We start from the raw sequence: 72,089 nt of genomic DNA, 5'->3' as shown, positions 1-72,089 counted from the left end.
GTACTTAAATTGAGTCATTATATGCAAACAAGGAATGAAGCTAACCCTTAAGCTATTTATACAGTTAGGAGAGATTGTGAGGTAATCCTACACTTCAATAGAAAATCATTATTTTGTTATCATTAACAAATAATGCGCATTGTAACAAATGTAAGAAGTTAACTTTTACCTCAAAAGAGAATTCCTATTAGAATATTTTCTTACTGGAGGAGCATTAAGTCATTAAACAAGAGTGGATTTCCTGTTGTGGCCGCACTAGAAACGTGAAGCTGGATGATAGGATCTCTGTCCAGCTTCTGGTTCTGTTCCCTTCTCTGCCCTCTTTGACCCTTGGGAAGCCACTAGAGGAAAAACGTGGTGATCTTTTCTTGTTGGGTCTCAGTTTCCTGAATTCAGTCATTAAAGGAGGAACGTGATGAGAGAGGAATTTTGAACATCTCCATCAAACAGCTATGGCTCAATTGCAGTGAAGGGAGAGCCTGGAAATTGGAACTCTTGGCCAGCACCCTAACTTTAGATAATACACCATTAGGGACCACTCGGGGTCCCCGCGGAGGAGGCAGAAAGTGGAATGTGTGGAAGTAACATGAATGCACCTCCTCTTATTTCCAATACTGACTGAAGTCACCTTCCTGCCATGCGCTGGCATTCCCACCACGAACTTTGCCCAGCAGCTCCGGAAGGAAGAGCCACACAGAATGCAGTGATACGATCAGAACCTCTACTGTTTTCCCCCATAAAACGTCCAGGATTTGTGCAATAATTACTAAAAAGAATAAGAATCAGGGCTGAGGGGAAAAAGAAACTGGAAATAGAAACAGGTACACAGGTGACCCACTTATTGGATGGAATAGACATGGACTTTTTAAAAACTGTGTTAATCGCTGATACAGAGAACAAACTGATGGTCACCAGATGGGAGAGGTCGGGGCCGGGGGGGGGGGGGGGGGGGATAAAGAAAGGTCAAAGGAATTGGGAAGTACAAATTGCCGGTGACAAAATAGTCACAAGGATAGAAATATAGCACAGGGAATATAGTAATCATATTTAATAACTACATATGATGCCAGATGGGCACTCGATTTATGGGCATGACCACTTCATAAGATATGCCCATGTCTGATCACTGTTATGTACCTGAAACTAATATAATAGTGTATGTTAACTATAATTGAAATAACTAAGTAAAAATTCATTAAAAAATTTTTAAAAGACCATCATTTTTTTAAAACTGTGATAATATAGTCAAGAACACAGATGACAGAACACTGTTAGATAACTAGGATCTTTAAGAAAGAATTGAAGGGACTTTCTAGCAGGAGAAAAGACAATAACTGAAAATGGAAATGCAATAAATCAATGTATTGCATATAGCTCCTAAAGTAGACGAGCTGTCAGTAGAAATTATCCATATTGAACTGTCACAGCTATGCAATGCATGGTGCCAGGTAGGTACTAGAATTAAACTTATTGAAGTTATCCGATTAGCCCTAGCCAGTTTGGCTCAGTGGATAGAGCGCCGGCCTGTGGACTGAAGGGTCTCAGGTTCGATTCCAACCAAGGGCACATGCCTGGGTTGTGGGCTCGATCCCCAGTAGAGGACGTGCAGGAGGCAGCCGATCAGTGATTCTCTCCCATCATTGATGTTTCTCTCTCTCTCTCTCCCTCTTCCTTCCTCTCTGAAATCAATAAATATATTTTTTTAAAAAAACAAATAAATAAAGTTATCCGGATTAGACTCCAAACCTAGCTGCAAATTTCCGAAGAAATCAGGGCAGCCATGAAATCATCTCTTCTACTCACTAACTGGTGACCCCTCCACGACAAACTGCTCAGATCCCCTGCACCCCAGGCAACAAGCAAACAGCAGCCCTGGCTACCGTCTGCCCCTGGAGTCGCCCTGAGCACCAACCCTTCCTTCCATTTGAAATTCTGCCCCAACCTCCACCCCGATGGGCGGCCCTCCAGGCACACGCACAGTGGTCCTGGGACCTCACAGCTGTGTCTCCTGTCCCCAGCTGATGTGGGTCACAGGCACCTCAGTCGGGGTACGATCCCAAAAGTCTGCCTGCCTTCGGATCCCACTCCCCAAACTATCTCCTTGCAACACAGCCTCGTCTGGGAACAAGAACATTGTTTTTTCTGGTGGAGGGTGGGGAGAGTAGAGGAAGAGATATGGGAAGCAGAGAGAGAGTTCGGGGATGGGAAACCCACAAACTGTGGTTCGTTTTCAGGAAGCTGCCAGGCGGGATCTTGCAGAGCGGTTCACATTTTTTTCAAGATGCTCTCTCTTTGAGGCCCCCCCACTCCGGATACCCCAGTGCCTTCCTTTCGGGCCCGGGCCTTGCATCACCGCCAGCCAGGGGAAGGAGCCGCGGCGTGGTAGCGGTCACGGTTCTCTTGGATAAGCTTCACCGTAATCTTCATAAACCTCAATGCTCAAGGTGCAGGGGGAGATTGGAGGAAACTTGTTTTTCCGTTGGTTTCTCTCTGGCTTCTGCAGCTAATCATTCCTGGAACAGGAAGCTGGAGAAATTTCGGTGGGAGACGCTCTTCTGACCAGTGGGGTTTCCTCACCCTCCCGGGGTACAACTGGTGAGGAAAGCTTCCGGTTACATAACCCCCTTCCTGCGGGCTGGTTCTCACCAAGAGGTGAATGGACGGGCCGGCCCACCCCTGGGAAGCGGGGCAGGCACCTCTCGGTCGTGTTCAGCGTTGCTCTTGGCTGCATCCCAGCACCCCAGGCACCTGGGGTGGGGCAGGCAGAACCACTCCATTCATTCATTCATTCATTCATTCATTCATTCTGCCAGCGCTGACTGGGTGCCCCCATTCGAGGTTCTGGGGACATGTCATTCAATTAAATGACGAACTCCACTCTGATGGACTCCTCTTCTCGTGGAGGGACACAGAGTGAGCCAGTGAATAAGGGAACTAACCCTACGGTGTGCTAGGAGTGATCCGTGAAGTCAATGAAAGCAGAGCAAGGACAGAGGCTGGGGGAGGGTGGATGGGAGGGTTGCCACTTTACACAGGGCACATGCAGGGTTATAAGCCTGAAAAAGATGGCATCTTGGGGAAGACAGGAGTGCCAGTTATGTGACTATCTGGACAACAAGCAAAGGCTCCAGGGCGGCGTGTGGCCGACGTGTTCCAGGGGCAAGGAGAGCGATCGCAGAGGCAGAAGTGGAGTGAGCAAGGGGACAAGTGGGAGAAAGGGGGGCGAAGCGATCTGGGGCCAGAGCAGGCAGGGCTCTGCCGGTGGCTCACGGGTTTAAGTCCAACTGGCACATACGTTTGTTTGCACTACACAGCTTTTTTTTTTTAAAAGAATTAATATAGTTACAGAATATATCACACATTACAAAATGTGTTTCTTGCTCCTCTTCAAACACATGACTATCGAGCCATACCAAGTCTGTGTCTCAGCCAGGCCGGCGCTTAGTGGGGCTCTTAGCGTGAAGCAAGTAGACGGTCCCAGCTCACCAGCTCCCACCTCTTACTGTTAATTCTTTACCGGTTACGGCTGGATGGTGGCCACGTCCTCTCCGCTCCAACGCCTTTGCTACGAAATCTAGAAAACTGAGGCCTAGAAGGCGGGAGGCGGTGGAGTCTTCAGTCACAAAATCAGAATCGGTGCGTTCCAGCCCCCTGGTCCATAGGAGAGCTGGAAATAACAGCTCGCAGGAGTGGAAAGCCCACCCTCCTGCCTGACGCAGCCTGGCTGCTGAGCCTCCCACGGCTCTGGACTCGGATGCTTGGTTACGTGTGAGGATTATCTTTAATTTGGCTTGGATTCCGCTTCCCTCGGTCCCCCACGCTGAGCTGTGTGGGTGGCTGAGGGCCTGACCAAGCAAACAGGCCTGGGGGCCCCAGGCCGCACCAGGGCTCAGGTGGAAACCGTAAAACCACCAACTTCCACTGGAAGCTGGTGGGAACGTCTGGTGCCGCCTGATTAATGGCATGTAGACACGGGGCTGGAGTGAAGACCAGGCTCTTTCTCGCTGGGATCGCGCCTGGCCCGCCCGGGGCCGGTGATGAACTAGATGAGAAAGGCCTGTCTCTGGGACGCTCTGTAGTCATGCCACCATCTCCCCCTTTTGGAAACAGACCCCATTTCTCGCCCATTCTCGCTCTCTTCAGCAAAGACCTAGAACTCCACGTGTAAGAAGTCTCTGCCTTTCCCAGTGAACGTCCCAGCATTAGGCCCTGCAGTAAAAAAGGAAGAATAGAGCCCCGTGGATTGAAAAGGAGGTAGAAGATAGATATTTAAGTAAACAGGATGCTTGCTTACTCATTCATTCATCATTCATTCATTCACTTGTTTATAGAACAAACCAGTATTGATTGCCTACTGGGCTGAGTAGTTACATCTAAATGAGACTAACACACCTCCCTGCTCTCAGGGAGCTCGGGAATCCACCCCCTAACCTTACAGTGTAGCACGTCACCATGCAGGGGGCCTCTCTGGAGCCTCAGTTTCCTCATGTGTAACAGAAGGACCCCATTAACTTCTACCCTGGCGAGCTGTGAAGAACCAATGACACACACAGCTGTTAACATTTTTTATAAACTACAAAGCACCTCATCAAATGATTACCATCTCACGTTACTTCTGCTCACGGATTTGAGGAATTGTGGAACAGTATTTCAAGTAAATAAATACAGAAGGAAAACCTCTTCCTTGCAGTAGAAAGCTAACAAATGTAGAAAGAATGATATAAATAGAAAAACCACCATTTGGTAACCATTATAATAAAAATAAATGTCAGACAAGAATCATCGATGCTTGATAAAACTAGTTGCTTTACGTGTGAAGAGTAACAGAATGTTTACATAATAAAGTATCTTCTGACAAGATACTTATTAATTACAAAGGAAAAAACAGCCGGGCTGATGTGGCTCAGTGGTTGAGTGTCAACCTATAAACCAGGAGGTCATAGTTCAATTCCCAGTCAGGGTACATGACCGGGTTGTGGGCTCAATCCTCAGTGTAGGGCGTGCAGGAGGCAGCTGATCAATGATTCTCTCTCATCAGTGATGTTTCTCTCTCCCTCTCCCTTCCTCTCTGAAATCAATACAAATATTTTTTTTTTTTAAAAAAAAGGAGGAAATGTAATTTTACAGTAGAGAAAGCTGTCAGCCATCCCCTTAATCAAAGTCAACACAGGAGAAACTGACATCCGATGCCTCCGGATACAACGCATGGGAATGGACACAGCATCTCTTCTGCAAATGCCTAACCTGAGTCTCACCATGAGCAGACACGAGAGGAATCAGACTGAGGAGCATTCTGCCAACTGTCCGACCTGTCCTTTTCTAAACTGTCATGGTCACAAACGACAGAAAGACTGCAAGCTGCTGCGGATTAAAAGAGGCTGAAGAGACACCAATCAATTCACTGCATGCTCCAGTGTGTTCTTTGGCTATATAACCTACCCTCCGATCACTGGTGAATCTGAGTGAGGTCTACAAATTAGGTGATCGTTTTAGAATAATGTTCATTTCCTAATTCAGATGATCCCACTATGGTTATGTGAAAGACTGTCTGTTCTTAGAAAATACACACAGAGGTACCGAGGGGTAGAGGGCACCATGTCGGTAACTATCAACTAATTCAGCAAAGTAATATTAGATAGATAGAGGATAGAGGAATTAAGTAAAATTCAGAAACTATTAACACTGGGGAATGCTTTGTACTATTCTCCAGAGAGGTCTAGTATGCTTTCTGGAAACCCCAGATGCCAAATGTGTTTTCCCCATTTTTCATCTCTGTCTTCGGGGCTTCCGATATTCATGGCAAGATGGGAGACGACGCTCAATGGGCCCATTCCCTCGGTGATGGCTTCCCACAGCTCCCCCTCCACACCACAGCGCAGTGCCGTTACGACCCGCTATCTGAGCTGAGCCAGCTGGGGTCTTAAAAATTTATCTCCTGGAACCCATAGCGCAACGCTGTCTCTTTCATTCCTGGCAGAGGGTACCTCCACTGAGGTGCATCGTGCCAGGCACATACATCACGCGGCAATCAGGTGGCAGTTTGGTCCCTGGTGCTCCGTGCACCGTGTGATGCCTGTTGGTTGTACCGGACTCTTTATGTGTCCCTTGGGCTGTGTGCTCAGCTCCCACATGTGCGGTAAAACCACCGGCAAAATTAACCCAGCCCTAGACACTGGGCATGTGGGGGGATCGTGAAATGTTCAGTCCCAGAGAACAGGCCCAAGGTAAGCTACCACCCCCAAAGTGACCCAAAGATGAAACAGGACAGTGGAGACAACACTGTCCCTTTCCTGGGCCTAGTTAAGACAACCTTGAGAAAGTGCAAGAGTGCCCCCTTCTGCCCCGAGTTGGAATTACGTTCCTTGTTCCTTCACACATTTCAGCCTCAGGAGGACTTAAGAGCAAGCCTTCCTGGGCGAAAACATGATTCCAGAGCGCGCGGTTTTAAACACTGTGCTTCGGTTGTCCCTTAAGCCAGCCATTATCATCCACAATAAGATTTCGCCTTTACTATTTCATTTTATCCCTTCCACAACCTCAAGAGCAGAACAGAGACGCCATCACCACATCCCCTAACAAATGGCTTGAAAGCGTGCACCTGCTCACAGCTGATCATGGTAACAGAATAAGAAATGTTTTGCTGAGTAGGTTAGAGGGAGGAATTAACTAATTATTTGGGCTAAAATAATGAGTTGAGAAGAAATGGGAATAAAACACGACACTTGGAAATTGCAGACCAGGGATCAACACGCAAGGCTGCTACTCACTGGTGGGGTGATCTTGAGCAACGCGGCAGTCCTCTCGGAACCAAAGGTGTCGTCTATAACATGGGACTTAGGATCCTTAGAGCTTAATGAGTGACACACATGGAGTGCAGAATGCTGACCAATGGGAAGGGCTCGTTAAGCTGAAGGATAGTTAATAAAAGTATAGTTTTTAATTATGTAAAAGGAGAGGGTGGGTTTTGTAGGAAACAGGTAGTCAAGAAATTATACTCCTCTTTCTTTTCTCATTTATTTTATATATATATATATATATTATGATTTCTGAGAAGAAGGGAGAGGGAGAGAGAGATAGAAACATCAAATGATGAGAGAGAATCACCTATCAGCTGCCTCCTGCTCACCCCACATAGGCATGTGCCCCAACCAGGAATCGAACCATGACCTCCGGGTTCCCAGGTGGACGCTCAACCACTGAGCGATGCCTGCTGGGCTCTACTCCTCTTTCAAGACCCAACTTAAGCATCACCTCCTTGGGAGCTTCCTTGAGTCCCTTCGGGCAGAGCTGAGCAGCCTCCCCAGCCTCCACAGTGATCCATTACCACACCCAGCCCTCATCTGCAGCCATTCATCTCCCTGTCTACAATCCCACCCAGTATGTGATTAGTCCTAAGGCCACAGTCATGCTGCCTGAGCCCTTCTATCTCTACCCCTCAGCACAGGTCATTCAATAAAAATACTCGCTAAAGTCATTGACTTGAAATTGTGTGAAAAGCCACGGCCAGGCCAGCATGGCTTTCGGGTTCAAAGGCTTGGAGAAAGAGCTGACACGCAAATTAAAATACAAGACAAGAAATGTTAATTTAGAATTATGGGGGGGAATCCAGGGAAAGCTTAACTGTAGTAGTCAAGTTCCACTGAGTCTCCTTTCCCAGCTGCTTTTATTTACTAGAATACACAATTGCCTTTTAGGAATGCAAACAGACATATCAATGGTCATATTTAGTAAACAGTAAGATTATCAGGTTTGGGGGAGTTTGCTTTAGGCCAGTGGTCGGCAAACTCATTAGTCAACAGAGCCAAATATCAACTGTACAAAGATTAAAATTTCTTTTGAGAGCCAAATTTTTTAAACTTAAACTTCTTCTAATGCCACTTCTTCAAAATAGACTCGCCCAGACCGAGGTATTTTGTGGAAGAGCCACACTCAAGGGGCCAAAGAGCCGCATGTGGCTCGGGAACCGTGGTTTGCAGACCACTGCTTTAGGCCATTGATTCAGCAGTAGGTAATAAAATGCAAATATTCACCCTGTGAATATCAAAGGTGTCCAAACTCAGCCTTCTGGTGGACATCTCCTCTTTATATTAATTACTGTTGATCTTGGTTTCCAGCAAAATTGTAATAACCAACCTGAGAAGACTGGTTCGTCACTAACCATTGCACCAAACTGTAGAACAGGAAGATTCTTGTGATTTGGGGAAAATGGTGTTGAAGCTCAGACAGAGGAGGTGACTCTTCAAAGAACAGAGCTGGTGGCAGAGCTCAGACTGGATCTGGGGTCTTTGAACTCAAGACCAGCACTGCTCCCACCACCGAGTATCTTCTCCAAGAGAGGGCTGCCCAGTTAAATGTGAATTTCAAATAAACAGCCAATACATGGTTAGCATAAGTATGTCTCATGCATAATTTAGGACATGCATATACTTAGAAAACAAGTGTTTGTTACTTATCTGAAATTCACATCTAACTGGAGGTCCTGTGTTGTTTTATTTCCTAATTTGGCAGCTCTACTCCTAAACTTCAACATGGACCTAGCTCATCAGCCCTCAGTCGCCTGGCTGGATGTAGGCCAGGTAGCACTTGTTATGAAAGCAGGAGGGACAGGGAAGGAAGGACAAGGTGGCACTAAGTGGGGAGCTCTGGAGTCCCTCATGCCACCGGAGAGTTGCTCCAGGCACCTGAAGAAGAGCACCCGAGAGGTGAGGCGAGAAGCAGCACAGCAGGGAAAGAAGGAACGGGCTTTCCCTGCAGTAGAGCCAGAATCCCATCGAGACACTGCCCCCGCCCTTCGTGAGACTCCGAAAAGCTGCAATAAAAATAGGACAACCTCATGCAGCCCTTGCCGTGACCAAGTGAGATCATGTATGTTGTGCTGAGGCCTGGCACTCAGCAAACTCCCCAAACTAGCCTTCCTTATTCTTATTTTCAAAGGAAAGAGAAGCAGCACTTACTGAGCATGTCGCATATGCCCAGCAATGAAGTAAGAACTGTACATACGTTATCTCATGCGAACTTCATGACAATTATCCACGGTAGTTCCTGTTATTAAGTGCAGTCTACCAGGGTTCAGAGAGGTTGACACCTGCCCAAGGCCACGCAGACACTAAGTGGTAGAGACAAGATTTGAACCCAGGTCTGCTTATGCTTAAAGTCTCTCTCTCTCTCTCTCTCTCTCTCTCTCTCTCTCTCTCTCTCTCTCTCCCTCTCTCTCTCTCTCTCTCCACTGTGCCACGCTGCTTGGGAATGTCCTTTGGGGATCTTTGTCATTTGATGGTCTTTTCAGTGTTGATACCCACTGGGAGACTTGAGGACATTTTGAATGGGTTCCAGCCATTTCTTTCTAGAACAGCCTTCTGATCCCCGCCTGAGGGAGGGGGTAAGGGGGCAGAAAGGACTGTCCCTGCTGCTTCTCGGAGATTACGTGCAGGAGGGTCTAATCTGAAATGGCTTATCTGAACAGGGCCCTGTCCCTCTTCCAGAATCCCTAAGTGACTAGCGCCTTGAGCAAGGCTGCACTTGAGCCTGTGACCCACCCGGGGCCCCCTCTCTCGTGGCCCAGGGCCAGGGGCGGGCTGTGGAAAGACAGGAGGGTGGACAAGTCTGAATGGAGCCCCCTCCAATGGCCACACCACCCCCCCAGCCCCAATTCAGTTAAAGATTGCAGGAAGTGGTTTGTCCGTTTAGAAGTCACCTTGGCTCTGGGGCACTTCTGAGAAATGAACTTGCAATTCTCTAAAGATAGATTGCGCAAAACAGGAGGGGGCAGCCCCCAAGGACCCTCCAACAGCAACTCTCCTGAGGACTTCCAGAGAGCAGCTCAAGTGCCCGCCACCCCCACCCCGCCCCCTCCAGCAGCTGCTGGCCCTGGATGGACCAAATCAACGCCCCACTCTGTGGTGTGCACTCTTGGGCAAGGCTCGGGTTTCGTATCCCCAGTGAGCAAATTCTGTGCTGAAGAGCTCAAGCGGAGGGGGGTGGGGGGACAGGGCCCGGGGAGTCGAAGATGGTGGGGGCGGGGCCTTCAGCTGTTCCTGTCATTTCTTTTCCATGGGCTCCTGACTGTAATTTCAAACTGCATCTGGGTTTTCTGAAACTACGTGATTTGACGTGAGGTTCACAGAGAGTTTAGGCCTCTCTCGGGACTTGAGCTCTTTCATGCCCAGGAAAACAGGTGGCAGGATCTGGGAGGGAGAGGTGAAGTGAGGAAGGGGGGCAACAGCCCCCTGATGGAGGTGCCAATAAATAGTAAACAAGCTACTGGTTTGAGCAGTGGTGGGGCATGAAGACGCGGAGGTGATTGCACTCAAAAACTAGGAAATGTAATCCCAGCCATCAGGTAGGGCTGGCCTTGGGTGAAACAAACCTGCGCCGTGTTTTTACTTTGGACAATGAATTTTTAAGCAACCGGTTTTGGAGAAAGGATGTAAATCAACCAAGAAGGACTAAAATAGGCTTGAGGCTTAAATATGCCACCAGTCCATATTCCTGATCACCACTCTGATCAGAATTACTCCTTCACGTAAGCGGCCCTCAGAGATTATTTCAGTTTGTTTGTGGGTCTTCTCTCCTGAGCATGGGGAACACAGGGATAACCAAGACACCATGAACTTAGGGTCTAGTGAGAGAGACAATGAAATGGTGACAAAGAGAAGAGCCTTCCATTCCACGTAATAGGCCTAGTACTGCAAAGCACAGGTTGGCAGGGAAGGGAGGAAGCTCCTCTCTGGGGTAGGGAAGCTGGGGGTGGAGAACATCAAGGAAGGCTTCCTGGAGGAGGGGGCAGCTGAGCAGGGTTTTGAAAGGTGAATTCCACAGTCAGAGCTCCCTCTTTCTTGTGATTACATTACATTGAAGGCCCACCCAGAGTATCCAAGATAACCTCCCGCTTTTAAGATGCACTTAATCACATCTGCAAAGTCCCTTTTGCCATAAAAGGTAACATCCACAGGTTCTGGGGACTGGAGCTGGACATCTTTGGGGGCCCCTATTGAGCCTAGCACAGACTATGAGGTGTGGCCCCTCCTCGGCATGGCCACCCCTCCATCTGCCCTCCTGCGGTTCCTGTTTCTCTTTCTTCCTGGCCTCCCATTCCCATCTGCCCTGGAGAGAGAACCAATTGCCTTTCATATTAAAATATAAACGCTCTGCATCTAACATTTCCCTCCAATTGCTTCTCTATTTCTACTGTATTTTTCTTCTAGAAAGCTCCAGAAAGAGCCTTCTTCACTTGCCGTCCCTACTTCTCACCTCCCCATTGACTGGGCGGGCTCCTGCAATCTCCTTTCCTAGTCACTCAGCTGCTCCTGATGGTCTCCGGTGACCACAGTGCTGCTAAGACAATGAGCACTTTCCAGTCCTATTCTAACGGAATTCGGCTGCATCTGACTACTCACAGCTCTTTTGAGTCTTCACTCTTCTTGTTCTATCTAAAGAAAGCTTTGTCAATTTTGTTAATGTTTTTAAAGGAGTCGCTTTCCTGACTCCCTGGTATTGGTGTGTTTTTTTCTAGTCTCTAATTAATTTCCACTCTAATTTTTCTTTTTTTCTTTCTTCTGCTTGCTTTTTATTTTAGTTTCTTCTTCTTTTTCCAGTCTCTGAATGTGGAAGGTTCAATTATTGATTTTAAATCCTAATCCTCTTTTAATATTGGCATTTTACAGCTATAAATTTACCTCTAAACCCTGCTTTAGTTGCATCCCATAAATTTGATATGTTGAGTTTATGTTTTATTTCACACACAGTGTTTTCTAACTTCCCTTTTGATTTTCTCTTTAACTCATTGGTTATTTAGAAGTAAGTTGATTAATTTCCACATATTTGTGAGTTTTTCAAATTTCTTTCTTTTATTGACTGCTAATTTCACTCCATTGTGGTGGGAGAACATATTTTGTTTTATTTCTATCTCTTTAAATTCATTGAGTTTTTATGGCCTAGAATATAGTCTATGCTGCACTTGAGAAAAATGTATCTACTGCTAATACTGGGTGGAATATTCTACAGATATCTGTGAGATATATTGATTTATAGTATTGTTCATTTCTTGTACTTCCTTGTTGATTGTCTGCCAACTTTTCTATAAATTATAAGATGAGATATTGAATTCTCCAACTATTACTTTCGAATTATTTCTTCATTTCTGTCGGATTATGCTTCACATATTTCGATGCTTTCTTGTTAGATGTATATGTTTATAATTGTTATAGCTTCCTGATGGATCGACACTTTATATTTATAAAATATCCCTCTGCATCTCCAGTAACTTTTTTTGTTTTGTTATAAAGTCTATTTTTGTAGGATGGACACTTGTGCTGTCTCTGTGAGTGTGATATATCTTCTTCCATCCTTTTACTTTCAATCTATGTGTATCTTTGAATCTAATGTGTGTCGCTTGTAGACAGCATATTAGTTGGATTTTTTTTATCCAGTCAGACAACCTCTGCCTTTTGATTGGATTGTTTCACTTATTCACATCTATGATATTATTGATATGGTTGGATTACGTCTGACATTTAACTTTGTTTTCTGTCTCATGTCTTTTTTATTTCTCTATTCTTCCTTTCCTGCTTTCTTTTACATATGTGGCATTTTCATTTCTTTATTAATTTTTCACTATGTTTTTGAAGGTGAATGTGGTTGCTCTAGGCTTGTAATATACATCTTAATGTATCAAAAAAAGTTCCAGTTCACTTATTTGTAATATGATAAAAGAATCCATGACATTTGGAACTAACACTTTTATATGTTTGTTTTCGTAGCAGAATGTGAAATCAGTAAGTAAGCTGAAAGCACTGTCAAGGGTGCTACAGAGGTGCCCCTTAGGATCTCTGAGACTTAAGTAAACCCAACCCAACCCCTCCACCCCTCAAATATTGAATACATTTGAATCCCACTTCTTCCTTATGACTTTCCCAACTTCTATTTTAGTACCATCAACCTCCCTTCCCACTTTCACACCTGTCATATCGTTATAGTCTCGGCCAATTTCCAAGAAAAAGAATCCTAACATCTGGTGATTTTAGAAACTACACTGAAGCCTTAGGGTTTCATGGGAGAGGAATGCCATTTCTCACTTCACAGGACTCTGCCATCTTGTCAGGTCTTTGCGTCCTCCAAAGCCCATTCCCAGTACCTCACCCTCTGTGCCATGCACAGCCCCCTGACAAGTAGACCCAGTTGCCTTATTGGGATCCAACATTTCTCTCCCCAAATCATACCCATAATGCCACATTTTCACAACTGACAAAGGAGAGAGAAATGGGAGACCATGGGTTTTTCCTAAGAGTAAAGATATAAAAGCACAAATCTGCCAGAATTTAGAGCATGTTGGAAAAGTAAAGGGAACACACACACACACACACACACACACACACACACACACAATCACATGCATTTGCATGCTATTGTAGTCATGTGAGAAATGGTGTACCATGCCCCGAAGTGCCAGGACACTGTATGAGGTCACTGAGGCACATGCGCTCAACATGGCATCAGGTCTGCTGCCCCTCGTTAGCATTTAATCGCGTTCATGGAAGTCTTTCATTCTCTCTGTAGGGCTCTGTGTGTAATAATCTTGTGTTACACTAAACCTAAGAAAACTTCTCGACCAGTGTCTTATAAAGCAGCCCCATTGAAGAATACCGAAAGATCTGCAAAGCATGCAGGTCCTTTGTCCACCATATTTTGTGCTTAGCAGAATCTGCCTACTTTGCTGCAACAAAAACATGGAATATTCTTCAGAGTGCCGCTGAGGTCACTATCTATTGGACAACATCCCAAGTTCACCTGACACAAAGATGATGTGCCTGCCACTATGGCAAAGAAAAAAATAAAACAAGTTTCTCAGAATGTGATTAGCAGTTTAACAAACAGCAGCCCATGGGAACCCAGCTGTCCTCGCACCCTCACCCAGTTCTGCAAAGAACCGTCTCCTTTAGCTTGACCACAGTGTTAAGGACTGATGATAGTGATTATGCAACTAATAACATGCAGATTTCACCTCACATGCCTCAACTTATCTCAGTTTGGTTAAAATAAGAGATGTTTCAAAAACATTTTGAAAAATATGCATAAATAAGCTCTGATCATCCCATTAAGAATCAAAAAGTCTCTTAAGCACCCAGTTTAAGAAACAATAAATGCTTTGTGTTTCTCTGCTACATTCCAAGAATTTCTAGATTAAATCTACTTTGCCAGAGTATCATCAGCAGTTCCAAAAAAAAAAGTTATTTGACTTGAAAAGAGCCAATATAGGAAAGTACTCAGATATCAAAACCCCTGACATGAGTACCTGATCCTACAGTTTGCAGAGCCCTGTAGGGCCGATTCTCTCCTGTGAGTCTCTCCCCATTTTCTATGAGGGTCAAACGGACAGGAATTCATACATCTTCCTTCGGTCAGCAACAGTAATTCCGAGCCTATTGCGTGCCAGGTTCTTTGTTAAAAGCTGTAGATACTGTGACCTCACACGTACAATCCTTGTCCCACAGAGCTCCTAGTCTAGCCATTGCACACACATTACACAAACACAATCATTACACAAATCAATACATGAATGGGGGCCAACCTGTTATGAAACTTACCCCGCAGCAAAAACAAGCAACAGATAGCAAGCATTGAAGCCAAGGCTCAAATCCCTAGTCTCTGTCTTCAAGATTTCTGATTTTACCTCCAGGGTCATTGAACCAATCAGTGTCTCAATTTCCTCATCTGTAAAATGGGATGATGACGGTATCTACCTTATCTGGTCATGGTGAGGATCGAAAGAGATAGCACATATTCACACTCAGCACGGAGTAAGTCCTCAAGAAATATTTGTACACGTCTTCTGCCCTTACCTTCCTCCTTTCCTTTCAACACTCATTTTCGGTGAGAAGATGGCCCTGTCTATGTTCTCCCTCTCCTATGAGAGTATCTTCTCTCTGAACTACAATAGATCTTGCTATCTACTTCACTTCCACAAGCATTTTAAAATAAGACATTTTATTGTTTTCTTAATTTTAGGGCTGTAAAAGCAATATACACTCACTGCAGGAAAATAGTTGATAATATTGTTAAGGTTACAAAAAGAGGAAGACAAAAATAAAGCAATTGCCTTAAACTCAGCAATAACCACTATGGGTATGTGTATTTTATGCATAGACTTCCAGATCTTTCTCCAAGCATATTTTCATTAAAATTTTTATAACCCTTTTATAATATGCTTTTATACTAGATACTATATCATAAGCATCTTTCTATTGAAATAAATACACTTTTGCATTATTTATATCATTCCATTGCATAGATGGAGGCTATACCAAAGCTTGGATGCATTTTCTTCATCAGTCTTGTACACTTGCATATTTGTGTGGTTTACAAGACTGTTGTGATGCATATCCATGTTGTGATGCATATCCATCCTCACTGTTGTTGTTTTTTTTTTGGTTGTTTTCTTTGTTTTTGTTTTTTGTGGGGTTTTTTTGTTTTGCATACACTGAATATTTCCTTACTACCCCCTCATCCCTTTTTTAAATATTTTTTTTATTGATTTCAGAGAGGAAAGGAGATGGAGAGAGATAGAAACATCAATGATGAGAGAGACTCATTGATCGGCTGCCTCCTGCATGCCCCACACTGGTGATCGAGCCCGAACCCAAGCATGCGCCCTGACTGGGAATCGAACAGTGACCTCCTGATTCATAGGTCAATGCTCAACCACTGAGCCACACCGGTTGGGCTCATCCCTTTTAACACAAAACCTTGTCCTGATCACAAGTCCCATTAAATTGGGGTATAACTAGGTCCTGTAATGCTTAAATTCCTCCTCAATGCCTAGAATGAGTCCTTGAACACTGAAAATGTTTGTTAAGCTTACCATTGTGTCTGTCTATCCCATAGTCTTCCTCTGAGGGTCAGGAGGTGTGCTATTCCATATGGTAGTGACTCACCCTGCATGTGACGATTCAAATTTTTTTTAATTAAATAAAAATTTTAATTCAGTCGCCCTTGTCACATTTCAGTCCCTCAGCCGCCACATGTAGCTGGTGCTGCCACCCCGGACAGTGCAGATATAAACCTTTCCATCGTCGCCGAGAGTTCTACGGGGTAGCCCGGCTCTGGAGGGATCGTGGCTGTGAATTTGCTTTGGGGGGAAAAAGATGACAGTGGGCACTCTTGCTCCCCCATCCACTTCTCTTCAAGGCAGGACCCAAGTGACTTTAGAAGAGATCCTCTGTCTTCTCTGTTTATAACTCTTTGGTGGGACTTCCCTGCAGATCTTCTCCCTCTCCCTCTCCTCCTCCCCCCACATTGAATGACGGTCATTTTCCCTCTCAGGCTTCTGTGCTGAAACAAGTCATGACCTCTACCTAGGAGACCCTGCTTTCCCTTCTATGCTTGGCTAAATCCCACTCATCCTTCAAGACTTAGTTTACGCTTCAGCTTCCTCTGCCAAGTCTTTCCGGACACTTCCTGGCTGTATGGGGTTCCCTTCCATTGTGGCCCACAGCACTCAGAATATATTTACTCTAAGCTAAAGAAGCTTAAGCAGTAGGCCCCTTCTAGGCCCCAGGCAGCAGCTCTAGCACTGTGTTCAGATGGCCATACATTTTTGTAAAATTGGCAAAAAAAAAAAAAGGCATTTTAACTAGAACCAGATAGAAAACTCTTACCTCCTTCCTTGTCAATGGCATTGCTGAGGCCACCAGTATTTGCAGAATAAATCTGGGAAATGTCACTTAATCTGCAAAATAAAGAACATTTGTGTCAATTAAATAAGTCAGAAACGAAAGACTCCTCATGTGAATATACATAAAGATATCACTTTGTCATCTTTTATCTATTAAACAATGAAGAAAACGTTGAGATAAAAAACTGAATATGAAGAGCAATATCGAAGCATGATAAAATCAAGAGAAATTGTACAGACCTCAAGAAGTAAATTGCCAGAAGAAGAAAAAAATCAGACCATAACAAAGTAGTAATTCACTATGAAAAAAGAAAAAAATTGAATAGAGTAATAAATAGGCTCTCGGATCATTTGATTGTCCAATTAATGAAGAAGAGCGGATCCTACAAACACATTGAGAAAATACTTGAGTTTCTTACTGATTTAACTGGCACTGACAAAGAAAACAAAAACTTCATAATACACCACAAAATAAGGCGTGGAGGACAAATCTGCTAATAATGTTATTGGTGGAAAGAGCATGGTAGGCAGAGTAATGGTTCTCCCTCCCCTAAAAGGTGCCTACATCCTAGTCCTTGGAACAAGTGAATATGGTACCTGGTGCGGTCAGGAGGGCTTTGCAGATGTGATTGATGAAGACCACAGATGTTGAGATGGGGAGATTTTCCTGGATTTTCTGGGTGGGCCCCAGGTAATCACATGAGTTCTTAAAAACAGAAGCAGACAGAAGAATGGATCAGAGTAAGTTGACTACAGGACATGTGGGGCTTTCTAGATGGAGGAAGGGGCCATCAGCCAAGAAATGCGAGTGGCCTCTAGCAGCTGGAAGAGACAAGGAAACAGACTCCCTCTGGAACTTCCAGAAGTGAATGATGCCCTGCGGACACCTTGATTTTACTGCAGCAACATCAGTGTGCTTTTCTCAATAACTGTATTGATGCTCTGACCTACAGAACTGTAAGATAATATGTTTATGTGATTTTTAAGTTGCCAAGTGTATAATTTGTCCAGCATCATTAGAAAATTAATTAAACATAGCCTTTAAGATTAGCCAGTGCACAGGAAGTGGCCTGAAATCAGATTGCTCAGGTATGAAGGAAACGTGATAAGGATTTTCCAAAACTTGGGAACAATCCTGAAAATTCACGAGACATTATTAATAATGGACTTTGAAGTTGAAACTTTTCTAAGCTATCAATGATTAAAAAGAAAGGACTCTATGCCATCATGTTAGAGGAAACACTGAATTATCTTTCCATTCTCCTTATAGAAAAATATCAGAAAACTATTGCCACGTAGACGCAATTGAAGACTACATAGCCAGATAATTAAGAACAATATAAAGGTGGCCAGGCATCTAATTAATGAAAATGCAGTTGTCTTCCTTGTGAGATATTTGTGGGATATCTCTGTGTCTCAGGGTGGGTTCCCCAGATGCAAACCCCAAGTCGGAGAAGTGCAAGTAGTTTATTGGGGAAGGGTGCGTGGACCAGGACCAGCTTTTAGGCACGCAACCTGAGCAGCCACTCAAGGCCTGTGTTCCAGAAGGGTCCTGTGCTTGGCTTAATGCTCTGCTGTCATCGTCATGAAATTCATAATAATTTTTCAACAAGGGCCCCTTCCATTTCAATTTGCAATGGTCCCTGCAAATTAGGTAGCTGGGCCTGACCAGGAATTACCTGTTGGCGCGTGAAGAAGTGAGAGAGAAGGGAAGGCAGCTGATAAAGGTGTGTTATTGGGTCCAGCCGGCTTGGCTCAGTGGTTGAGTGTCGACCAGGTCACAATTCGATTCTGGTCAGGGCACATGCCTGGGCTGAGGGCTTGATCCCCAATGGAGGGCACGCAGGAGGCAGCCCATCAATGATTCTCTCTCATCACTGATGTTTCTATCTCTCCCTCTCCCTTCCTCTCTGAAATCAATAAAAATATATTTTTTAAAAGGTATGTTATTGGGCAAGCAGATGCTGTGGGCAATTGGGACTCCATCTCTCTGGGCAACTCTGGGAGTCTGTATGGAAAATGCCTTGGAGTTGTCCCGCCCAACAAGGGCTAATGCTCATTGGCTGTGTGCTATTGTATTGCACACTTCTGGACCCATCCATTAAGTTATATTCTCATCAAGAGTCATCAGTATGCTTTTCTCAAACCAGTTCCTGTCATTCCCCCTCGCCCTGGGAAATGGGGATCCTACTACTGGCCTCACAGGCTGGTTGTAATGATTAATAAGTGAATTCAGGTCAAGCACTGAACACAACACCTGGCAGAGCACAAGCCCTCAAAGTTAGCTGGTACTATGAGCATGTAACTTAATTAAATAATCTGTAATCCTGCAGAATCTGAATATTTAAAAAAAGAAAATTATTGTTTTTATGAAATTGAAGTTGAATTCTTTGGGGAAAATTTGATGAAAGCAAGTTGGTTTTAAGAATCCTTTGTTGAATTAATTGCGGACAAAACAATCGTCAATATTGGAGGAAAAACATTGTACAAAGTTAGAATTCTAAAATCAAATTGCTTCAAAGTATCTCTAAGCACCTGACCCATTTTAAAGAAACATTGATGATGCATTATAGGTGTGGCTTGTTGTGTGTGTGTGTGTGTGTGTGTGTGTGTGTGTGTTGCAAGAAAGATAAAAACCAATACACAAATGCCTCGTTTCAGAAGGCAGGTGAATGGATATACAGACATAAGTTTTGAATCAAACAAAATAAATTAATTATACATGTATTTTGTAAATCATTCCCTTCTTCAAAAAAATTTGGATTAACTGGCTAAAGACAGGACTTCTAATATAGATGCTCAAGCTTTTGAATGAATGAATGGTGATTTGGGAAGGGTACCACTCTTCAGGAATGATAAAACAAATAGCTAAGTAAATTGCCCAGTTCTCTTAATAAATCACCTAATTTACAAGCCACACTATTCATCAAGAATAACAATTTTCACCCTTTTGCTATCTGTCTGATGGCTTGTTAGACCTTATATGTAAATAAATATGAGACAGCTTCTTGGGGCTTTCTCTTTCTTTACAAGTTCCTAAAGCTCTTCCTCTCTCTGCCATCATTTGCCCATTTTCTTCACCTGCTTGGGTGGATGAAAGAATCTTAGTGAAATAAAAAGCTCAATGAGGTGAAAATACACCCCATAAAAACTCCCATTAAGGAGGTTGCTGAAGGGGCTTGCCCTCTCCTCACTTAGTTGGCCATATTTCATTCCTCCCGAGGAAACTGGACACCCTTAATCCACCAAGAATGCAATGAGCATCAAAGAGCAAGAGGCAGGATCAGGTTGCAATCCTTTCATTTTCCGAGGAGGGCTCAGGCAGAAGGGGTGGGAAGAAATTTATAACTCGCTGTTCCAGAGCCTGAGGAGCACAGAGTTAAACCACTCTCCCCTCACCTGACTTACTCAACCTCCACCTGATGGACAAGGAGGGATTCTGTGTGAAAGGGGAAATCCGGGCCATCAAAACCGGATATCAAATACAACACAAAGATAGAAGCAGACACTATAAAGAAGGACAAATTCAAGTGGTTAATGCACATGAAACAATACTCAGCATAATTCATATAAAGAAATGTACATTAAAATAAGGAGATACCAGTTCTCACTTATCATATTAGCCATTTTTTAATTGGGTAATATTCCGTGTTGATAAGTGTGGGGAGAAACAGCTATTCACAATTGAAGGCACTCCCCTTACAGGACAATAGGGCAATATCTGTTTTTTAAAAACACTGCACATACTATTTAATCCAGCAATTCCTAGGCTTATTGAAATTCACTGTACCAATAAACTCAATGAAAAGGAAACAGAGAAAAAAATTGCTGTGCAGATATATTTTCAAAGACATATATATTACTATTTATTTATGCAATGTTTTCATTGAAAATAATACAAGGCTGACTGAATTACAGAAAGCTATGCAGCTGTTAAAAAGAATTAGGCAGATTTCTACATGCTGATAATAAAAAGCTCTTTGCTACTTTATTAAGGGAAGCACAAGGTGCAGAGGCATATTTAGAATATGATTGCTTTTGGCAAGAAAAACGCACATGTATATATTCCTCACACTCTCTGACAGACACCTAAGGAAAGTCTACTAGCGTTTATCTCTGGAAAAGAGGATAGTAAAATCCCCTCCCCAATTCCTTCACCCTCTCCTCACTAACAGGGACTGCCTCCTTCAATCCTTTCCCAAGTAAAAATTTAGGGGCTACTTCTTTTTTTTTTTTTTTTTTATTGATTTCAGAAAGGAAGTGAGAGGGAGAGAGAGACAGAAACATCAGTGATGAGAATCATTGGTCGGCTGCCTCCTGCACGCCCCACACTGGGTATCAAGCCTGCAACCCAGGCGTGTACCCTGACTGGGAATTGAACCATGACCTCCTGGTTCATAGGTTGACACTCAACCACTGAGCCACACCGGCCGGGATAGGGGATGCTTATCATTCAGAGGCTGGGAGGGTAAGAGGGCACCCAAAGAGATGGGTGGCTACAGCCTCAGGGGACGGGAGCAGTCTGACTTGAAGCCGGGTCAGCCATGGACATCGTTGGCCACCAGTTTGGCCTCCAGCAGGAAGGACAGTGGCAGGAAGGCCCAGAGGGACCAGATCTGAGATGGAGTCCCCCCTCCCCCATCTCCTCCACTCCCAGGGACAAAGGGCCAGTCTGAATGTGTGCCTCACTATTTTCCCAACCAAAGGGTTTCATTTGGCAGTCACTATCCATACAACACAAACCCTCTTTCCTCGAACATCAGTCCTTTCTTCCACAAGAAAAATAAGCAAGTCTCCATCGTCACAGCCCGTGGGCCCGGACAATGGCGAGAGCGTGGCTGCCAGCGCTGGGTGAAGGGGCCAGTGTGCCCGGCCGCCACCCTCGCGTCTTGATGTGCTGCTCGTGCCAGCGCTGTCTCCCGGGTGTTTTGATGACTCTTCTCCCTCAGCTGCTTTGACCGCATGTGCCGGCTGCCGGCTGCTGTGGAACAACCTCCCCTTGTGCCGGCTGCAGGGAGAGCACGTGTCCTTGTGGCTCCCCTCAATAGCTCTCTGACTCCAAACCCCATGGGCTCTGGCGAGAGGCGCCCCAAGACCTGAACAGAGGGTGCTGTCTGCTCCTCTTTGCAAAGCCGGCCGCTGGGCCTGCAGAAAGTCGCCCACGGCCCAGGCCTGGTAGTTGGGGAGACAGATTCCTGGGCGAGCCGGCGGGTGCCCCAGCCCCTGGAGGGTGACCCTGCTCCTGTGTGTGCAGCTCATTCAAGTCCAGCTACAAAACGCTTTCAGAACTGCTGGCTCCTTCCATGAGCCTTTCCAGGGGTCCTGCTCTGTGCCAGCACAGCCCTCACACCGAGTGTCCCTGGGAGCCCTGAGTGGGCGCCACCGTGGCTGTCCTTCTAGTCTCTCCAGCAGGTACACCAGTTGCCCTGTAGCAGCTGCTGCTGCATAAACACTGGTAGGCACGGCAATCTCACCACAGCCCTGGTGAGAAAATGAAAGTGAGGAAACTCAGCCTCAAAGAGGTAGGTGACCTGCACACAGCCATGCGGCTGAGAATACAGAGATGGCGCCAGGGGACCCATGCTTCAGACATGCTCGGTGGGCCCTGAAAGGCACCTTACCTTCTGCTAAGGAACATCGCCCCAGCACCCTGGGTGCCGAGCGCCGTGCCCCCTCCACCCACATGTAAGGGAAAAGGGGCAAATAACGAATTCCCTGCTCCTTCCCCAAGGCCCCTCCTCCCCACCCTCACCATCAAAAGCTCCCTTCCAGTATAACATGGACTTTGTCACCAGGCCCACAGGGAAGAAGGTGGCCCTCTGCCCCATAACGCTCTGAACCTCAGCATCGCCAATGCATTCATCTTGGCCTTGGCTGGACCCCGTGAAGAGACCCAGGAAATTCCCAGGCTCAGATGGCAGGACTGGAGCTCAGACTCGACCCTGGGATGGTCAGCCAAGGGACCTTCAGAGAGGCACTTCTCTGTGCCATGTTTTTTCTCCAGTAAAATAGAGACACTGGTGATCCCTCACTGGGTGTTGAAGTATTAAATAGCTGTGGGAAGACCAAGCAGATACTCCAGTGGCACTGCAGCAGCAGCTGCTGCATAAATACTGGTAGGAATGATAGTCTTACCACAGCCCTGATGAGAAAGTAAAATGTGGACTAAGAACCATACGGTTCTTCTTACACTCACCCATGTACTCACTGATATTCTATCCTGTATGGGCACTTTCATTTCCAATGTCTGATGTGAGTCTGAGAACAGAGCAGATTCTGAGCCCTCAGGTCCGAGGTCAAGCCTGAGAGTCTGCATTTGCAATGAGTTCACAGGTGATGCCATGATGCTGACCTGTGGCCTGTGCTTTCAGCGGCAAGTCTGGAATTCCTGCCTTCCTGGACCCCTTGCCTCCAACCCGCTCCTATCTATAGTTCTGCTACTCTCTACCTTCAACACACTTCAATGAAACCATGTTTATTCATCTGAAATGATGTCTGTAAGTCTGTCTTCCCAGTAGACTGCGAGCTCCTCAAGAGCAAAGACTGTATTACGCGTGCTCAGTGCATGTTTGCTGAAGGAATGCATGAATGTTCACTGAGAACATAGCTATAGTCTAGGCATGCAACACTGTGTGACCGGGATGCCTGGTGTACCAAATGAACCAACTCCAAGTACTTCTCCTGGACCCACCATGGTGAACACGAGCTGGGAGCCACGAACATGGCAGTAATAGCCTGGCCTCAAGGGGCTTTCCATCTTGATGGAATAATGAGGCTTGGGACCAGACTTAGGACAAATAAAACTGGGGGAAGGACAGTCCCATGCAGCTTGCATGCTGCTCACTCGGAGAATTTGGAGAAGGGAGACTGAGAGGGAACTATCTGCTCTTTTGTATATAAAATCATATGCATGTTTTCACTGGAGCCAACCAGGCGCTCCTTGTGTTACAGCCACATTGTGTCCCCCCACAATTCCTATGTTGAAGTCCTAACCCTCAAGGACCTCAGCACGCAACCGTATTTGGAGACAGGGTCTTTTCGGAGGCAATTAAAATGAGGCCATTCGGGTGGACCCTAATACAACATGCCTAGTGTCCTTACAAGAAGAGGAGATTAGGCCCTAGCTGGTGTGGCTCAGTGGATAGAGCGTCGGCCTGCAGAAAGAAGGGTCCCAGCTTCAATTCTGGTCAAGGACACATGCCCGGGTTGTGGGCTCCATCCCCGTGTGGGGCATGCAGGAGGCAGCCAATCAATGATTCTCTCTCATCATTGATGTTTCTATCTCCCTCTCCCTTCCTCTCTGAAATCAATAAAAATATTTTTTACAAAAGTATAAGAGGAGATTAGGACACAGATAAACACACACACACACACACACACACACACACACACACGCACACTCAAGGAAAACCATGTGAAGACACAGGAAGAAGACAACCATCTCTAAGCCAGCGACAGAAGCCTCAGAAGAGGCCAAACCTGCCAACACCTTGATCTTAGATTCTACCTCCTGGACAGTGAAGGAGTCAGTATCTGTATCGGTTGTTTCGGCCACCCAGTCTGCTCCTTTGCTCCGGCAGCCCCAGCAAAACGCATACAGCTTGTCTATTAACTTCCTTGCCACTCAGGGTCCTTACCTTTCAAGGCAGGTGAGGGAAGGGAAGGCAGGTGTTTGTTAAGCACCTCTGGTGTGATGTGCTAGGCCAGTGGTCGGCAAACTCATTAGTCAACAGAGCCAAATATCAACAGGACAACGATTGAAATTTCTTTTGAGAGCCGAAAACCGACTTCTGCGCATGGGCCACGAAGTTTCAATCACACTGTACATTTCAATCGCACAGATATTTTGTGGAAGAGCCACACTCAAGGGGCCAAAGAGCCGCAGTTTGCCGACCACTGTGCCTGGCACCTCACCTGCCTGATTCACCCCTCTTCACAACCAGGTGGGCTAAATAGCCACCTGACTCCCATTTTGCAGGTAGAAGGCAGTGAGGTTCAGAGAGATGAAGACCTCCCCTACATCACAAAGACATGGGAAGGAAGCGGGTTTGTAAGGCCTCCGTCTACCCCAGGGCCCTATACTACATTGCCTCTCAAAGTCGGCCCCACAGGCCTGTTAAGGAAATCATTGGGAATAAAAACTTATAATACTAAAAAAATAAAAAAGGGTAAAATAAAAGAGGAAGGAAATCAAAAGGCGGCGTGTGTATAGATGCCGTGGAAAATGGTTTTCAACCCTGTGCATCTGAGCGGCATTGCAGTTACTAAAACAAGTGTGAATGCTCTTCCTGAACGAAGAGAAAGAAAGAATATACTGGGGCTCCGGCCTCCATACCCACGTGCCGCACCCTTTCACGCTGAACAGCCTACAAGGACAGCGAATTTTACTCCGGGTCCTCATCTTTCCACTCTACTTGGCTTGGTGAGTGGCTGTTTTTATCAAAATCGAGGGAGAACGTGTTCAATACAATGATGGATTCATTGGGGGAGAAAAAAAGGCAAAAGAAAACCCTCTGCTCTTCGATGCCAGGAGCTCCCAAAGGCCTATAACCCGGGAGGGGCTGCAAGGCCCGCCTCAGAAGCCGGCCTGCAAATGCGTTTCGGGAACAAAGGGCCAATGTTCCTTTCGGGGCGGAGAGCAGCGCTGGTTTCCGGCATTTTCTTTAAGTCATTAGGACCCTGCCAACAAACAAACATATACTTCTCCCGGGAGAAAGGCTCGCATTCAGCGCGGCTGACAAGAGTTTGATTATTGGGGAGGGGTGCTTCATGGCACGTGCCTCGCCAGCCGGCCCCCAATGTACAGATCTGCTTAAAGGGCTTTATTGACGGCGGCCCCGGACAGATAGGAGCTTGTGGAGAGAACTGACATCCCATGGATGCTCGCCGACCAGCCCCATCCTGACCGACCGCCCGCACGCAGTTCCGCCAGGAAGAGCTGAAAAGTTCACTGCGTTTGGGGGGAAATTCGCTTCCGGCACATTTAAAAGTAGAGCAGTACTAAACTCATGTCTTACCAGCTTGTGATTTCCTTCACCAGGACAATTCCAGGGTTCTGGAGGATCCGGGGTGATCTAAAATGGAATGACATGAAAGGAAATGACGATTTGATCCTGAGCCAGATGTATATTTCAGCTTTGAATGAGCTGGAAACACTGTAGGGTGGGCTCTGAACATACCTAGGTCAGAGTTCAAACTCCAGTGTTGCTGCAGACCAGCTGTCTGGCGTTCGGGAAGCACCTTACTCTCCCTTCCCGTCCCGCCCCCCACCCCCCCGCCCGCCCCTGCAAGCATCAGTATCTTTACCTGTAAAGCAAGGATAACAGTGCTACCCTGGGATCTATGGGAAGATCATGGTAGATTTCACGGAGTGTTCAGACAGTGCCTGATATAAGGCTAAACCCTCGAAATGTGTTACTAATTCTTCCTTTCTTCCAAGGAACTGGTTTCAAGTTCACAGCCTGCTTCAAGTACACCTGCGGTTAACTATACAGCGGTTAACTGTAGTGAGTAAGGGGACAAGGCTGATCTGCTCTCACAGCTAGGAAGAGGTGGGTGTTCTATCATCCACACCTTGGCCTCTAAATTCATTCATTTAGCCCTAGCCGGTTTGGCTCAGTAGATAGAGTGTTGCTCTGTGGATTGACGGGTCCCGGGTTCATTTTGGGTCAAGGGCACATGCCTGGGTTGTGGGCTCAATCCCCAGGAGGAGGCATGCAAGAGGCAGTGATCAATAATTCTCTCTCATCATTGGTGTTTCTATCTCTCTCTCCCTCTCCCTTCCTCTCTGAAACCAATAAAAATATTTTTTAAATAAATTCATTCACTTATATCCAAGCACCATTTTTTGAGCACCCTCTCTGTGCCACCAGCCTCCTAGAGCAGGGAGGGCCACAGAGATGAATGAGAAAGTGACTGGGAGCTCAGACTCAAAAGGAGGCGACCGACGTGTGAAATATATTTCACAGCAGACGGAAGAAAGCAGAGTTATAATGGAGGAATACGCACCACGCAAAGAAAAATCTGACTGATCCCACCTGCAGCCACATGCCAATCTACCATCGTGGTCTGGAAGCTCCGTGAAGATTGGGAGTTTGTTTTCTATGTTTTGTGTGCCAGCACTTAGCACAGGGTCTGCTACTCGGGTAGGCACTAAAAGAAACCAAAAGGCTGTGGAATACGTGCATCAGTCCCTGCCTCGATCCATTTTGACTAGGAGACACTGCGGCATGTTGCTACGATGGGGTAGAAGGTGCAAGAGGTACTTGGGTGGGGAGACCAGATGCAGAGGGCCATCGGGCACCTTCGGGAACCGGAGCGGTGATGCTCAGACAAGGCCTGGGCAGCAGGAGCAACTCTGGGCTCCCCCCTGCGGAGATGGGAGCTGCAGTCAAGAGGGGCCGGTATCCAGGCAGAAAAGGAGCTACTGAGAGCCAGCACCGGAGCCAAGGAGAACCCAGCTTCCAGGAGGAGTTTGCAGAGACCTCTCAGAGCAGGGCAGTGGGGGGAGGGATGTGAAGGAGGAGGACAAGGCTGTCAACCACTGGCCAAGAAATGCCCCAGGGGGGAAAGGCAGGCCTGGGGGGAGGGCCACACACCCCCTCCCCCGCCCCCCCCCGGCTCCCGGGCCCTGGTGGGAAACGTTATCTTCACACAGCCACGCACGCCCACGGACCCTTCTCCCAGCCCAGCCCTCCCTCAGCTATTCATGTTGACGCTGTGGTTTTCCTTTCTGGCCCTTCTTCTTGAAACTTTGGGAGGAAAGGGGAAGAAAGCCAGGATGTCGCAGAGGGACGGGCTTGGCAGAGGGTGAGGACTTTGACCCTTGGTGGTCTCAGGCGAGGCAGCGTGAGGCCATACGAAGACCAGAGACTTTGCAGCTTCCCAGTTGCTTCTGACCACAGCCATTCTGGAACTTTCCTGCGGCTCTCTTTCCGCATCCATCACAGGACGCACACACAGTTCACAGTATTCCCTACACCTGTGGTCGGCAAACTGCGGCTCGCGAGCCACATGCGGCTCTTTGGCCCCTTGAGTGTGGCTCTTCCACAAAATACCACGGTCTGGGTCTATTTTGAAGAAGTAGCGTTAGAAGAAGTTTAAGTTTAAAAAATTTGGCTCTCAAAAGAAATTTCAATCGTTGTACTGTTGGTATTTGGCTCTGTTGACTAATGAGTTTGCCGACCACTGCCCTACACCATGCAGTCAAATTATGAATACGAAAAGTCCTCACATCTTGTCTGGGACCGAATAGGTATCCAGTAAACAGCAGCTTTCTTTCCTTTGGGCAAATCTTATAACTGCTGTGGGTCTTCATTCTTTTTAGAAAAAGTAGGAGAGAATTAAACTAAGCCCTACTTGTCTCACATGGTTTCAATGACGATTCAGATCAAAGCTCCTGGGTGTTATGTAATGTAGGCGTCTCTAATCCCTGAAATGCTTTTCTTTTCCTGGCTGGTTCTCTTGTAGGAGCTGGGAATAAGCAAAAGTGTGCGAATGAATGGAGAGAAGAAGGATGAATGGATGGATAGAGAGGTCTGAGCAAATTCCTACAGATACAGAATCTTCCAAATTCAAGCCACTTCAACTTCTGAGTGGTCTCCTGAGAAGTGGGGGGCAGGGGAGTCCCAGGATACATCACAAGGGTCTGAGGACTCTGAAGAGACTTTCTCCTTATTTCATAGACCCACAGCCTTAACATCCTCCATCTAGTCTTGTTTAGAAATGGCTATGCGGCCTGAGAAACTTGGGTTCAACTTGCCATGGAGAATTTTGTTAATGGAGTTGTATAAACATAGCTCTTTATTAATCTAAATTACTGGCCTTCAGGGTGAGTTTATTTTATTTGCACACACGATCCCCTGTCCCTGGGAACCCCAAAGGACAAGTGTGTTCCAGGGAGAAGAAGCCTTTTGAGAACCACTTAGGAGCGGCCCCCGGGAGGTGCTACATAAACAAAAAGTAATGAATTGCTCCCCCTGTCAAAAATGAACAATTCATAACGTGCCCTTGAATGGAACCAACTGGTCCTCTTGTCAAACACTCTGCACTTTGATGTCCATTCACTGGTTAGAGAGGAAAAAAAGAAGAAAATAATCTTTTTTAATGATTTCTTTTTCTCAAAGTAAAAAGAGATTTCTTTTTTCAGAGTAAAAAAAGAGAAGATGATGATGATTTATTCTTGGTAGCTGATAATTTACTCTAGTACCCTTCCTGGTGAACTGCTGAGGAGGCAGTTTGGATATCCAAATTAGACTTCTTAACTAAGAAAAGCTTGGCTAATGCAATTAAAATATGTTTTACCAATGTTGGTAAAACAACAATATTCCTAAGTGGCCAGTGGGTTCAGTAGAAATAATAACAAGAGGAATCACTAACATCTACATCTCTTACTAGGTGCCAATTGATCATCTAAAGGTTCTATGACTGGATGCAAAGACCTGGTAAACAACATGGAAAGGTAAGAATGACCTTGAGGTTCCGGTACAGATGGCCCGGCGGATGGACACACCATTCACTGTGGAAATACAAGAGCAGTTGGCAGTTTTCCAGAGAAGATAATGGACACAGTTTGGGACGTGTTGACTTTGCAGTCTTTGTGCGCATGTCCAGGAGGGACATCTAGAAGTCAGCGGAATCAGCATATAAAACCCAGCATGGAGTTTGAGAATGAGAGTTGGCAATAATCCGCAGCAGCCTTAGTTTAAGCCATAGGTTTGCTTAACGGAGGAGGACTTTATGAGTTGAGGATGGGTAGATGAGGGGAAGGGGGAGAGGCCAGGAACTGATGGTAGATCTCTGAGGCACAACGGGAAGGGGGGAAGAATCCCACAAGGAGATGGGAAGGGAGAATCAGGGAGGAGGGAGAAAGCAAGTGGAAGAGGAGTGAATGGTGTCCAAAACTAGGGGAGTAGCCACTGGCGGGAAGATCAGAATTAAACTCAGGATACAAAAATGCAAGGGGAGAAATTTCAGCAACCCCAGGAAAGCCTGCTTTTGCAAAGGCCCTTGTGGGAAGATGGAGCACCACGTAACTCACTGTGGAAGCAGATGGCCATGGACCTAGAGAGAGAAAGATCGACCATAGCAAGATGAGGCTGGAAGGTGGGCAAGGCTAGACCAGGCAGAGCCTTGTGGGCATGATGAGAATCTGGACTTCATGCTGAAGGCGGAAAAGAGCCATTAGGAGTTTCAAACATGAGGATGATCCTATATACTAAAGAGCTAATATGCTAATTAGACTGGACAGCGGGACGACCTTCTGGAAGGACCAGTGGGCGGGGCTGCAGTGCCATGCGTGTGGCAGCCGGGGCCACGAGGGCCGAGGCAGCCAGGGCTGCAAGGGCCGAGCCCCTTGCACGAATTTCGTGCATGGGCCTCTAGTAGGATCATAATGAGCTTGAACAAGCTGCCGGGTGAAGATTCCTAGAAGGTCAAGAGGATGCAGGACAAACAGGAAACTCTTGCATAAATGTCAGAGCAAAAGAAGTGGGCAGTGGTCCAGCATGTGAGCACCAGAGCCTGGCCGCCTGCATTTGACTTCCCAGCTCTGTCACTTACAAGTTGTGGGCCAAATCTTTAATTTTTTGGTGCCTCGGTTTGTATATCTGAAGATAGGCTTGCAAGTACTTCCTGCCTCCAAAGATGCTATTAGGATTAAATGTGATCATATGGACAACGCGCCCCCCAAACAGCGTCTGGTAAATCGTAAGCACTCAAAACATCACACACTCTTGCAGCGGAGACATAACAGCGGTCAGAGCTGTGGCAGAGAACAGAGAGAGACGTGGATGAGTTCCGGGGACTTCCTTTAGTTAGCAGGTCATAGAACTTGCATGAGCTAAATTCATGAAATGTGTCTTCCTTATAGAAAAGTAGTAGAAAATAATGTTGAAATAGTAGCTTGTAAAAGTATAGTATTTGGTGCGCAGAGTCGTCTTTTAGAAATTGGCGCAAATTCAGATTTTGCATCATGAACGTGGAAGGAGAGGTCCAGAGGCATCAACAGGCATCGGCAAGGCCTGCCTTTCTCAGCGTGGATGTAAGAAACAGATTGTAACCTCATCTGCGAGCGGGCACATTATGTGTGAAGCATTACCGATTGTGATGCTTGGCTTTCCGGAGAGATTTCCCATAACAACTGCTAGAGATACCAGTGATGAAACAGAAAAGCTTGCAAAGGCCCCCCTAATATCTCATTCCTCTCTCTACATTGAGGTCCAAGAATCTGGGCTGTTTTATTAGGGGGATTAAAAACTATATGTGAAGGCAGGAAGTACATAGCATAGTCCCTAGCTCATAGAGGCCGCTGAATAAACATTGTTTTCTTTCATTACATTAGATGACAATGGCTACTTCTTTGCTGATCTTCTAACATTACAAACACTTCCGTACAAACTAGGCCACGGAGAGCTTCGTTAGCGACAAATGTTCAAAATATGTCACTTTGCTCAAGAAGGCAACAGCTCACCATTTGCTATATTCTTTTATATATATATACTAGAGGCCCGATGCACGAAATTCGTGCGAGAGTAGGCCTTCCTTCCACTGGCTGCTGGCACCGGCTTCCTTCTGGCACCCGGGACCCAGGCTTCCCTCGAAGCCCTGGCTTTGTCCGGAAGGACGTCTGGTCTAATTAGCATATTATGCTTTTATTATTATATATATATATATATATATATATATATATATATATATATATATATTTTTAATCTTTATTGTTGAAAGTATTACATAAATCCCTCTCTTCCCCCCATTGACCCCTTCTAGCCCACCCCCAGCCCCCACCCCAGGCCTCCACCACCCTATTGTCTGTGTCCATGGGTTATGCATATATGCATACAAGTTCATTTTTATGGCAACATTCTTAATGATGAAAATTATATTAGCTGCATATTTTTAACTCTTTTTTAAACTCCATAGTCCTTTGTACCCTATGATAAATGGCAGCATTGAAAACATGCTAAAAGTCTCTGCCCAAAGCTTTCTCCCAACCATGACCCTATGACCCATTCTTATGTAGACAGAGCATTCTTTGGGTCAAAAGGAAGGAACAGAAAAGGAGATATGAGCATGCTCACTGCACCCCGAGCGATGTGCTAAATGTTCTCGCACGCCCCTAAGGTAAAGCTCCCCACTGTTCCTGCGGGAGAAAGCGTGGTCCCATTTAACAGAAAAGGGATCTGTGGCTCCAGGAGATTAGGAGTCAAGGGAGCAGAGCTAGTGAATAGCAAGTCAGGAGTCCAAACTCAGGTCTGTCTGATTTCAAATCTACTCCCTCTCCACTGCCCTGATGTTCCTGTGCGACTTCTCAGGCATAGAGGCGGGCGGGAGACATTTCTTCCTTCCATGAAAGAAGAACATAGGTTTCCTTCTCCTGGCCATAGTAGAATCGAAGACTCCTTGCTTAAGAAGTCTTTGCCAACATGTACACAATGGAATTCTACTGGAGGAGGAGGAGGAGGAGGAGGAGGAGGAGGAGGAGGAGGAGGAGGAGGAGGAGGAGGAGGAGGAGGAAATCTTACCTTTTGCAACAGTATGGAGGGACCTGGAGAGTATTATGCTAAGGGAAATAAGCCAGTCAGAGAAAGACAAGTACCATGTGATTTTACTTACATGTCATATTTAATGAACAAAATAGACTGACAAGCAAAATAGAAACAGACTCATAGATACAGAGAACAAATCGACAGCTGTCAGAGGGAAGTGGGCTTGGGGGACTGAGTGAAAAGGGTGAAGGGATTAAGCAAAGAAATAAAACTCACAGACACAGACAATAGTATGGTGATTACGAGAGGGAAAGAGGGAGTGGGAGGAGGTAGAAGAGGGCAAATGGTGATGAAAGGAGACGTGGCTTGGGGTGGTAAACACACAATACAACATACAGACAGTGTATCCTAGAATTATACACCTGAAACCTATATAATTCTATTAACCAATGTCACCCCCAATGAATTCAGTAAAAAAAATTTTAGTCTTTGCCACAGTGAAACTGAGAAATTATTTAGAAAGCATCAGTGTTCTTCTGGTCATCATGAAATATGTTTGTGAAGGCAACCCCAGGTACACGTGCAACAAATGGTTTTGTTACAAATTTTGTGGAGTGCAAGATGGCCTCGGTAAGTAAAAGAAATATAGCAGTCATAAACAGGGTGAGGAATAGTGACAAATTGAGGATATTTGGAAAAGGAAAGTCACAAGGAAATAGAAACTGACTAGCAACACACAACAGAAAAAATAACAGTGATTTGGACTTGAGGGAAGCAGCGGTTTTTAGTACCTTGTACAGTGGCTGGCACATGGCAGATATTTAACAATATATTTTTGATGGGATGGATGGAAAAAAGAATGGCGAATAAAGAGATATTAGAATACATGAAGGAATATGAAGGGATGCATTTACGGATACATTTCCATAAATAATATTTCCCTCAGTTATACGTGCTCTAAAGTTAAGAGTGTTATCAAAATTCTATCACTTGTGTGCCCTGTTAAATAAACTAGGTCTAGATTTTTGGGCTGAGGCCATGCAGACAGTGGTAGTGAATGGGTTTCCTAGGGTAAGAATTTGCTGGAGGGGGCTCTTCAAACACACAGGCAGGAGGCCAAGTCACTATCTTAATAGATTACTGATGTTCAAACGCCAAGAAGACCAAGCAGAAATCTCATAATGGATGTTGGTTGGCAATCTCTTTGCCGTCCACCACTCTCCTTCCTAATGGTCTGGCTTCCATCTGCTTTCCCAGAGGAGAGCTTATAACTTCGGCTCAGAAAGTTGATTCAGAGCAGTTCTGTACCCTTAGCCAGTTCAGAAGGAGTCGCAAGACTTACACTGAGAAATCTCAGGAAAAGGAGCTTTCCCATCTGCTGGAGGAGACAAGAAGACGCATTGCCACAGGAGCCATTGGTCTGCGTCTTGGGAACAAAGAAAGAAGCGGGCTTCGGGTGAAGCCAGGAAGAAACATGGAAAATAACCAAGTCATGAATGAGCGCATCATCTGGGACTGAAGATTTGTCTCTGAGCTTTGCAGTTAGTTGCTGGTTGGTTTTCCTGTTGTGCATAAGGTAATGCATCCTAACTGATACAACCATCGCTCATGAAGCAAAATCCCAAAAGGAGAAAGAAGTAGGTGGGATAGTGACCCCGAAGGATTCCCTCCATTTCAGCTTGCGTTCACACTAGTCTTTCAGGACCAGCAGACGTATGACACACTATAGAGCTCAACAACATAAAGGAACTTGAGGGTCAATGGGCATGACCTTGAAGGTATGAGCAAACTAGAATGACCGCCCCCCTCCCCGCCATGTTCTTGGGCACCTTTGGGGAATCTGTCTGGATCAAGCACAGTCCACCCCCTACCACCAGACCTAGGGGTTCAGTGGAGAAGCCAACTGACCTCTCCTCAAGACACAGATGGAGAGGACCCCCCTACTCCTCAGCTCTTTCCTAAAAATGACCCTATTGCAAAAACATGCCATGCCACTGGGTATCCCTCTCCCTAAGTGCAGCTGCACCAAAAGCAATTATGACAGAATGGAGTGAAAATGTGGAATTTAGGAAATGAACAAAGCTCTTAAGTGGTCATCACTTTAAAAAAATCCCAGAGCACATCAGGGGCTGGGGGCAGGAGAAGACTGAGCAGCAGCTGTCCACTGGAAATGTGATATAGGGGAGTGTAATCATGTTGGATTTCCAAAGCCCATTTGGTTTACAACAAGGGACAGCGCTTTCTGAGCCCACATCACCCGAGTTCAGGAATATGTTGTCTTCTGGATGGGAACTGAGGCTTCCAGCCACAACCACTTCACACAGGGAGCTTTGACATGGATCTTATTATTCAGGAAGTTTCTTTGGTGGGCCAGAGCAGGCCGCCCATCCTCCTCAGTAAGTCCCCTGACTACCCCATACCATGTAATCAAGGGAGGGAAGTATAGGGTGATGCAATGAATTCCAACAGGGTGGGATAGCAACAAGAAAGAAAAACACTCAAAAACCCCCAAATCTTTTCTAAGTCAGTACAGCAACTGGAGGATTTAAAGTGAAATTCCTATCCATGGGACAGTGGCCAAGCCAGGAGACAGCATAATTACAGGAGATAAGACTTGGACTAGGATAAATTAGAAACATTGCCCCAACATTACAGATTCGACAGGAAGTAAAGATCACACACACAGTAAAATTTCTGTGATCGGGAGAATACGTCAGGATTTAAAAATGCACACGTGTGAGGAGATATATTCACACAAATTTAAATTTGTATAAATATGAATGCACATTCAGTAGTTCCATTTAATTCAACAAACATGTAGAGTGAGCGTCCTGTGTGCCAGGCACTGAGTTAGGCCCTGGGAATAAGACAGGATTTCTCAACCTCAGCACTATAGACATTTGGACTAGGTCAGTTTTTCTTGGGGTCAGAAGAGGAGAGGTAGAGACTGTTCCGTGCATTGTGGGATTTTCAGCAATATCTCTGGTCTCTGCCCATTAAATGCCAGTAACACACACACACACACACACACACACACACACACACACCCATTGAGACAACTGTCTACAGAAGTTTCTAAGTGTCTCTGCTGAGTGGGGAGTATAAAATGGTCTCTGAGAACCATTGAAATGGAGCAATAATTGAGGCAGACTCATCACAGGTCAATACATGTGCTCTGGGGTTGAACTTTCCGTGTTTGGGTCCTAAATCTGCCACTTACTGGCCGTGCAAACTTGGGAAACTTATTAACTATATTTCTAAGCTCAGGATCCTCATCTATGAAGTGGAAATAACAAGAGTGTGCTCGTCCATCAAATGGAAGGAACTCTGTGGAATTGTTATGACGATTAACGAGACGATATGTGTCAAGTATTTGACACAGTACCTAACCCCAATTAGGAATGCAAATCTTTTCCCAAGGAGTTCACAGCATAATGCAAAATAACAGCAATACACAATTAATTCTCATAGATTTCACTTGAATGGCAGTCAATATCTCTCCCACATTGCCACAATCCCCTTCCACCTCTGATTCATTTCTATGGCTTCCCCCTCTCTCCTCCATGCCTGCGACCATGAGTCAGACTAGAGACTGTGCACCAACCCTCAAGTCTCCATCATCCATCTTGCTGCCAAAGTTTATTGCTGAAGATCAACTCTGAAAACCATGTCATTTCCCTTACTTCATTGGCTCTGTATGGCTTTGTCTGGCATTCAAAGTCTTCCACAATTTGGATTTACTGTGGTTTTCCAGCTTACCTGTTCCTCAAGAATTACTTCAACCCTAACCTCCTTCAAAAATTCTTCCCAGATCCTCTCAATGTCTTTCCTCCTCTGCCACAGGCTTCCTTGTGCTTTCATACATCTACAAGTTAACTCACACGATCTTCCTTGTTTAAAAGTTCTTCAGGCCTGTCTGTCACCTTCATTAATGTGAGACCTACCAGGAAATCAAGACCACTCTTGTTATCATTTCTGTATTCTCAATGCCCAAGCTGCCAGTGTAGAGTTACTACACACCACACATAAAAGAGAATAAACTGAACTTGCACGACACAAGGGAAATGGAATCCAGTCAAGAACCCATCAGCACCGACACCCTTTGGTTAGCCAATGCTTCTTAGCCCATTAAAATTACAAATTAATCATAATCTCTTGAAGAGGACTCCAGGCATCAGTATTTTTTAAATTCTTCCAGGTGATTTCAGTGGCAGAAGACTGTTGTACAACTGTACGTGATATCTGAGAATAGTTTTCCCACTTGGGATGGCCAAGTTTCATTTGTTGGGCCAAGTCCAACTAATTGACAGTAAGTATCAGCCTGGAGCATTGCCTTGAGAAGGATTTTGATGCTCCCTTGGGTCTCAGCAGAAGAGAGAATGGTGATTGATTAGCAATGTCTGCCAAGAGCAAGTAATCAGAGAGCTGCAATAGTCATGCTAATTGATATCTCTGTGATTGATGCATTAGTGAGAAAGAACTGAATGGACTTAAGGACTGTTATTTATATACTAGAGGCCCGATGCACAAAAATTCGTGCAAGAATAGGCCTTCCTTCCCCCAGCTGCCGGCACCAACTTCCCTCCGGCACCCGGGACCCAGGCTTTCCTCCTCCATCCACCAGCAGACACCCGGGACCTGGGCTGGCTTCCCTCCAGCCCCGGCTTCGTCAGGAGGACGTCCGGAATGACGTCCAGAAGATGTTCCAGTCTAATTAGTATATTACCCTTTTATTATTAAAGATGTGTGTGTATATGTATATGCAGATATATAAATGATAGTCATATATGTAACACTATTATTTATACACTAACATGTACATCAACATATATATTGATTATATACAGTAATAGCTACTATTTTCAGCTATGTGCTAAACTCTGGAGTTATTACTGATGTGGGCTCTCGCCTCTCAGAGTGTGTATAATCTAAAGGAAGGCAGCTATTTATAAAATAATCACATAGATAGATAATTTAAAAGTGAGAAAGAAAAATTAAAGGATGCTCTACCAAGCTCCAAAAGGCAAAGAAACCTCAAACCCAGTGACAGGAACATGGGACAAAGCAGGAACCCGGATCCAGGAAACAGGAGTCAGTAAGACGCTCCATTACCAAGGCTACATGAACGGGGCTTCGTGCCAAAGGGCTGTGTGCAGGGATGTGTGCAGACCTGCCTGCCCTGTCCCTGATGAGAGCGGAGTGGCAGAAAGGGCAGCGGGCTGGTCTCATGGACAGGAAGAGCCATCAGCTGCCACCTGAGTTATTATCTTGAAGCACAGGGTGAACCCTACTCTCCACTCCCAACCCCAAAGCAGCAGGCACCAGGGTGATGGACTCCATTCTGGAACATTCTGAAGGTGAGTAGGAAGAAGACTTCGTACAATGTCAGAGTCACGTCCAGTGTCCACCAGAGCCACTTCCGGGCTGATGACACTTGGCAAGTTAACTCTGAGCCTTGATCTCTTCATCTGAAAAACGCGGCTGATAAAAATACCTCTCTCTTCCAGTCTCTATAAGAATTATAGAGCCTGCAAGGGCTCAGTATTACCAATCTTATCAATGGGAATACACTGTATTAATATACATTAATTAATGGCTGTATTGATAACCATTCAGACTCTACAAAAGTCTCTAACCACCTCAGACTGAGCAAAGTGTCCGACTCATCCTACATAATGTCACCCCCCACAAAATCAGAGCGGCCAAGAATTCAATTAGAGGAACCATGTTGAATTCATGTCTAATCAAAACAGAGAGCCTTGGCTTTGGTTACTTCGGGCTTCCAGAACTATCATTCAAGCTTTCTCCCCACTCCTGTCCTTTCTTTCCAGAAGCAGAATTAGTTTCTACGCCACTCCGTGCTCAAGCAGTAATAACTACCCAGCATGTCAGCTCTTGGGTTAAAAATTATGGTTTTTCATTTCTGCTCCAAAGAAAACACCATCCAGAAATATGATCACAATATTCCAAAGGAGACGTGTGGTCATTTTTCACAGCGCTGGGATGTGGGCGATACTATCTCCCAATCTGTATGCCCTGCAAACTCTGCTTTCAAAATAAAGATGGGCTGTGATTACAGAAGTCTTCTGGTGGCTCTTTGATTTCAGCGGCCAGAGCAAAGTTCACCTCAGCTCTGCTGTTAACTTGCTGTGCAACGTTTACTAAGTCACCTCCCCTCTCTGGGCCTCCCTTTCTTCAACCCAGAAGCGAGAGATTCATTTAGTTGATTACTTAGACAGCTCATTTGAGCAGTAAAAACCTACCCTTTGCTGATGATTTTTTAGTTCTAATTCTCACTACAAACTAAGACACCCGAGTCTCAGCAAGATGAAGTCTGGGTTCGAACCCCAATCTGTGTGGCAGTATATTGCCCTTAAGATGTTACCATATTATCTTGAAATGTCTGCTCTTTTCTATTTTATCATTTTTAAAAAAATTTTTTTTCAAATAAGCCACTTATCCTAGGCCCCTTCTAGATCTGGGCTGTGACCTCGGAACCAGGGTCCCGGTTTGGGAATCCAGATGCTAGTGTTCGTAGCCTCTATCAAGGACCAGGGTTGGGAGTGAGATGCCCCAGAGCGGAGGGGGTGGGGCTAGCTGTGAAGGGATGGGAATCCTCCCGCCTCTCTCGGCCCCCGTTTCTGTGACAGGCAGCAGCTTCCAGCTAAGTGTCCCTCCCCAGCTACTCACTAGAAGCTACCCAGGCCCTTCTGAGAACAAGGGTGAGAAGGGCAAGGCCCCTCGCCGGGCCGCTTCCTTTCATCGCTTTCCAGAGACTCTCGGGTCATTACAGGGGAATTAGGCCTCAGAGTTCAGGGGACCAGACTGCAAAGCCGTCCTCTTTGGCCTTGTCCCCGCCTGGCCTGACCATCTACAACAAAGAGTGGGGTGAGGGGCAAGCGGGAGGGGGAGAGGCTATTTAAGGGGGGAGGGGATGCCCATTCTCAGCTCAGACAAAAGATGAAATTAGATGGCTCAGCGGAAGGCCCCTCCCAGTTGCTAAGGGGCCTCTGGGAAATTAATATACTTCCCTAGACCCACTGAGAAAGCTGCTCCCTCTGTAAACCCGTGTGCACGAGAATGTCAGCCCAGGAACCTGTGTGCGATTTGCCCAAAGTCAGGAAGAGAACCAGGGCTGCTGGACAGAAGTGATCGAAATAAAACCTTTGTCTCTCTCAGGTCACCCATGGGGCTTCGCCTGGGGGCACAGCTACTCAGCCGAAGGCTCTGCCCCATTCTTCACAACCTTGACAATGAGAACAACCATCTGGGAATATGGATTATCGCTCAGTTAATTGCCGGTAGAACAGAAACTACTTGGAGGCTGTGTGGCCTTTAGCAAGTTACTTGGCCTCTCTGAGCCCCAGGGTTTTCATCAGTCTCTCTCTAGCTGGAGTAAGTATGAGATAGGGTATGGAAAGTCATTCATTGATAACTAGGGTGCCGTTTTCTCCCTCGCTGCCTGCCTTGCTTACTCTTTTCTTTTCTTACTCTTCCTCCCTTTCTTTTCATCTTTCTGTCAATAGAATGCACATTTCAGTACCTGCTCTGGACAGGTGATTTTGCCCAGAGCTGAGTTTACACCCTCTCTGCTTTCTTGTCCAGCGAGGAGAAGAGCAATGGAAATTATGCACAGGATGGGGACCCATAAATACTAAGTGCCTTCACCCATCATAGGCAGCCATGGGTCTACTATTTCCCAAGTGACTACTCAGATGACCTCGACATGCTACCAAGGCAGAGTTGGGACCAGCAGTCACGTCTGGTGGCCCTTAGACCGTGTTCTTTCAACATGAACCTGACAACAGAAAATTAGAAGGTCGTGACTCTTAAACTATGCTATGTAATGCATGCTCCCACATGAACTGTCCTCCTTTTTGTTTTGATTTTTCTGTCTCCAAAGAAAAAAGAGATGACGATTTTTTTTAAGTAAGATCACTTGGGTGATAACACAAGTCTATGCAAAATTCGGCTTTAAAAATAGCTGCATGGCCCCGTAGCCCCAGAGCAAAAAGGTCACTGGGCGGAGGGACGCTTTGTGAAGCCAAACCACACAGCGGCCTGCGGGGGCTGCTCGGATTCCAGCTGAGCCTGTGGGCAGAGACGAATGCTTGAGAACAAGGAGATCACATGCAGCGCTGACCTTTGCAGGGTGGTGATGGTGCCAGGGGGCGGTGTGGGAAGAGCGCTGGGCATGACATCTAGAAGGGACCACTGGCCGGGGGACCAGGTCCATCCCTCCTCTCACTGAGATGCACATCCCTCACACGTAAGGGACAGAGGGGACCCCGTACACCAGCATGAGAGAAAGCGTTTCGAAAATACACAGCTGTGCTGTCCAATAGGGCAGCCACTAGCCACATGCACCTATTAAAATGGAAATTAAAATTAAATTAAATTTAAGATAGATTTCTTTTCTTTTTTTTAAATCCTCACCCAAGGATATTTTTCCATTGATTTTTAGAGAGAGTGGAAGAGAGAGGCAAAGACCAAGAGAACTATTTGGGGAGGAGCCTGCAACCGAGGTACGTGCCCTTGACCGGAATCAAACCAGTGACCCGTCAGTCCACAGGCTGACGCTCTACCCACTGAGCCAGACCGGATAGGGCTAATATGGATTTCATTCTTTAGTCACACTAGCCACCTTTTTTTTTTTTTAAGTAATTGAAATTTAATACTGGGAATTGACTTTGGCACTTGCTTTGCATGAGATAAATAGTAAAATAGTAAATTGAAATAGTAAAATACTCATGACATAACCAATAGCCTATATTGTCAGCAATCATAATCCTATCTAATAATAGCGTACCATGTAAATTACCATCACTCTGCTACGCCCACGATTGGGCGGCGGAGGCTGGGGGGCGGGACTCAGGGTGGCCTATCTGGCCATTGAGAGGCACGGATCCGCTGCCACTGAGCGGTGCTACGCTGCTGTTGAGAGGCACAGGGGGCGGGACTCCCGCCCCCTGTGCCTCTCAACGGCCAGATCCGGGCCGCTGAGGGGGTCCCACCCCCTGCGCCTCTCAACAGCAGGGGAGACCCCCTCAGTGGCCGCGGATCATCAAAAGTGGGGGAGCGAGCTCTGGCCTCAGTCAGCGAGCCACAGAAACCATGGAAACCCGGCAGAGGATGGAGAGCAGCGAGGAGGAAGACATGGAGAAGCACCGCATCCACCTACGCCCCGTCACTCTGCGCACACGCTGCACCTCCTGCCCTGTTAAGTCCGGGTTAACCGGCCCGCCCCTGTGGGGCGCTTTTTCACCCCGGCCATCCGTCAGGGTCCCGATGGACTCAAAGTGTCGTTTCCGGGCCGCAGTCTGAGGGGCGAGGAGGTGGAGGTGCCGCCTGGCCTGCTGGGATACGTGATGGTGATGGAAGAGCAGTCGGTGGGGAAGCAGGACTTTTCAGCGGGATCCGACAAGGAGGAGCAGGAGCTGGTGGAACCCCTGGAGGCGCTGGAGTGGGACTTCGACTGCTTTATTCGTGCCTCCGCCAGTTTCAGCCGCTTCACCCTGTGGGGCCTGGAGAGCATCCCTGGCCCGGATGCCAAAGTGCGTGCGGCCCTGACCTGGCCCAACCTCGCCGAAGCGATCCATAAACAGGTGTCGCAGGACTGAGAACCAGCGCTTGAAACTGGAAGCCACCGATCCCTTCACCAGCTCTCCACTTTGGATCCACTGAGTCCACCACCCCAATAAATGAGCTCTTTCACAGCAAAAACAAAAACAAAAACAAAAAAAAACAAAAGTGGGGGACCTGGGTGCCTGTCTGCTCCGGCACCAGGCCTTTCAGAAGCCTCCACCGAGCCGGAGGCTTCTGAAAGGCCTGGTGCACGAGTGGACAGGCACCCAGCTCCACCACGAAAAGTGAAAGCGTGTAGGGGACCCTACACGTGCATGATTCAATCATGCACTGGGCCTCTAGTGGACATAATAGAAAGAGATGGATTACATACTCACTATAGCTGGAACATCAAGTGGAGCTATTAGAGAGAAACCAGGGCAATGTTTTATTTTGTTTTCAACACTGGCCACCTTTCGAATGCTCAGTGTTCACACGTGCCTAGTCCCTCCTGTGCTGAGCATGAGCGTGTCACCATCGCAGAAGGTTCTAGCGGATCACACGTTCCACACTTCTTAAACTGCTGCCCCGGGAGGGCAATGCTGGCAGAAAGTTTAAATGTTTGCTTTGTAAGCCTCTGTCTTATCTGTTTATGTGGCCATGAGCAGGTATCTTATTTATAACTTTCAAAAGAGTATCAAGGAGGTTATTACCATGAAGGACAGAATAATAGTTACTTCCAGGGGTGGGGGGGAGGGGGACTGGCAGGGACTCAGGACAGAGTTCTGGGACACTGGCCATGGAGTGTGTGGGCACACACACTCACCAAAAGAAATTAATTTTCCCATTCCTGATGACCATAAGTATGGGCACCATTATCTGCATGGTCCCTGTGAAATTATTTACGATAGTTAAATTTATTTAATGTACTTTTGCATATGTGTATTTTCTTTTGCAATACATAAGTTCATAAGGTTTTTCTAAATGGATAAATTATGTGGCTGTCCTGCTCAATAAGGAGGCGCTGCCTTTAATATTAATACATGAGCTCAGGCTGGGTAAATGAGGAATGGGGCTCAGCCCTCACCCCACCTCCTCTCCCTCCGCTGCCCTTAATATTGACAGCCCAGCCCACGTCTCCTCAGCACATCCTCCCTGCCCAACTCGCACCAGGATGCTCACGAGAAACCAGCAGAAGGGAGTAGGTAATGCCAGAACTTTTCTAAGGGGCAATTTGACAGTACAGGGATAGGCAAAAGTAGTCTTATAGTTGTAAGTATGCAAAACAGTTTATTCTTATATTACTTATTTATTTTTGTATTATTTATTATTATTACTAACCTACTTTAGCCCACCCCTGCCCATACTCCCCAATTGTTAAACATGCATGAGCTTTGATGCATCTATTGTAATTAGATTTTTCCCTTATAAGACATAACTGTACAAAGATTCAGCTGGAAGGGTGTTAATAACAGATTTTCATAATATTCAGAAAAAAATCATTAGAAATTATTTAAATGTCCAAACTAACAAATGGAACAAGTTCTGATATATCCTCACAGTTCAATACTTAACAGCTTTTAAAGGTCATCAGATTTGGAAATGCATTCTGTTGGACTATTATTATTATGAAGAGGAGAATGGCAGATTACCACATGTACTATGACTCCTTTTTGGTCAAGAAAAATTTACATTAAAAACCACCTTTACTAATTTATGTAGGTCATTCCCTACTCTAGGAGGTGTAGCTTAGGTGTGGGCTGGACTTAGTGGCTCACTGCCAAAAACTAGAGTCTAGAAAGAGAGAGTTAGTGAGCACACAATGGAAACACTGTTGATCAAGGATAATTCCTGTTGGCTGCATGGACCCCGGAAACGAGATGATGAGAGGGCACGTCTCCTCTGTGGTATTCTTTCCCAAAACTGATAACCCTAAATCCAATCATGATAAAAACACCAGACAAAGCCAAATCGAGGGACATACAAGCATGTCAAACTTGCAGCTGGCGGGCCGCATGCCTCATTTATTTAACTTGCCAGCTGCGAGTTTGACATGCTTGTCAAAATTCCGGACTCATAGTCCTCAAATCTACCATGGCCATGAAAACTAAGAAAAGACTGAGAAGTCATGGGTGAAAGAAGACTAAGGAGACATGACCAGTGTATGTAGTGTGGCCTCCTGGTTTAGATCCTGGAACAAAAAAAAGGACATTGGTGGGGAAACTGTTGAAACCCACATGAAGTCTTGAGTCAGTTAATAGTACTTTACTATTTTAATTTCTTAGTTTGACAAGTACATCGTGATTATGCAAGATGCTAAACCCTGGAGGAAGTTGGGCTGAATGGGATATAGAAATGTTCCTTATTATCTCTGCAGCTTTTCTGTAAATCTATAATTATTACAAAATAAAAAGTTTTTAAAACTACCTTTGAAGTTGTTTCTAGATAGTATTCTCCTTTGTACTTTTAAATTTTCACTCTCTAATTTTTCTAGAGTGAATATGCATTGTTTCTGTAACCAGATGAGCAGTTCATTACCTAATCAGAACTTAATTGGGAAACTTTCTCCCACATTTTCAAGTGCTAGGTGAGGGCCAGAGGGAGTCTGTCTGCAGGGTGATTGTAAAAGCAAGTCAGTTCAGTTGTTTTATGAATTGGACAGGTGGCTGCAGTCGACCGAAGCTGGGCCAATCAGAGCCCTTTTCTGATATTTTACAACTGGAGACCTATAAAACTAAGCCTCAGTTACTCTCCAGTGATGGAAACAAGGACTCTAGTGCTATGTCCTTGACCAGGTGGAAGAGCCACACTAAAGTAGGAGATGATGAAGCTGATGAGCAGAGAGGAGAGAGACATGAGGACAGCAAATCTGGGTGATGTTCCACCTATCGTTGGCCTGAATACATGCTGTCCTTCCCTTGGTGACATGAGCCATCCCCAAAATTTCTCTATTGGCCTCAAGTTGTTGGATTTGGTTTCTGTCCCTTGTTATCCAGAGTCTGGCCTTGGCTTTCACTCAGGGAAACTCCCCCACCTGATTCCAGCCCCTGGAAGGCACAATTGCCTGGACTTAACTGGACCATTCTCCACATGGTTCAATCTAGGGCCGTGGTCGGCAAACCGCGGCTCGTGAGCCACATGCAGCTCTTTGGCCCCTTGAGTGTGGCTCTTCCACAAAATACCACGGCCTGGGCGAGTCTATTTGGAAGAAGTGGGGTTAGAAGAAGTTTAAGTTTTAAAAATTTGGCTCTCAAAAGAAATTTCAATCGTTGTACTGTTGATATTTGGCTCTGTGGACTAATGAGTTTGCCGACCACTGGTCTAGGGTATAATAAATAATGAGCTGAATTGAACTGAAGTGAAATGAATTGAATTGCATTGAAAAGTTGCACATGAACTCAACACAGGAAGTATTAAATTAATATTATTTGGCTTCCCCCCTAATAATAACAATTAGATTTATCTCTGTATTGCCATGAGGATAGGAAACATGAAATGTCCGAGTTAACTCAGTGCCTTACCTAGGACTTGGCATATGGCTGCAGCCCAATAAATGAATATATTTTCTCTTCTTTCTCCACAGCTTGCTAGAAATATATTGCACCCAATTACATGGCAAGTAAATATGATGTCTTCCCACGGCTTAATAAACGATGATTAAAGTGAACATGCTTTGCCGTTACTCTCTATCAGTTGAATATGTAACGTGAGTGTAGTATACTACTTGCAACCCTCTCCCCAGCTGAGGGGATACTGAAGAGTCCAACGGCTTTGTCCATGGAACTTGGTTGATACGGTGGCTATTTGACCTTTTACATAGCTACTCTCTCAGTGCGGTGGATGTCTACCATTAGGCAAAATCGGAAATACATATGTTGGACTCATTGGGAATCCAGTGAGGAAACGAAAGAAAAAAAAGGGGAGAATGAGTCCATAGATGTCACAGAGAATCAATCCAATACAGATGAGGCAAACAGCATTCTTAAATCTCAAGAGAACGTTTTAGGAAAGATTCTTTGTAAAAAATGGGGAACCCACGTCTGAGTGCCCCGCCTTCTACATTATATTCCTTTAGCTCCACAGGATTCCTCCTACCATCATCAGTAACATGCATTGGTCACCTACCATGCACTAAGCGCTGCTTTCTCGTGCAAACCTCTCAACAGCACTATGAGTTAGACATTATTATCTCCGTGTTACAGGTGAAGACACTGAGGTAGTGGAAAGGTGAGTCATTTGCCAATGGTCAAATAGATGGTCAGGTGTGGACCTGGGATCTGAACCCAGGAGCTACAACATACTCTCAGTCATATAACTTTAAAATCTCAGCAGCAGTGAACGATTCACCAATCAATATTCCCACAAAACAAGAAGCGCCTAGAGGGCAGAGATGATGTTCGCTGTTTTCTTTCTAACACCCAATGTCTCATTCACTGAGTGACTGAGAGACGAGAACTGCTTCGTTTTCATATGTTTCTTGTTTCATTGGCAAGAAATGTACAGCATTTAATGAGCTCACAACTCGGAGTTTTAAAACAGTCACTGTTCATCTCTGTATCTTCAGGTCCTAGCACTGTATCTACAAGTTATTTGATATTTTCTCAAAAGACAGAGACTGAGTGAAGAGTTTTTTCAGTAGTCTTCATGTCAATGATCACACTGGTACTTCAGTTAATAACAAAAAAAATGGAGTGAAAGACACAGATGGAGATGGGCCTGGCTAATTGAGCCACATGTGCCCAATGAACTAACACCCAAAGCCAATCCGTCATATTTCTCTGCACAAGAAAAAAAATTGATGTGCCACCAATAATTATATTTCTGCCTATCTTCCCCTCAAGCTAGACCTTTATATTATTATTATTTTAATACTTTTGCTCACCTACTTAGGAAAAAAAAACGTAAGATTTGAGACATGGCAATAGGTAGTACATAAAGGTCATTTAAAAATAAAATCAGAGGAAACTAGGTTAAATAAAAAGAGTGACAATACTGCAGGACTCTCTGTCTGAACCTAAAAATAAACTTGGTGTGGTCATATCCCCTTCTTCAGATCTTCTTTGGTGCCTGCGTATCTCTTGTGGTTCTTACAACCTTCCCTGCAGAGGTGTAGTAGGCGAACTTCTCTGATCTCATGTAGGAGATCGGCAGGGGTGGCAGTGTGTCTTGTTGGTCTCTGCATTCCCCAGCAGGTAGCACTTGGCCTTGTGTGTACCTGCTCCCCAGGAATTGAGGGCTGTTACTGTCTAATTGGATAGTTTCTACATTTTTGGATCATAGCCTATGGTAGGCAGGGGCTACTTACTAAACGTCCGTTAGGTCACATGATTGAATTGAACCAAATTACCAAAATGTTGGTGTCTGCACTTTGGGCTCCACCCTCCTCTGTTCCTTCAAATACTTCAAGAATCTAAGCCCAGTCGGCTACGCACTCCACCGCCTTGGCCTTGCACCTGCCGCCAGGCAGCGTTCTCTCTAACATGCTCCCTGGAACCATGAAAAGCAGGAGTCTTTCTCCTTTTTTATGGTGAAGAGATGGAAACATAAGCGGTTGAATTTCGTCCCCAGAGTCATACAGATACTAAGTGATGGAACCAGGGTTGGAATAGTGACTATATGGATGCAAAACCTACACAATGTCCTTTGGCCTCATGCCTTCCCATTCCCAGACATGCAAATATGCATGTGCACGTACACATGGACCTTATTAGTTCTCTTTTACCTGCAAGAAATACGGGCTCAGAAGACATACACGCCTAGAGCCGAAGCCAGCCACAGTGTCCTGTGTCCCTTCATTCATTACATTCATTTGACAGTTATTTATTAGGCACAGCGTGTGCCTGGAGCCACGGGAAACCGACAGGGAGCAAGGCAGGCAGGTCGTGCAAGGAGAGAGGAGGGGTCCACGGGCATTTTTAGTGAAGGGCCAGAAAGCAAGTACTTTTTTCTTCTCTTTTCTTTTTAAATTACAGTGGACATACATTGGATTAGTTTCAGGTATAAAACCCCATGATTAGGCACTTATTTATATAACTTATGAAGTGATCACCCCAATAAAGGTAGTACCCATCAGGCACCATATACAGTTACTACAATATTATTTACTATTTTCTCTATGCGGTACTTTACACCCGGGGACTATTCGGTAACTACCGATTTGTACTAGTAAATATTTTAGAATTTACAAGCCAGATGGTCTCTGACACAATTATTCAGCTTCATCTCGTGGAGCCAAAGCAGCCACTGACAGTATGTAAACAAGCGGGCGTGGCTGCATTCCAATAAAACTTTATTTACAAAAACAGGCAGGCTTGATTGGACCCACAGCCGTGTGCCAACCTCTGAGATAGAGAATGAACACGGAAAAAAATCGAGATAGATCAAAAGTATGGGAACAGAGGTAAGTTCTACGAGGAAAATAAAGCAGTGTGGTAAGATAGAGAATGAGGGGGGAGTTTACATTGGGTAGCGAGGGAGGAGATGACATTTGAGGTCAGACCAGAATGCTGACGAACCAGTCATGCCAGGATCCTGAGGATCAGTTTCCCAAGTAGTAGAAAGAGCGAGAACAAAGAGCCAAAAACAAAGTGTGTTTGGACAACAGACAGGCCAGCTTGTTTGGAACAAGAGTGGTAGGAGGTCAAGTCTAAGGGTGGACAGGACCAGATCGTGTGGACCTTAAGGGCTCAGGGAGACGATGGGATCTTCTAAGTACAATAGAAAGCGTTAGAAGGACTTTTTGCAGCCTCATGGCATGCTTTACTGTACACGTTTGAAACGATGAACTCCGGCCGCTGCATGGTGAATCGGCATTAGAGATACAAAAGCGAAAGGAGGAAGAGCAGGGAGGTGGCTGGCACACGGAGGGAGCAGGACAGAGAGTAGGAAGTGGTTAGAGCCCAGCCGGCATGGCTCAGTGGCTGAGCATCGACCTATGAACCAGGAGGTCAAGGTTCGATTCCTGATCAGGGCACATGCCTGGGTCGAGGGCTTAATCCCCAGTGTGGGGCATGCAAGAGACAGCTGATCAATGATTCTCTCTCATCATTGTTGTTTCTCTCTCTCCCTCTCCCTTCCTTTCTGAAATCAATAAAAACATGTTTAAAAAGAAGTGCTGGATTCCAGAGGGATTCCGAGGTGGTAGAGCCCCCAGGAGTGGCTGGAGGATTGCCTGTACAGGTGAAAGCACACAGGAATCCAGCTCGTGTTCATTTGGTTTGACATGTTGACATAGAAAAATCGTTGGGTGGTGAGCAGGATCTAGGTGGGTCAAAAGGGAGTGGTCAGACAGAAAGCACTAGTGGTTTGGGTGCTCTGAAGGTTGACCTCAGCCAACCTGCAAGGTGGCTCCGCTCCGATCAGTCTGCTGAGAGGCCGCGGCGGAGCCTGCCAGGTAATACCTATTGTGACATGCAGTGTTTTGAAACACGCAAACCAGACAAGTAGGAACTATTCAGATTCCAATTTCTTATCACCAAAACACCTAAAAGTAAGGAAGCAAATATATACGGCCAAGTCCACGGTGGGTTCATTAAGCTTGTGTAATAAAGCTCATCTTATTCATGCTTTTCTGTAATGTTCAATTTTTAGTAAATGTTAGATAGTACGTGGGGGGAAAAAACATGGCCAGCTCGGCGGGGATTGACTTGACCTATTGACAAGAACTCAAACATTCTAGAACATTCTCCATGGGAACTCCCTCTTTGGGTTCTCCGGGGCTGCATATTTCAGAGATCTTGAAAGTGTCTGGGAGGAGTGTGACTATAAGATAGTATTTCCTGGGGAAGACACGGGCCGGGGGACACAGCCTGAGGCTGGCTGAAGAAACAGTCCCCACTTTAACGCTCCAAACGGCCGGAGACCAGAACAATTCTACTGCAAGAAGCTCGAAGCCTTTCACCGGGAGAGAGGCAAGCTTTCTGCCCTCCCATTATCACAAGTGCTGTCAGGCACCGAGTAAGAGTTATGTAATAGGAAGCAATACTTTCCGGCCATTTCTCCATCCTCCTGTTATATAATAATCATGCCAAGATGAAGTGGCCAACGTCTAAGCCGCAGAGATGCAACCCTGTCAAGTAAATTTATAGTTTACACTTCCTTTTCCTTTTTTTAGCAAGTGCTCCCCACCCCCTCCGTTGTTGCCCTTCCTCACGCCCTACCAACAGGCCAGTTTCCAAGCTGATTTTTTTTCTCATTAGGTGGGCCTATTCCATTCATGAAAAGAAAGGGGGAAAGGTTGCTTTCATTCACTTGTCCATTTACTCCTTCAGCCAATCAGTCGACAATTATTTAATAGCCTACCATGTAAGCAATTCTGCAACAAGGAAGAAAGAAAATAACATCATGAGTGTGTACCTACCAGCGAGGTGACCTGGGATGTTAATACCTTCCATAAAGTTTATTTAGAAAAATTGTTAAGAGGAAGGGAAGAAGACTTGGTTGGTGGGGCATTTAACACAAGATATACAAATCTCAATCCAGTGGAATCGGCAAGAATTGAAAGATCAGCACAGGAGCCCCAAACAAGTTGAAAGTTCAATCCCAAAAGAAGTCTTCTAAGCAGCTGCCATGAATTTGAACTCCAATATTATAGAAAGTCCTATGGAATCCGTGCAGATTGAAGTCCTACCACAAGACAGATGACACACCCACAAGAAAATGGAAGAATTCCATGAAGGGTCTGTTTTCAAAGGTATGGGCAGAATTAGGAGAACCAGAAAAGGGTGGTGGAGGACCCAGGGCCTAGCAACCGTGGGGAGCCATTGCCACGGGGAGACCTGAATAGGGCAGGTACCAAAACCTAGTGAGAGTTAAAGCATGGGACAGGGGCCACCCACCTGGAGCTGCAGACTTGGGTGACAGAGAAGAGTTTCTGCCACGTGTGGTTAAATACCCTGGCTTTTCTCGCCCTCTGGTCTCCTTCCATTGGTACAACCCAGCCAGGAGCTAGAGAGCAAAGGAGCCCAGAAAATACATGTCCTTGAATTCAGTCTCTGGAGGCAGAGCAGGTGGAGGATGGAAGTGGACCTGGAGGACAAGCCAAGATGACCCAACGTAAGAGCCAGGCACCATTTCAGAATTCAGTGAGTCAAGCCTGTTTATCACACTCTTGGTTGTGCCCAGCTCCGGACTTGGCACTGCCCACGATATTCTTTAATGGGAAAAGGAAAAGGAGAGTATTTTGTTGTATAAAGTATTTTCCCATTCCTCGTTTATTTGCTCCTCACAAACACCCCATGAGAAAGGAGGGCACGGGTTATGGTCCCCATGTTACAGATCAAGAAAAGAAGGCTCGCACAAACTGGTAGTTACAAAATAGTCAAGGGGATGTAAAGTAGAGCATAGAAAATATAGTCAATACTATGATAGTAACTGTGGGGTGCTGAAAACATCAAGGAGAACACTATGCAAAGTATATGCTTGTCTAACCACTGAGCTGTACACTTGAAACCAATACAAAATAAATATTAAAATTAAAAATTATAAAAAGAAAGGAAGGCTCAAGGGGAGAAAGGTCTTGTCCACGGTAGAGCACCAGCAATGGGGAGAGTTCCATGTCCTGACACACACATGGCTCTCCGTCTTATCCATTTACTGATCAGACCACCGTGCAGAAATAGGCATTCTGATCACTCTGTTCATGGATAAAGGAGCTATTCTGGAGAAGGGACAGAATGCTCAACTGTCTAATACACTCAGGCCACCCTCCGCCCAGTGGTGGTCAAAACGCTTATTCTAACATGTGTATCTGCCTACTTGAGTCCCCTTCTGAACACCCTGCAGTGTGTCCTCGTGCCACATAAGGGCCTCCATGACTGAACCTCTGCCAACATCGCCACACTCATCCTCCCCAGTGCTCCATGGAGACCTGTAGGAAGCCACCCATCACGAGCTACTCAGAGTGGCTTATATCTGACATCTATTTCCTTCCCTCCCCTTCGTTGCATTCACTGCTTCGTTGCATCCGCTAAACACGCATGACTTCTGCTTTGCTTCTTGATAGTATCTGCCTTTTGAGACAGTGGCATTTCATTAACCTTGTTTTATCAAGAAAGAGAAATTTCAAATGAGTCAGTTTTCCAAATTAAACCAAAAAAAAAAAGTCTATTTTAAGTATGAACTCACTATCAAGTGTCTCACCTCTCTTGGCTTTGTAATTTGAGGACAATAAACAACATTTTAGTCCTGTTCAGTGTCCAAGGGTCATCCTTCATTGCACTGTGACAGCCACAGGAAATAGCGACCCATAAGCACGCTGTCGTCCTTGCACAAAATGCCAGAAGGTGGCCACTTACTGAGTTTTCTCTGTCATTTCCTGGTCATTCTCTGTCAGGTTCTCAAATTTTATGCAGCTTGCCTGAGCTGAATCTTGCCTCCCCTTCCTCTTCGAACTTCTCATTTTCTGTCTCTAATCTGCTATGTCTATGGAAGCCAGATTATCACGTTAGAACGGCTTCTTAAGGGAGAAAATGTAAGTTCTTCACCAAAGGCAGAAAGTACATTGCTTCCCTCTGTCGGTTCCTGACGTTGCCTTTGACATCTTTGGGGGGTGGGGGGGTTGCTCATTTCCTCATTCTCAGATGTTTGTCATATGGCCAATGTGGCCAGATAAGTGACCTCTGAAGGAGGGAGGTCTTATCAACGTCCTAGTAAATTACTGGGGAGATCCCCTAGCGCTGGCTCATTAAACCGTCCAGACTAATGTCACATCTGCTCCCACACTCAGGGGCACTTTCCAGACGGTTATCCTCTCCCATTCTGCCCTCTTAGCAAAACTGAGTCATTACAGGACACACACATGTGGGGGAAGGAGCCATCTTGTCCTCGATCAGTGTCATTCTGGCCTCAGAGATTTGCCCAGGTGACTCTCATTGACCAACCTGAAGAAGACATCCTGTGCTCCTAGTCCCCTCAGACCAGGTGTCACTGTGATGAAGAATGTATAAGTGTCTTCCCTGGAAACAGCATAATCAGGCCTTCCGTAAGAATTATAAAGGGCCTGCTTGCTACAGTAATGAAGAAGGGAGAAAATCAAATCTCACGACATTTCACTATGTGTCAGATTCTCATTTATCTTCCCAGTCTCCGCTCAAGCTGCACTCTCATCTTTCCTGAACCTCTTCTCCCATCTACAAGATGTTTCCTCCCAGTTGCCCTGGCTGTTATCTGCAAACCCAACAAAACAACTGTGATGCTTCATCAAACTCCTGGATTGACTAGTCTGACTCCCCCACTAGGCTCTGAGCCTCTGGAAGGTAAGATTGGATCTTGTTGACCATTTCGTTCCCAGAACCAGCACAGTGCCAACATCCAGAAGGTGTTTCCTTCATGTGCAATGGCTGGGATGGGGCGTGCTTTTACCCAAACCTCAGCGGCTCCCTTGTTTCATGATTTTTCTTTGGTCCAAGTCAGCCTGGGTGGCGTATTCTTCGTCCTGCCTCACATCACAGATTTGGACAACTTTGAGCTTGTGGCCTTCAGTACTCAAGTAATTTGGGTTCAAAGATAGGGTCATCGTGCAACAGTTTTACTTAAATCTCTCTTTTTCATCTTTTATAAAAGACTGAATGTGTTTTCCTAAAATTGCTGGCATGCTTTTTTGCTAAAGAAGGTGGCTCTGTGGAGGACCCTGGCTGCTGGGACTGGACAGGGGCTGCTTACATAACCTGTCCTGGACTGGCCAGTCAAAAACATGTTTGTCTTTGTACTAGTAATGCTATTTCTGGGATGTATCTCAAGGATATAATCACATAAATGTGCATGGATGTTCACCATAGAATTTCAAACATATTAACAAAAATCTGGAAACAGCTTAAGGACCAACAATAATCAAATAATGTGTGATTCATCCATAGATTGGGATACTTGGCATCCACTGAAATTCATGTTTTCAAGGAATATTTAGTATCATGAGAAAATGCTCATACCATAATGTGGTCAATGCATATTACATTGCATATTCATGAATGGATAGTATACACACACACACACACACACACACACACACACACACACACACACAGTATTCCCTCAATTCTAGATAGTAGCAATTTAAGACTCACTATCCATTTAGTATCAAATTTGGGTGCTGATAAACACTATAATGTAAATAATAATATAATATCAGTTGTGAAATGTGTCCCAGTTCAGAAGAATTAAAATGTAGGGGGAAACCCAACTTTGTTAGAAGAAGGGAAATATAGCCACATGACTTCAGATTTAGAAATATAACATATTTAAGCATATGTTAATCAATAATACAATGAAATATTTGAAAATGTTAATGATGGTTGTCTCTGAATTTTTCAACACTACCAAATTTTATGAATGGTAACTATCTCTTCTTTAAGGTTCTCAGATCCTGGTAAAGGAAGTCGGACGCATAAGCCAATGTCAGGAAGAACTGCAAGCATGTGACAGTGTCTGTCTGCAGGGTTCAAAGAGCTGACAGTGGTCAATTCTATGGGAAATGATGAGGTAACGAAGAAAGTCTCATCCAGGGGTGATGTTGGAGGTGAATCTTTGAAGGGAAGCAGAGGTAGATGGGCAGCCAGTGTGGGAAGGGCATTACACAATGAGGAAACAGCATGAACAAAGACATAGCTTTTTTCTGGGAAGCACAAATGTTCTAGAGTTTGTCCACTGATCACATGAATACCCACGTTGGGTGGTTAACTTTTGCAGGACTTGAAAGATCTTCTTCCCTACCACACAAAGACAGTTCAAGATTTAGGTGCCTGAAACCTAAAATTCAAATAACTACAACAGTTCACAGTACACACACAAAAAAAAACTGTGAAATTAATGAAGAAATGTAACTCAGGATTCAATGCTCTTCCGATCAACCACTGTCTTTTTGTCCTCTGTGTTTAAGAGAATCTTTCCTTGATGGCTAGCATTGGTTACTCTACTTCAGTGTCAAAGAGTTAGACTTGAATGCCCAAGAGACTTAAAATTTTAGAGAGCAGGAAACAAAGAACTGAAGTTTTATTTCATCTCTGCTGTTTACCGGTTTTGTGACCTCAGACAAATTCTTGGAAACTTGGGGGGCAGGGGGTTTGTATGTAAAGTAAAAATAATTGTATCGCCCCTGAACTTATAGAATTGAGAGGCTCATATTAGCTAGTAATTGGTAAAGCATTTGTGACACCTAAAATTCTATACAGCTACAAGAGATGATCACTTTATAAGTCATGGGCAAAACTAAAAAGAATCAATCATTTGCCCAAAGGTGCAAGGAAGACAAAGTGAGATGTGTGATGATCCAAGTCCTCATCTCTGTCCATAACAACATACTCTCACGTGGAGCCCTCTGTCGGGGTGGAAAGCGGGGGTGAGGGGGAGAGATCCTGTACAGAGGAGAGGCTCTGAATCTCACCGTTTTGCCTAATCTCCATCTCTTTTGCCCTCATCTGTCCTCCTCTCCAGTTGACTTCTCAAAGAGCCATGCAACCAAGTGGTCACAAAGCCACGTGTGAATGCCACTGCTATCCAGGATAACAGCCACCAGACCCCTGTATTGGGAAGACAGCCGAACCCGGCTTGGGAGGCCACAGCCAGCGCAGGTGCGCATGCCCCATCCACCCTTCATCATGATTAACTCCTCCTTCAGGGGCCAAGACGTGAGCATCCATCTTTTTGGGTTCTTCAACTGTTAGTGCCCCGGACTCTTCTCGGGCCATATATCATGGCGCTGGAGGCAGGGGGTGCAGACAAACGTGGTCACTTGTGTTGATGTCACGTCAAGAGGATGATTAATGAAAGTCACACATGGCCAGGCGGCTTCTGACTTACCTAAGCTCACGGAAGACGCTGACTTCACTGTTTTTCACGCGCCATCCTCCCCACCGCTGCCTGCAGGAACAGCCTCAGCTTGGGGAGTCGCACTCTGAAAAGGAAAAAGAGAAGACGCACCGGTGTTTCAAACAAGGCCGCAGGCTCCACGCTTGATTCTCTGATGACTGCTGCTTTTGTTGAATTTGAAATGTATTCACTCACTCACTCAACAAATATGTATGCGGACCTTTTCTGGGTGTTGGGACCCATCAGTAAGCAGAACAGACAAAATAATTCTTACCCTGGTGAAGTTTACATTCTTGTAATGGAAAAGAAGTATTTATTAGTGGGGGGGGAGGGGTGGAGAAGAGCAGAGAATGGGAGTGAAGTGCAGGGGTCAGCGGTTAGCTGCAATTTTAATTAGAGAGCCAAAGTGAGCCTTGTTGATAATGGGATGTTTGAGCAAAACTTAGTAGAGATGGGGGTTAACCAAATAGCGTGAGGGAAGAGCGCTCTAAGGACCAGGAGCAGCCTCTCCGAAAGTCCACGGAAGCGCGTCTGAATTTCTCGAAGAACCGCAACGAAGCAAGTGAGGCTGGGGACGCGCACGTGTGGGGTAAACAGAGCAGCAACGAGGTCAGAGAGGAAAGAAGGGCCGGCTCACTTAGAGCTTGTAGGACATTATGGGGACACCAGCTCTTTCTCTACATGAGATGAGAAGTCACTGGAAGTTTCGATCGAATTTATGCTTTAAAAGTGACACCCTGGCTGTCATTTGAACATAGACAATGGGTTGTCATGGACAGATAGGCAGGGAGACAACTCCAGAAGCTACAACAGGAATCCAGGTGAGAAATGATGGTGTCTGGGACCCGGATGTGAGCAGTGGAGGGCTGAGAGATGGCCCCATCCTTGATGTGCCATAGCTCATTGAATCTAAGATGCCTGTTGGTGGAATACAATCCTAATGTGGAGATATTCGATGGTGACATCATCTTTTTCCTGGCACCTAGGACATAAGGGATTCTTAAGTTGAATACAAGGGTTCTGGCAGATTAGAAGTGGGGATAAGAGTAAAGGGGGTCAGGGATGTCTCTGCGGCCTGAACGATGGGAAGGATGGTGCTGTCCCAGCTGAGATGAGGAGGGCCTCAGGGGAGCAGGCTGGAAGGGGGGAGTGGGGGAACCAGGAGTACAGCGTGGGATATGTTAAGGTGAGACGTCCATTAAAGCTACAAGAGAGGATGCCCTGTTGACAGTGGAATATACCAGTTCAGGAGAGAGGTTCAGAGTAGAGATACACATCTGAGAGCCCCGGGATATAAACAATCACTGAAGCCAGAAGACTGGATGAGCTCCCCAGGGGAAGGCGTGCAGGCAGAGAAAGGGGGTCCCAAGTATGAGGGCCCAGGCCTGCGATGGAAGAGGTCTGGGCAGACAGGAAACCAGCCCCGGAGCCTGGGCAGAAGCGACCAGTGAGGTAAGAAGAGGTAGCCGAAAATGACCAGGCGTTCTGGATTGGTTTGGAGAGGGGAAAGTAACCTACTTAAATGCTCCTTAAAACAGATACACAGAATGGCTCATGTGGGCTCAGCTGGCCAGGGGTGAACAGAGTGTGGTTACGGAGCGAAGAGATGCTACGGAGTGAAAAGAGTCAGAGCCGGGAAGAAAAGAGAAGCGATCACCCTGCTTATTTAATGTATTTCTCCACAAGCCCCCTTCTGCTGGGGAAAGTTAAGCGGGGGGGGGGGGGGGGGGGGTTAAAAACCAGCTTGTGTGCACTGAATATGTTTAACCTTGCAAAGCCCTTTCACCTTCCAGCCTGATGTCCTCCCCACCCCTTATCCGGCAGCGTGGACTGTGTCACGTTTGCCCACGGGCTCCTCCAGGCCACGGACACGCATAGGCAGCACTGGGAGCCAGTATTCCAGCACCGGGTCTAGACAGCTGACCTCAACACACGTGGCCCCAACCCTCTCTTCCAGCCTGAAGCCAGTCCAGACACAAGACTCAGCACCTCCCACGCTAACTTCCCGGGCGCCCGGTTTTAAATCCACCAAATGCTGAGAAGAAGCGCAGGACCCGCCGGCAGCCGGCAGCCACGCCAGCAGGCACCGCGCCTCCCGTGCCAAGTCAGGGCCACGCAGCCACGGAAATCACTCATCCTTCCCGAGTTAGGGGGGGTCGGAGTCACCCCACTGTGACCACAGCCCACCTGTGCCGCGCCTTTCGGGGTTCAACTACAGGCCGCGTGGGGAGGTGAGTGCAGTTGGCAGCCTGGTCTTGGGTGAGAGAGCAAAGGCTCCAGGGATCGGCGGTTCCCCGGGGGCACAGCCAGGAGGTGGCTGGGCTCAGCTCGCAGCCTGCAGGGGGTGGGTGCTGGGAGGAAGCTCCAAACAGATACACAGCGAAGGGCCTGCCTGCAAACAGCAGCGAGCAGCCAGCTGAGGGGCCAGGAACCAGCTGGGAGGGACCGGCGCTGAGCAGCGAGGGGGCAGGCGCTGGGGGCAGGGATGGAGGGAGCAGGCACATCCCTGGGGAGCCCACACCCCGGGCTGCTGTCAAGAGCGGAGCCAAGGAAGCTTTCAGCACCGACAGGGCAGGCAGAGCGGAGAGCAGCCAGCAGGCCTGGGTATGAGGGATGCATCGCCCGCTTGCCCAGCACAGGGGTCGCTGCCCGGGACATGTTTAAGACGTCAGTTTTAAGCCGCCAAGTCCCAGGCAAACAGGTTGAGCTGGGCACCCTGGTTACAGCTCCAGTCCTGTCCCTTTCTACCATGTGACCCTCGGGCAAACTACAGCCCCTCTCCCCATCCTCCTCTCCACCAAAGTGGGAGTCCAGCCCGGCTGGTGTGGCTCAGTGGTTGAGCATCGACCTATGAACCAGGAGGTTGCGGTTCGATTCCCGGTCAGGACACATGCCCAGGTTGGGGGCTCAATCCCCAGTAGGGGATGTGCAGGAGGCAGCCAATCAATGATTCTCTCTCATCATTGATGTTTCTCTCTCTCTCCTTCACCTTTCCTCTCTGAAATCAATAAAAATATATTATTTTAAAAAAGAAAAAGAATGGGAGCCTGGTAGGTTTATCATGAGAGTTAAGTGGGGAAAAAAGAAAAAGTGGCAAAGCCACAGCATACCGCCTGGCACTGGGAAGGCGGGCAGTTAACGGAGCTCTTGTTATGGCTGAGGTTGTGGGCCTGGCGTTTTCAGCTGCGCTGTTCTCGCCCTTCCCTTCTCGGGGCTGAAACGCGTTCTTCCCTCCCTCCCGGAAACCGGGCTCCGGGAGCGGGTCTGCGGCCAGCTGTTAGGATCTCCATAAACACCAGGCTCTCCGAGGGGCCGAGCAGCAGGAACCGGCGCGAGGGAAACCCAGCTGGGGCTCCTCCGGCCTCTGGGGGCTCCTGCAAGGCTCTGTAACTTCCAGGACAACACGGATCCCAGATAAACTTCACCGCTGGAGACGCTGATGGCACCAGATTGACCCTAGGAATGGCCGGGAGGCCAACCAAGCTTCCTCTTGACAAACAGCCCAAGTACCAAGCACCCAGGGCTCAGAACTGACTCAGTTTACCCCACACGGTGCCGCATCCTCTCGCCTTCCCAGCACATTCCTCCAGAGTGAAAGGGGTCTTCAGCTAATCTGGTAACATCACACAAGTTCTCTGTAAGCGCATGCATGCACACACACGCACACACCCGTGAATATCATTCTAATTTCCACGAGTAGCTGATGCACTCACACACAGCTGGGCTGCAAACAGCTTGGGCCTTGTATAGAAACTCCTTCTCCCTCCCTCTCTAGGTACACGGCCTTGCTTCGAAGCTCCGTGTGACATTGCAGGCCACTGGTTTCTTGGGCCTCAATGAGCATAGAGTTCATGGCACTGGCATGCTATCATTTACCCACGTGCCCACAGAGCTCATGGCAGGCAGGGGACCTCTCCGCGCCTCATCCGTGGACGAGACAGAGAGAGCAAAGCAATTGAGAACCCACTGCCCAGCTGCTCATGGGCGCAGCGTCTCTTATTGGGGTGACAAAAAAGTTCTAAAATTGACTGAGGTGGATGTCCCTGTCATGTATACTAAAAACCACTGACTTGTAAGCTTTAAATGGGCGAACGTAGAGTAGGCAAATTGTATCTCAATAAAGCTGTTTTGTTTTTGTTTTGTTTTTGTTTTGTTTTTTAAAAAAAGGCAACTGCCTGTGTGATCTGGAGTAAGTCACACAATTTCTCTGGGCCTCAGTTTCTCCACCACTAAATTGATTTCAAACAATGCCTACTTTAAAGGATTATAAGGAATTAAATTAGTGATTATATATATATGTATATATATATACATACACACACACACAAACACACACACATCTATATGCTTGTATTGATTTTTAGAGAGGGAGGAAGGGAGAGGGAGAGAGAACGAGAACCATCAATAGGCTGCCTCCTGCCTGGCCCCTACTGGGGATGAGGAATGGAACCGGCCACCTCTTGGTACAGATGCTCAGCCACCTGAGCCACACCGGCCGGGGCAGTTAGCGGTTGCTTTTAAAGTCATTAGAACAGTTCCTGGAACCTAAAGCACTAGGACAGGCTGGCTGTTTGCTTCTCATCTCTGAATTCCAAGACACGGTTACGTGCCTGCCGCAGTGAGAGAGTGGGGTGATTCGTCCAATGTAGAGCCTCCCAGCAGCTACAGGACTCCACGTGCGGGCATGTGAGCCACGTGCCTTAATCCACCGAACTTGACTTGAGCTCCAGCTCTGACCGCCCCCCTCAGAGCCGATGACATTGAACACATCACTTTCTCATCCACCCTGAGATTCGGCTCCTCCCTCTGACGCTGGGAGCTGGAAATTCTGTGCCTCCCAACCTCAAAGGGTTGGGCTGTTTGCTTGTTTTGTTTTGTTTTCTCTTAAAGGGTTGTTTTTTGAGTCCATGTGTATAACCACCCTTTGAAACGATAAAGAAATGTTCAAACCTAAGTCCCTCCCAGGAGTTGGGTTTGTCCCGGATTCCTCTTATGCTAATAGTCCTGTCATACACTCCTAGGCCCCCTCACTGATTCATCATCGCAGGAACATGAGCCAGATGTCAGACACAGGTGGGGTCCCGCCCCAGCGAGAGGGAAGATGGAACTGGACTCAGCGTGGCCGGCCCCACCGTGCTGTTCCCTAGGTGGGCTGGGAGCCCCAAGGAACGCTGCTCCTTTAAATGTTGCCCCTTTGTGCCTCACACACAGCAAACACTTCCAGGGTAGCATTCCCCGCATTGCCAGGGTGGGCGGTTGAAATCAGGTGGGACGTGGCCTTAGAATCATAATCCAAAGGCCTCTGCTGCCATCTACCGGCCGTCCGAGGAATGATTCCACTGGTAAAAGCCAAGGGAGGACTCGGGGTGGGAGGTATCTTAGCAGATCTCCTCACACACAAGGGAAAGGAGCTCATAGACCCGTGGTCAGCAAACTGCGGCTCGCGAGCCACATGCGGCTCTTTGGCCCCTTGAGTGTGGCTCTTCCACAAAATACCACGGCCTGGGCGAGTCTATTTGGAAGAAGTGGCGTTAGAAGAAGTTTAAGTTTAAAAAAGTTGGCTCTCAAAAGAAATTTCAATCGTTGTACTGTTGATATTTGGCTCTGTTACTAATGAGTTTGCTGACCACTGTACATAGACCCATTGGTCCACACCCTCATCTTCCAAACGGGGAAACCGAGGCCCAAAGAGATAAAGGGGCTGCCTGAGGCCTCTCCCCTGCCCGTGGAGCCCAGGTCTCCTAGATCCCAGCTCTGCCCCACCCCATGCTGTTTCTACCGGAAAATGTGAAATGTCAGGAGGCTGGCATAGAGGACAGTTTCCGCCAGGCACCCGCTCCTCTCCATCTTCTGTCCGCCTTCTCCCTCCTGCACCAGCGGTCCCGCCTAGACCTGCCTGGGTCTCTCCTGTCCTTCTGGGACCAGGTGTCTCCACTGCCCAGGGTCCTTCAGGGCGGAAGCGTGGCGCCACCCCCTGAAGGTGTTTGCTCTCTGTTGTAAGGACACAGGACAGAAAAGACCCGGTTTAGTAGATACTCAACACCCCACATTACAGATCAGGAAACGAAGGCGAGGGACATGTAAGAAAAGGCTCCCCACACGCCTGCCATCAGGGTCAGCTGGGGGTCTTCTGGCCTCCAAAGCCCAGGCCGCACCTCCGGCCTGTTCACTCAGGGGCTCTGGGCGGGGGAGGGCCGGGGGTCAGGGGTGGAAGCCCTTCCCTCCGCGCTCAGGTGACGCCAATATACAGGCAGGAGTGGGAGCTGCTGGCTTCTATTCGGCCGATCAGGGGGTCAGCCCCCAGCCCCCCCCTTCCAGCTCCGAGCCCCACGTGGCCTGTGTGTCTGTTGCTCGTGTCACACTTTAAAGGTTCTCGCCAACCCCACGATCTCACTGCATTTCTCACAGCCTTAGAAGCGACCCCTTTTCTGCTTAAACCAGTGCGCTGTGGAAAGAACACAAGATCCCTCGCCACAGAACAAAACCCAAGCGTAAAAAGTTGCGCTCAAACACAAAAATTAAAACAAAAACGTGCGTTCCCATATGAAATCACGTCACCTGTTTTCTAACTTGGGGGAGCCACTGCTCACTGAGGGGAAAGATGGGGCCCCTCTCTGCTCCTGTAACAGAGAGATGGGGTGAAACTGCCCCTTTGAGCAGCGAGTGTCTTCAATGGGTGCCTCTACGTGTGGGCGCCCTTTTCTCTGCTGTTCTCTCTCCAGCCCCACAACAGAGCTGGGCGGGGGGGAGGGGGGGTCCCACCAGGATCCTCGGTTGGAAGCCCTGAGCCCGGGGACTGGGGGTTCTCGGCCACATTGCCACAGCAGCCCGCCCGGGGTCTCAGCCAGCAGCTGGGACACGCGCACTCATTACTAAGAGCAAGAGGCCTGCCTGGCCCATTGCTCCCCCCTCCCCCACTGCCTGGCCCACCTGCTGGAGAGGAAGCGTCAGCTCTTGGTCCCCCGTTGCCCGAAGGTGACGGTCATCGCGCCGCGTGCTCAGAGCGCAGCTGCCTGGCAAAGGCGCCCGGCCCACCCGCCTGGCAGGAGCGGCTCCACCCGCCGACCCGCAGGCGCCAAGAGCGGCCGCCTTAATTGGACGAAACGAGGGTTGATGAGCAACGACTGGGGGTGGCGCCACGTGTGTCTGCTTTGAAAATATCTGGGAGTCGGTCTTAGTCAACAACCACCTGTTGAATAGGTGGAACGGGTTACCCCAGTGGTCGGCAAACTCATTAGTCAACAGAGCCAAATATCAACAGGACAACGATTGAAATTTCTTTTGAGAGCCAAATTTTTTAAACTTAAAAACTTCTTCTAACGCCACTTCTTCAAAATAGACTCGCCCAGGCCATGGTATTTTGTGGAAGAGCCACACTCAAGGGGCCAAAGAGCTGCATGTGGCTCGAGAGCCGCGGTTTGCCGACCACTGGGTTACCCAAATAGAAGCATCACCTGTACGCCTTTCAAAGAAGAAGCTTCTAAAACTGAATTACCACATGGACACATGGTTGGTTTATACATTTAAGAGAAAGTAGAAAAGCAAGGAAAGAAGCGAAAAGCATGTGTAGTCCCCCAAGTAGAGAAAAGACATTAACCCACACGTGACAATCCTTCTCTTCATCGGATACCTTATTTTGTATTTTTATGCAAAAATGAGTTCATGTAGAACACACTGCTCTGTATCACTTGTCTCCCGTAGCATCTCTCTACTGTTCAATGTTCCTATGTGACATCATTTGTAATGGAGGCCTAATAGCCCATTGACAATGGATTACGGTGAAGAGGGCGAGAGAACTGATGTCCTGAGCAGCCTACACATTAGCGCTTCTGTCGCCCAGTTTCACGAGGTGAAAGGGAAGGTAAGTGAGCAGCCGGTCAATGGTGGAGCAGGAGCCCACCTGCCCGGGTTCCAATCTGAACTCCGTCTGCCACACCACATCCCACGCCGCCTCCCCAGGCCTGGGTTTAAGACTCGCCTTGGACAGCTGCATTGTTGACATGTTGCCCATTTTACTATAAACTGAACCCCAACTGAGAACCTGAAAAGAGCCCCCCTCCCCCAGGTGGCCAATGACCACAATTGCAAAGAACAAGTTGAGTGGGATTTTGCCTCTGACCAGACCAGCCACGGCTGGATAAGGTTTCTTGCTCCGGCCCCAATCTTACACAGCAAGACTGGAAAGAACTCTGGACAAAGTAGCTGGAGATCTGAGTTTTATTCTCACCTTCCCCATTCGCCAGCCCAAATCCATGGCCATTGCACTCAGCACACCTGAGCCTTGGTTTCCTAACCTAGGTGCTGGGTGTAGGTAACACGCCTGCCAAGCTCAGAAGGACCTTGAACAGCAAATAAAACAATGAAGCCTTAGCAGAGATCCTGACCAGTTCCTTTTCGGCTCCATCAACGGCGGATTTATCTAACACTTGAAAATACAAAGGGCATTTTAATAGGGAAGGAAACGTGAAGCCCACTAATTTTAGAAACAGGGAAACTGACTTCCTGGGAAGGGAGAGGTTTGCTCAGTTTCACGGCGAGTTAGAAGCCCAGCTGGTGCTGGGGGCCGGGGTCTGGATTCTCGGGCAATATTCCTTTTATTTAGTTGTTGAATTCTCACCTGAGGATGTTTTTTCCATTGCTTTTCAGAGAGTGGAAGTGACGAAGGGAGAGAGAGAGAAACATCGATGTGAGAGAGACACATCGACTGGGTGCCTTGAGCGCACACCCGGACTCAGGGCGGGGAGCGAACCTGCAACCCAGGTACATGCGCTTGACTGGGGACCAAACCCATGACCCTCATGCCCAGGCCGATGCTCGATCCACTGAGCCGAAGCCAGGGCGCAATATTCCTTTTAAAAGGCCACCCTTAGAGGGACGAACGTTCCGAGCATGCTCACAGAAATGTGTTGAAGGCCATTCAGGTCATTGTCATTTATTTAGTTTCAATTAAAGCATTTGCCACTAACAGTGATCTCTTCAGTCATCGAGTATCGAGTTCTGGATCTATTTTTTTTTTTTTTTTTAGCCTAAACTTAATGCTTTCAGCGTGGAGGGTTGCATATTCCTTTCCTAACAGGGGCTGTCTGAAAAGAGTGGGGGAAACATAAAGACATGGGGGGTCTGAGTTTTTCCCATGCGGGGAGCTCTCTCGCCAGATTCCAGCCCCGGCGTCCTCCTGGGTCTGCCCTGGAGTCCGCTGGCCCATTGATCACATCCCAGGGACTTGGAGAGCGGCCAGGGCCCCGAGCACTCGTTCCAGAGCCACACGGCGGTGCGGCCCCATCACATGAAAGTCACTTCCCGCTTGGAACGGATCGCAAATTCCTGCCTTCTGAGTGGTGTTTCCGATGGCTGGGAGCTGGCCTGTCTGTGGGCAGCCCCCAGAGCAGCAGGAGGAAGTCGGGGGGAGCAGGGCATTCCAGCACCCGCTGCAGCCAGGCCCCCAGTCACGGAGCACGAGGACTCTTTGGGGCTCCACCGAGCAAGCCCTGCCTTCGCTTCAGGTTTTTCATAAAAAAAAAAAAAAAAATCCAGGTTCAATTTGCCTTCCTTTTGAAATACTAAAAGCATTTGTCACTTAACAGCACAGGGAAGCTGGCCGGCGTGGCTCAGTGGTAGAGTGTTGACCTATGAACCAGGAGGTCACGGTTTGATTCCCGGTCAGGGCACATGCCCAGGTTTCGGGCTCAATCCCCAGCGTGGGGCATGCAGGAGGCAGCCAATCAATGATTCCCCCTCATCATTGATATTTCTCTCTCTCTCTCTCGCTCTCCCTTCCTCTCTGAAATCAATAAAAATATATTTTTTAAAAATAATACTATAAATAGCACAGGGATTCTCCTGCCCCAACCTGTAGATTTTCCAAACTGTCCACATGAACAAGATGGATAGGATTTCGCATATATAACCGGAAGGCCTAAATGCTTAGTGTGCCAAGCACTGTGCTGTTTTGCATGCCTCGATTCGTCTAATCCTCCTGGGCAGAGTTACCACATCACTATGGCAGCTAAGGGACCTGGGTTACAGATGCTTCCGTAACCTGTACAAGGTCAACAATTGGTAAATGACAAGGGAGGGGCTTGACCCCGATCTGTCTAACTCCAAAGCCCAAGCTCTAATCAACTTGGGTAGATATGGGGGCTCTCATCCCTCGACCAGACAGAGACCTCAATCAATAGATGAGCATTCGAATTCAGACATCTGTTTTGTTGGTTCTGAGGCCATCTCCTATTCCCAAGGCACATTGCAAGGTTTCACAGCCTTAACTTCTGGAAAGTCTTCCTTAGGTCAAAATATGCCCTCATGCTCCATTCCCACCCTCTGCACCCTCCCTGTGTCCCCCCCCCCCCCCCCCTCCCCGAGTCCTCCTGGTTCCCAAATGTTCCTCTGGGAAGCCGCTCTCGGGCCCCATTCCCATGAAGCAGGTCCCCTGACGTCACAAAGGGATTTTTGTCCAACTCCCATCCTTCTCATCAAAGCCTGAGCCGGGCCTCTTGGTCTAATTGGAGTAAAAGAGGGTGATTGTCCTCTGCCTCACGTTGCCCCCACAGTCACAATCCGTGCTTACATCTGCTGGTGTGAAACATGATTACATTTTTTCCTAAAACCCTAGGGCTGGAAGGGGCTTGGAAATTTTATCTCTGACTTCCTCCTGCCTTCAAACGGGACCCCCCTAAACCAACAAAACAGAGGAACGTCCTGTGAGATCTGTGGGAAGAGTATTATTGGCCCCAACTTAGCTCCTGGTCTGAGTCCCAAGCAGATTGCAAGGAAGGCGAGACCTGGGTCTCCCGGAGAAAGCTCTGGCTTCCACGCAGCCCTTCCCCTGGGCCTCGCACAGTCACTAACCGCGGGCATTATGACGGTGCGTGGACATAGGAGCCGTGTCTTCTTGTAGGCATTCGATTTTATTTGCCCAACATTTTCTGCATGGTGCTAAGGACATTAGACAGCAGTCCACCACCCTGCAGTCAATAATAACCAAGTAGGTGACAGGCTGACCTTGAGCGCCCTCTGTGGGCAAAGCCGAGCTTTGCAAGCTGGATGGCCAGACTGTCCTACAACTGCCTGGACTAGAGAAGCTAAGCAGTTGTACATTGAATAAAACAATGGGTTTGATGTCAGAGGGTGGAAGTTCCATACAGAACTTTGCCTCTGATTTGCTGTGAGGCCTAGGGAAAATTACTTCCCCCCTTGCTAGGCCTGTTTTTACTTGCCCTTAAAAGACTGGAATCGCTGCAACTTCCCGCGCTCCATTTCTATGAATGAAAGCTCCCCGCTAGACACACGCAGTACTAACGGATGTTTTGGGCCCCGCCCTGGACAACGGCCGTTCTCCTTAACCAGGGCTTATCGGCAGCCGCCCTGCTCTGCCCCGTCCCCACCGGGAGCTTGCTATCTCCCGCGGGGCCTCCTCGGTGTGTTTGTGAACAAAGGCCAGTACCTTATCTGGTCCCCGGGCCGTGCACCATCCTGCGCTGGGAAAGCATGAATGGATTTGCAGGATACGCGGCCTCCCGGGGTCGTCCCACCCCAGGCGAACAGAGGCGGCTCGCCTTTCTCAGAAAGATTGTGCAATTTCATGCTGCTATCAGGGCTGCCACGGAGGCGACTCCTCGCCCGGGACCCTTCAGCTCAGTTCAACTTCAGGTCAAGTCAGCCGGGGCCCCCAGCAGCTCAGGGGCAGAGGATCCACCAGGAAGGAGTCCCGGGGCCTTGCCAGAAGCTGACAACAGTTCCCAGCTGCTCCCCGCCGCCTCCTGCCATTGAAGTCTCGGGAGTGGGGTCTGCACACAGGGCAGTGGCCAGAGGGTCAGGGGACGGCTGTGCCTCTGGGCCGGGGTGGAGGGCAGGCCAGCGGGAACAGGCGTCTCTTTGTTATTGGCAGCCCCTGCTCATGGCCCCACGGCCCTTGGCAGAGACCCCCCCCTCCCTGGACCCCTGGGGGCCTTGGCACCAGCTGGATGGATGTACTGCCCCGGGTAAGGGCTGGAAACCCATGCCCCCAGCTTGTCCACGGCCAGGAGCCTCCCTCTCTGTTCCTTTCGGAAACTCTTTAATTATTTATTTTTAATCCTCACCCGAGAATATTTTTTCCATTGATTTTTAGAGAGAGTGGAAAGGAGAGGGAAAGACAGAGAGAAACACCGATGTGAGAGAGACACATCCATCAGTTGCCTCCCGCATGCCCCTGACCAGAGCCGGGAGCCTGCAACCAAGATCTGTGCCCTTGACCAGAATCGGACCCGGGGCCCTTCAGTCCGCAGGCTAACACTCTGTCCAGTGAGCCAAATCGGCGAGGGCTGAAACTCTCTTATTGAAGTGATAGTTCCAGAAAGGATCTCTCTTGAGTGGGATCAAGACAACACCGAATTCTAATGAATTTTGCTCGGACTGTCCCCTCCTCCATCCCCACGTTTCGCCAGCTCCCTCTCATCCTTCAGGTCTCCTGTGTCTTCCTCAGACACGCCCTCCTCGCCCACCCTCCACACACCAGCTCACGCCCCTCCCCCCGACACGTGCATCCCTGTCTCCTTCCCGGAACTCACCTTGTACTTGTGCGCTGTGTGCCTGTGGAATGATAAGATAAGGGCCCAGACTGCGGCAAAAGACAACGCAGATAAGGGACTAGATCAAGGGACATGCCCAGAGCACCCCGCAGGGGGGTCTGCCCCTTGACTGATGCAGGAGGCAATGGGAAAACCCCATAAAAGTGCCTCTGGGGGTTGTAACTCGGTTCCCAGTGGCACCAGTAGCAGGGATCTGGGATGCAGGAGGGGCACAATGAGAAAGAAGGGTCTAGCACAGTAGTTCTCAACCTTTCTAACGCCGCGACCCTTTAATACAGTTCCTCATGTTGTGGTGACCCCCAACCATAAAATTATTTTCTTCGCTACTTCACAACTGTAATTTTGCTACTGTTAATGAATCGTAATGTAAATATCTGTGTTTTCCAATGGTCTTAGGTGACCCTGCTAGCGGTTCTCAACCTGTGGGTCTCAACCTGCTGTAGAGCCTAAGACATTGGAAAACACAGATATTTACATTACGGTTCATTAACAGTAGCAAAATTACAGTTGTGAAGTAGCAACAAAAATAATTTTATGGTTGGGCGTCACCACAACATGAGGAACTGTATTAAAGGGTCGCGGCGTTAGAAAGGTTGAGAACCACTGCTCTAGTTTGTGACAGGCGGTGCTGGTGCCGGAGTTACCTGCGGGACACCCGGGCGATGCCGAAAGGCTGGAGAGCAAAGGCCTCCGGGCCTGAGACGTGTGGGCGGATCCAGTTTGGGGCCGGTTGGCATGAAGGCGATCAACAGGCCCTATGGGAGTGGGCAAGGGCACCACCAGGGCAGGGTCCCCTTTAAAAAATAAAATAAAAAGCTGAGGCACCAGCGTTTCAAAGGCATCCAGAGAAGGGGGGGGGGGGGCAGGTAAGGAGGGCAGGAAGGAAGCGGCCGAACAGTGGAAGGACTGGGAAGGCTGAGAGGGCCTGGTGAGGGGAGAGGAGGGGAGGAAGCAGCCACACGTGGTTACACAAATGTACACGTGTGCTAACACACAGAGCTGTTCACCAGAATAGGCCACGTGTGCTACAGGATGACTTAAAAAAGACAATCAGCTGAAACCGGTTTGGCTCAGTGGATAGAGCGTCGGTCTGCGGACTGAAGGGTCCCAGGTTCGATTCCGGTCAAGGGCATGTACATTGGTTGCGGGCACATCCCCAGTGGGAGGTGTGCAGGAGGCAGCTGATCGATGTTTCTCTCCCATCGATGTTTCTAGCTCTCTATCCCTCTCCCTTCCTCTCTGTAAAAAAATCAATAAAATGTATTTTTTTTAAAAAGACAATCAACAAACAGAGCCTGGCTGGCGTGGCTCGGTGGCTGAGCATCGACCTATGAACCAGGAGGTCATAGTGCGGGCTCAGTCCCTGGTGTGGAGCGTGGCAGAGGCAGCTGGTCGAGGATTCTCTCTCATCATTGTTCTTCTCTTTCTCCCGTCCTCTCTGGAATCAATAAAAATATGTTTTAAAAAACACACAAAAAGAAAACGTCCCTCAGATCCCAGCGACCAACACAGGGAAGAAGCCTCTGGTAACATCGTGGCATCCGGGGCTGGGCAACAGGAGCTCACCGCTGTCCGTATGGAAAATAATGAGCACAGTGACTTATTAAAGTGCTCATACAAGAATCGACTCTGTGTTTCAAGTCCTCGAAACGGCCGACCAACTTTTGCCCCACCCTGGATTCCCTTCTTGTCTTTCTTCTCCCCTGGGCATTTTTTAAGGGAACTGTACATGCAGTTCACAGTACAGATGTAAGGGTTCTTAATTTGCATTCTGTCATTTTAAATCCACATGTTCAATAAGAGGGTGCCGTCACAGGCAGGGAAGGCGGGGTGGGGTGGGGTGGGGGCCATGGACACTGGAATTCTGCAGGAGGAATAGACAGTGTAAGCCCGAGAAGAGGCATGGTGTCCTTCAAGTTCATGTTAAATCCTCAGTCGCTAAAGCTTGGACGCCTGCGTCCATTTAGAAAGCTCTGTCCCTGTTTTTGAAAGAAGGAAAACACAGACCTCGCCTTTTTTTTTTTTTTCCTGGAAAGGGAGGCGGTGGCCTGTCCAACTCACCTTCCAGAAAGCCTCTTAGGTGTGGCACTGTCGCCATCTGCTGGACATGGGTGATATCGCCCGAGAGCGCGTGCTTTGACCAGGAGCCCAGACCTACCCAACCCAGGAAGGACTGGACTGCCTTCCCCCTGCCCCTCCCCAGTAAAGACTCCACCACCCTGAGGCCACACAGAATTCAGCACCAAACATACTACCGGGGAGTGTAGGGGTCTGAGCCCCACCGAATGCCAGGGGGAATGGACGTGATTTAAGCCTTTTTGTGGCAAAAATGCAAGTTGAGCATCGACCTATTGACCAGGAGGTCGTGGTTTGATTCTGTGAGGGGCACTGGTTTGGCTATAAGGACCCCGAGGCTCACGCCCAGCCCTGCCCCTCACGTGTGTGGAGAGGCCTGGGTCCAGCACACAGGATCCCCGGCCCTGCTGGCGAGCGGATGAGCACGTGGGGTTCACATCACAGCAGTGTCCTCACGAGTGATTAACTTACTGCTTTGCCTCTAAGTGCATGCCTCCTCTTTTAATGCTTAAATTCCAGAGTTAGTGTCATAAAAGTGATTGATTCGCACCTTCAAACTTCGCATCTTGCAGAGAGTATCTGCGTAAGAAAGGAAGCGTGGGCCCGGCTGGCGTGGCTCATGGTTGAGTGTGAACCCATGAACCAGAGGTTAGGGTTTGACTCCCGGGCAGGGCACGTGCCCAGGTTGTGGGCTCCATCCCCAGTGTGGGCCGTGCAGGAGGCAGCCGATCCATGATTCTCTCTCATCATTGGTCTCTTTCTCTCTCTCTCTCTCTCCCCCCCTTCCTCTCTGAAGTCAATAAAAATATATTTTAATAAAAGAAAGGAAGCATGGCCAGGCAAAGGCTATCACAGGAGGACAGGGCTCCCCTCAGACCTTGGGAGAGGGACTTGGCGTGAGAGAGTTCTTGCCGCTCTGCAATCCACACCGGAGACCACGGGTCTGCCTACAGGCAGCATCAAGCCCTGCAATGTTGGGGCTGCCACACGTGAGCTTTGGCTGCCGCTGGGAGACGGGCGTGCTTGACCCTCTCTTCACGTAGGTTCCCGCCGAGAGCCCCAGGATGTGTGAGGCCGGGAGTCCACACACAGAAAATGAGCTGAGCGCCCCCAAGTCCTGGGCTTGGTTTCACGCCAGCACAGGATTAACAGACTGCAGCCAAGTAAACAGGCGTGAGCTTTGGGGGCCCCTCGCTGCCCACCAGTTTAAAGGGCCAGGCCCCACGCCTATCGCACATTCATGGTTGTGACCCTTACCTCCTCCTCAGGGGAGCTTCCTCCCGGGTACTCCATTCACCACGGTGACCCAGAATACAGATTTTGGTAAAAGAGAAAAGGTGTAAGACCTTGCTGACCGGCACGGTAAGCGAACATGCCTCTTCGTGTCGTTCTTGGCTGGCAAGAATGAGAGAGCTCTCTCCTCCACGCCTGGTTCTTCTCCTGCTTGAAGGCGCCACTCAGAGAAACGGGCACGCCATCGGCCTCCGGTGCTGTGTGCTTCCGTGAAGATAGCGTGTTTATGTAGTGCCCACTGTCAGGCACGGGTGACACACGCGGCACAACCGTCAGTGGACACACAACCGTTGTAGCTCAAAGCCACCGAGGCAGCTTCCTGGCGAGGGCGCTGCTCTGGGGCCCGACAGCCGGGTGCCCGCCCACCACGTCCCACCTGAGAGGTCTGGGCAGGTAGCTCCCCTCCCCTGTGCCGTTACCTTCCCCACCTGGAGATGCAGATAGTGATACTGACCTCATGACGCCGTTGATACTGAGGTTATAAAACACTCCGCGGGGCCAGATACCTAACCAGTGGCAGCAGTTGTCATCCTGTGGCAAGTCCTGAGGGTCCTCCCTCTGGGCCCATCACCGGCTGGAGGACGGGCTGAGCAGCGCAGGGTACGCAGGGTACCGGTTTCTAGGGGG

The sequence above is a fragment of the Cnephaeus nilssonii genome (assembly GCF_951640355.1).
Source record: "Cnephaeus nilssonii genome assembly, chromosome: 18".
Classification (NCBI taxonomy): domain Eukaryota; kingdom Metazoa; phylum Chordata; class Mammalia; order Chiroptera; family Vespertilionidae; genus Cnephaeus; species Cnephaeus nilssonii.
Note: the sequence above shows the minus strand (reverse complement) of the source record.